Source organism: Hoplias malabaricus, chromosome 2 (genome assembly GCF_029633855.1).
Source record: "Hoplias malabaricus isolate fHopMal1 chromosome 2, fHopMal1.hap1, whole genome shotgun sequence".
Lineage (NCBI taxonomy): Eukaryota > Metazoa > Chordata > Actinopteri > Characiformes > Erythrinidae > Hoplias > Hoplias malabaricus.
The window spans coordinates 80290036-80350983 of record NC_089801.1 but is presented as its reverse complement, the minus strand read 5'-3'; the positions used below and the strand labels follow the sequence as shown (position 1 = coordinate 80350983).

At 40.3% G+C, this 60948-nt stretch overlaps 1 protein-coding gene and 1 long non-coding RNA gene across 2 annotated transcripts; both read left to right on the top strand.

The window, feature by feature from the left end:
- The first annotated feature begins 3694 nt into the window (after positions 1-3694).
- On the top strand, positions 3695-20110 carry LOC136678411 (uncharacterized). The gene is made up of 9 exons (XM_066656469.1): positions 3695-3769; positions 10502-10583; positions 10665-10700; positions 10787-11089; positions 11180-11723; positions 12646-12892; positions 14648-14843; positions 15732-15854; positions 20037-20110. The coding sequence occupies exons 1-9, from the start codon at positions 3695-3697 to the stop codon at positions 20108-20110; spliced, it is 1680 nt and encodes a 559-aa protein (XP_066512566.1).
- Positions 20111-42778: 22668 nt separating this feature from the next.
- Positions 42779-43924, top strand: LOC136687527 (uncharacterized). Its single transcript, XR_010800490.1, has 3 exons — positions 42779-42892; positions 43121-43154; positions 43759-43924. It is a non-coding gene; the product is annotated as an uncharacterized lncRNA (long non-coding RNA).
- The last annotated feature ends 17024 nt before the right edge of the window (positions 43925-60948 follow it).

The following is a 60948-nucleotide window of genomic DNA, read 5'->3' as shown; positions in this document are numbered from 1 at the left end:
TATAATTATATTTAGAGAAAAAGCAGTGGCCATCAGTACAACGTTTATGATTCCCACGCAGCTGACGTAGATCCAAGCAAAACATACACAAAACACGGAGTGGGGTACAGAATTGGTTTTGCTCCTTCATCCTGGCACCATTCTGTAGTCCACTCCAACAGCATCAAGTCTGCGCTTAATACCGGTGATGGTTCTGACATCAACTTCCGTGGCCTTAAAGATATTCAGCTTTTTGTAAGATTTTAATGTGGAAGAGTCTAAAACGCTTAATGTGGTTTAATGTACTAAAACAATGATCTAATGACAGCAAACTTCTATTACTTCTGGTTTGAGTCACGGGTTCATTGTTTCAGCAGTACAGAGTTCCTCTTTTGTTTTTCCAGTACATTATGTTGACTGAGCCACTGATCAAGTATAAAATATAAACCCAATTCACTTTTACTTTTCCAGTGTTCTTTAGGTTTTCCTGCCTGATAGAGGGATTTAGCCTTTCAAAATGTCTGACGGATTATTTTTTAATGCTGGGAGCATTTTCGGACACGGATTTAAAGTGTCGTATTTGGCTGTCTGTAGTTTAAATACTGGGAACATTTTCTGACAGTGGTGTGTGATACGGCAGATCGTCTCCGTCACTGCGAGAGAGGAGCTAAGCACTGAATACGACTATTTTAACACTGATAACACGCACAGGTTTGAGGCGGTTTGAGTTTCAGCTTTTAATAAATGACATTAAATGTGTACACAGTTAATAAAGACAGTTTATCTTACCGCGTTAAACAGCTTCTCTCTCTCCTTCCGTAAATGCTCCTGCGGTCAAAGATATTTTTACTTTCTGTTCTTACCCGCTGCCCCTCACTCCCTCTTCCTGTATCCGTTATGTTCCCTACATTAATGTAACTCAAGCCCAGACAATAAGTGGGAGTGATGAGGAGGTGGAGACACTGACAATCACTTCTAGCGTCAGCCAATGGTTTATCAGACACCAACTTTCAATCAGAAATGTTATGTTAAGTGTCTAGAGTTGTTAACAGCCCCACTCTGTTTTGCATTGTTTTCCTCAGTGCTGCTGGCACCGTGACAAAGAAAGCTCTTCTCTACAGAGTCTAAGGCTGAGTCTGAAACATCCTAAAGTTGATGACTATGTTTAATACATTTGTCTAATATTTTAAGGCAAAATAAAGTAACCTTCACTACTTGGAAATTCCCATAATTCAGATCCACTGCTGCACACTCCAGTGCAACGAGCCTTTGTACTCCACTTGCTGATGCTTTGCTTTAAGTGTGGTGCGCACAGGCTCATGTGCAGCTGCTCCAGAACATCCCTTTTCATTTCCTGCTTTTCTGTGGAGGTTTGGCCTATACAGAGTGAATGGGAACAACTGAACTGTGCAGCAATAATGCAGCTAAACCCAGTCATTGAAAGGGGTGTCTGCAAAACTTTGGACATAGTATAAGTTGTAAGTGATATAGTTAGTGGTCATAAAAGAGTAGAAAATAAAAGAAGTTAATTTGAAAATAAGGTGCATTATATTATCTAAGTTACACACAAACTGTGTCTTAATATTTAAAGACGTCTCTTTTGATGAGTGAAGTTAGGAACGTGGTTTTGCCCACATTTCATTTTTACATTCTGCTTAAATATGTCATAGAAACGTTTAAAAGAAAGCGTTATGCTCTTGAGCAGCTGCACATGAGCCTGAGTTCACCTCGCTCAACGCCAGGTGTCACCAAAATAAATTAACTTTACTTAATAGCTGTTTGACCAGAAAAAAAATGTGGTTCACAGACACACACAGAGCGTAACAATAGAGGAACCCTTTTCATTGCCGTATAGAACCCTTTTCTAAAAGGTGCCATATAGAATCATCTATAGCACATTCTTCATCAGTCTGAAGAACCCATTCACAATTCACACCTTATAATCAAGCAGAAGGTCCTTCAAGTGTTCAGGGCTCTATACAGAAATGTTTTCATTACAAAAAAACCTTTGAAAAACATTATTTTTAAGTGTGTAGTTTTGTGTAGAACCCGTTATATTCCTCTTCACTCTGGAGTCTGATCACCGTGACTCGAGGTCTGCTAAAGCACCTGAAGAAGACAGGAACACGAGGTACAGAATATGACCTCCACATGGGCTGACAGTTTGAGAACCACTGGTTTAAAGTAAATATGATATTTTAATTGCTACAGTGTCTCTGGATTAAGAATGGGACTTTGATTTGGCCTAATTCCCACAGTTGGTTTGGTTTGAGGTTATACTCAGGCTCTTCTCTGAATCAAAGCTTGCAATAGGTAACAGCAACAGAACAAGTAAATACTGCTGCTGAAGACCAACACACTCTCCTCCTCCAAAGAATGGGGGGATTGTGTGGGTGACTTTAGGAGGCAGTAAGGAGTCTCTGATGTTGCTGTATTTGTGCATGAGAGGAGGAAGTGACCCTCAGTTTCTATCTCTCCAGATCGGCAGTGGAAGCAGGTTTTTCTGATTGCGCAATAAGCCACATGAGATTTCTCTGTCAGGGATATGATTGCTGATTTGACATTTCCCGTTGAGGTTAACAGCTCACCCAATACGTGTAGTTGCTGATGTGAGAAATTTAAATATCACCAAGAAAGAACAGGTGTTTATTCCCCTATAATCTAGGTTTATTCTGTGAAGTAATAACATTTGTTTTATCCATATTCACTTTAAGGGCCTAATCTTTACAGTAACTCTCTAGGATGGACAGATTCTATTGGAGTGCATCTGCTGTTGGTGCTAAGATCATGAAATCATCTGCGTAAAGTAAGCATTTGATTTCTTGGTCGTCTAGAGCAGGTCCAGGAGCAGCTGAATCCTGTAGTTGGTCAATTCATTTATTAAATAAGGTTGGAGCCTTGCTTTACCTTTTACTTTCTTTAAAACATTCTGTTCTTTTTGTGTCAACTTTTACACAGCATTGTGTGTTACTGTGCACTGATTTTATGATGCTGTACTCGACTCTCGACACCACTCTGGATTAATTTAAAACATTTTTGTGTCAAAAGCCTTTTTAAAATCCCACAAAATCTGTCATGGACTTGATTTTTTATCAGGGTTTGGAGGGTGTGTAGATGATCTGATCTGATGTTCTATGTTTTGATAAGACTCTAATTTGTGATTTATTGATTATCTGGAACTTATATAAAATTTAGAATCCTGTGATTGATTTTGTTACAGAAGACCTTTAGTTTGCTGGATCAATATTTATCTTCATTTTTGAAGATGGCAGTGATTATGCCTTAATTCCAGATTTCAGGGAATTCACCAGTATTTAAAATTCATCTGAAGCTTCGCATTGCTGTATTTAAGCATCTCTGGCCGGATCAGGTCAGGTCCAGACCCTTTGTTTAATTTTGTCTGAGCTAATAGTCAATTAAGTCATGGTCAAATTTGATACAGTCATTAATTTATTTTAAATTAAATGTTTAAAACCATTTCAGATTAGTCGTGTGTTTACACTGACACCACTAATGCTTTCTCTCTCTTGCTCTTGTGGGAGGCGGCCGCATTTTCTCCCTCTCCGCTCCTTATCTCTCCTGCTCGCTTCTCTGGTCTTGTCCTGTCTACCCCCGGTCTCTCTAACGCCGCTCTTCGAATTACAAATCAGAAATGGAATTGATCAGCTGGTCTCTCAACGCTATTGACACCGTATTCTCAAGTAGACGTTTGGGCATGGGGGAGCCCTCCTGTCCTGATGGAATGACGCTGGCTGGATATGCCATGGATGGATGGGAGAGGTGGCGCATGGTATGTCTGGCGCCTCTCTCCATTGAGGACATCGAAGATGTATACCTATTTGGATTTATGATCGTGGGCTTTCTGCTGATTGGATTAGGTGGTGCCCTGGTTTATCAGAATCAGAGGGACTATTAGCTCAAAATTCAGCTCACATCTCTGATTCTAACAAGCTGAACTTTATCTGTTTTGGCTGCCCCAGCTATCAGTGGCCTTGGCTGCTGATAGTTTCAACTCCTCCAGAAGGAATGGTCGTCATGGAGACCTGTTGCACCTCCCCTGTCTGAGCTGGGGCTCAAGGACACGTGACCACCACTACATCTGGACATTTTCACGAACTGAACCTGCCCCCCCTTCCCCCTTGAACACGCCTCCTACTGCTTTTTGTCTACGTCACTGAAACTATTTGTGTGTATTGCTTTGTGTGCTAAAGGTGTTGTTTTTTTTTTCAAGATCACACACTGTGCTTCTTAGGCACAGTCTGGGACCTTCATTTTTTTTACCACCACTTCCCCGATGTTAATATAGCTTATTCTTTTAACTGTACAATGGCGCGGGTAACCTGCTGCGGTCGCCCCTGTTTATGTGAGTGTACAGACGGAAGCTAATTTCGCTGCAATGTTGTACTTGTATAACTTTGTATGTGACAATAAAGATCTATCTATCTATATTGTTGTTATTGAAACATTTAATATTGCGATATATATTGACATAAAATGATTGTCCAGCCCTAGGACAGTTTAATAAACCAGAGAGAGAGAGAGAGAGAGAGAGAGAGAGACAGAAAAACCCATATAAATAATAAACAATAATTAGGGGGGCTACAATGGTGAGAACACCAAGGGTTTAATAAGGACACAGTTTCACTGATGTAAAGCAATGAATAGCGTCCCCTGTAGATCAGTTTGTGAGCAGTAAAGTGACTGAATAATTCTAAACTCAGCACAAATGTTTATAGTAAGAGCTCTGAGAACCTTAAACATTATAAATCAATTGTGTAAATCACAAGAACACTATACAGCACATCCTATGTGCTCATGTTAGAAGTACGAGCTCAGCAGCTAATGCACAAAATACTGAAATATTACAGTTTCTTATTAACAGGGAGTGACAAACTGTTGCTTTAACAACGCACATCATACCAAGCTGCTGTTGCATCACAGTCTGACATTTTTTCATAAGCAGAATCACAACTCCCTGTAAACTCTGTAGTGCACAACACACGTCATAAAATAATATTTTCTGCACTAAAATAGTGCACTGTATGTATATTAACATTAGGTTCACATCTCTCTGTCTAACATTTTGTACGCTGTCTATGTGCACTATGTGAAAAGTAGCGTGCTGTTTAGGACAGAGATAATTACACATTATAGATACTTAGTAAACTCAGCTTTGACACGTAAAACGATACTTCATACTATGCATTCAAAAACTAGCTTTATTACAATGAAGTGTGCAATTTTGACGCACCCAAAGTGTTTATTCAATGAGGCCGCTACATATAATTTTAGCAGGGCTGTGAAATCCACTGTCTGCTCTGTTACACTGGTTGTACGCTGCTGATGGAGGTGTGCTGTGGATTGTTTGAATGCACTGAAAATAGTGCAGTGTGTGTTCAGACTAATGCAGAAATGTCAGAACCACAAAACAACAAATTACTTAATGACTAGGGCACTGACACAGCCTGTGACATTAACACATACACAGTGAGTTTGTGACACACAGACAGAGCTCCTGTTTCATCTACTATCTCATACATCGCTCATATGAAGTAATTACTGTAATGTAATGTTTAAACTGTGTTTTAAAATGTGTTTTAAAGTTCATGTTTTGTAAACCTTGTGTACATTTGATTAGTAAGGTGTGGTGTCGTATCACAATTTATCGAGCTCATTAAAGACCTTTGTTTTTAAAACTGTTTATTTACCTGCATTTTATTTGTATTTTTGGTTCCATCTTTAAAGGCTCTACTCACTGGTGCGTCTGATTAATGCTGTGTCCCAAACCACAACTGACTGAACTTGACCTTCTACAGAGTGCCCTTCTGACAATGTAGCGTTACCATTTTTATACCCTTTGTAGTACGCTAGTGTGCACTTTGGAATAATGCAGACGTAATGCTGTGGGAATCACAGTTGTTTAAATGTTAAAATATATTTATGTTTACTACAGTATCACACAACACAACAAGACAGTTACTGTGTGAGAGACTAAAGAGAACTGATATGCTATTTTTCCCCTCATCTAAGTTAAAACTTACAGAACCACATAAACCTCATGTGTACCTTAATCTGACAGCTACAATAGTAGGTTTCTACTTAATTACAGGTACATTGCACTGAATTGCCTTGCCTTGCACTATTTTATTTAATATATTTATTTCTAATTCTGAAACTGCACTGATATTGCACTGTACTTATATTGCACATTCCATACGCTTTGCACTATCCACACTTTTTCAACTTTTAAACCATATGCTGCACTCAAGAGATCATCCTCAGCTGCTCACAGTATCACAGATTCTTGCCAGGCTATGTTTGATTATTCTGATGATTGATTGATTATTCTTAAGCACACTATGTCAACTTCTTGGATATTTGATTCTGATATTTTGATATTTGTTTTAGGTTTTTTTTGTTTTGTTTTTTTAACTTTATTAGTCCATTGCTGTTTAGTGATTGTTGTATGTGATGTCTGTAAGCTACTGAGACCTTGAATTTCCCCTGGGGATCAATAAAGTATCTATCTATTTATCTATCTATCTAAATTGAATGTAACTGATGACACACTTTGTACTTGGCTTCGTATGGTTATGGAAATGAATTTCAAATAAAAAAATAAACAGATCTAAACTGTTTTATCTGTTCTATGTGTGTTTTTATTTTTTAAATCTAAAATATGCAACACAGTATATAAGTTAAAGGAAAAGAGAAATGAAATACCCAAGCTCCCAGAGAAATCTTTAAAAATGTTAAAGTCTACATTTAGAACAATAAACTCTATCTAGAGAAGGTTCACAGACTAAACCCCTGTAAGAGTCTGAAGATATTTACGGTGATTTCCCCCCTTTTTGGATTCATGTACAGTTTTGGAACAATAACATTAAGCTCAAATTGTACCCGAGGAAAACATAGTTTTAACGCAGTATTTTAGCCGTTTTTCCCCTTTGTCTTTTGACAGAAAGCGCCCCGATTCTGTTTCGTTGCTGTTCACTTCTGGGTTTTCAGTTGATCTGCTTTAAACCAATAGCAGCGAAAAACACGCCTTCTTCTAGAGAAACTAAGCAGATGATTGGTTGACGTGACAGCTCCTGTTGGCGATTGACTTAAAAAAAATGATAAATCGAGCATCTGATTGGCTGCAGCAGTAGAAAGAAGAAGGGTGTAGTTTTGAAACCGAAAGCAGTTCAATAGAACCGTAAACGGTGTTAAAAATGACTCTAAAGTAAATAACTCTCCTGTAGAGTTAATACACACTCAGATGTGGTCTATATTTGACTTCAGCAACACAATAAACACAGAACCAAACTTCACACAAACAGCTGTAGTTCACTGAACGCCATCGTGTCTGGATCAAAAACACGACTAAAGCTGAGAGTAAACCACCGAGAGCAGCTACAAACACAGGGTTCTCTCTTTAACCCGCGGGATAGTGTTCACATTAATGTTGGGTGGTGGGGGTGGGGGCTAGTATGTGCACAACAGATAACATGATTTCTGTCATTTCTCTGTAGTTTTCAGGAAGTGTGAGTTGCTCCGGCACCTGACCTCCCTTCGTCACGCGGCAGTATGTAAACAATGCGCTATTTGTTATTTCTTTGTATAAAGTGTTAAACTTCATTGCTGCATTAAAAACTCTTGACATAATTAAATCTGTATCATTAGAGCGTTTTAAAAACAAGACACACAACTCACCCTTGATTCTGGAACAGTCACTAACAGCATCTCATTATTGTTGGGCATTTGGTGACTTTCACCTCTTTAAAATGAACTGTGTTATAAACAGATGAAGTGTGTTCACAGAGCTGGGTTATTGTAACTGAGCAGAACAAATCACTGCCACAGAAAGAGGTTGGATAAGGGAAGTATAATTGTTAGGGGCAATGATTTAACTGCTCAAATATCTTAGTCTTTGCATTAAACCATCAATACACTTGTTTAATAAGAAAATAATCAAACAATTTAGAACTCCATAGCTGCAGCGTGAACTCCATAGCTGCAGTAATGTTTCATGGTTTTGCTGAGGTTTATTGTGTATTCCAAGCCTTTTCATTTGTGCTCTTCTTCACTTTGGATGGTGGAAAACACTAGATTCAAGTATCATCTTTTTTCTTTTTCTTTTTTTTTAATTTTTTTTAACTTTTTTTAATTAATGCTTCTATTTAATCGTTGCTATGATTTCATGTCTATTTGTTTTATCCATATTCAGTGCAACCAACAGCAGAACAGGGCATGATGGTCCACACATATACATTTAGAAGTGATAAGAAATGATAAATAATTGTATGATTAACTGGTGCCTGACAGCTCCATTACAGCTACGCCACTCCTGAACAGAAGAGGAAGCAGTGCTGGTCTTTCAAGGAGGGGAAGCTCAATTTCAGTCTACATCATAAAATGTGTAGGTTTATTTATACGTAAATTCTACCCTCCGTTCCTTTTCAAGAAAATGATCTGTGACCCTGTCGTACCAACAAGGCGTCTTTTCCAGGGACTTGACTAATGTCCTCTCAATGGCCAGCAGAGCTAGGCTGCTTAAACGGCCTTGGCCCATGTGAAGTGTGTCCGCCTGTGCTCCCACGGATCTTTACACCAAAGGATCGCTGATTCGCTCATTTCGCTGTCAATCAAAAAGGGATTCAGCCTCAGACAGATCATCCAATCATCATGCAGAAGCTGAGCGTCCGGGCCAGCCGAGGCCAGCCCACTTCCCCATAGACCCCCAGAGACGCTGAGCGTCCGATGGGCGGGACAAAGCCCAGCATTTATCCAATGACTCGTCTCATTTCGCTGCACTTCGCTGCTTCGCTATTGAACTCCACACTGTTTAAAGCACTGTGAAACTGCGGGAAAGCCGCGTCTTTACCAGTGATAAGAAGCTGATTCTGAACAAAAGTTGAGTGCGTTGTAGTGCATATTTATTCACTGACATGTACACACAACAGTATATATTTGATCACTTATTTTTTTACATTTTAGGGGAAGCTGAGCTTCACACCACATGTTCAAAACAAACTGAAACAAACACATATATTGTCCTTCAGATTCAGAACATTCCAGTCTCTCATCCAGCTCAAAGAGCCTGAATACCCACTCAGTTTTACCAACAAATGCGAGTCTAGTGGAGATTCCTCAGACGAGTCTGTCATAGTCTGTGTTAAAAATCCAAAGGGGACAGTCAAATGTGAGCCGCGAGCAGTTAATAAGGAGGCTGAGAACAACAGCGCCGGCCTGTCTCCACTTCCCGGACAGTACTCACCCTGGCAGCTGTAGCCCATCAGCACCTACCTCCCGAGTCCAGCAGTGCTCCAAACACACAAACAGTCTGTACAATCCGTGCTACGTGCACTGTACACACTCTCCATAGCCATTAATCCAGTCGTCTTCAAAATTCTCCTCAGTGTTCACAAGGAAAAGCTCCTCACTTAAAGCAGTAGGCATCAGAGACACAGATGTGCCATAGAGACCTACTCACCAGGAATAGTCAGACTTAGTCAGACAATAGTCTGAACCGCCTCTTAGGGGACAGTGACATATAGTTCTCATGTTTAGAGGCGTACTGCACAGATCTTATAAACTGTAATATAAACAGATCTTATAAACTGTGTCTGAGAAGTAGTTTTTTAAGCTCACATTCCTTTTACCTTTTGTGACTGTTAAAAACCAGTTAATCTTTGTGAGAGAATAAACATCCACTGGGGGGTCAGTTATTCCAGACGAGGCCTCAGACGGACCGGCCTGGGTTGAAGAGCCCGGCCTACAGGACATGCTGACAGGTAGTTCAGACAGCCCTGAACAGTCTGATACCACGCTGTCCTCCTCGGAGTCCAGCACAGCGTCCCCCGAGAGTAGTATATATCCTACACCTTCTGTCAAACACCTCTGTGAATGATTTATGACCCCTTGATTTATGACCCCTGATTTATGACCCAGGTGACAGGTCAGTACAGGATGCCCTTATATGGGCTTCCCCTCACACCTACACCCCACCCCTGACACCCTCACCCCCCAACATATTGGGGGTGTGTTGTGCTTGCATGTGTTATTTAAAATGACCCTGGTGGATTTCTATGGCTAAACGCTTTTTAAAATGTCTACAGTGTGTGTAAATCAGTCTCTTTTAAGAGAATCTACTGTTACACCAACTATTAGTTCTGAAACCAACGTTGCTTTTGCGCCAAGGAAGAAACGGCGTGGTAAAGCATTTGGTAGCAGCCCTCGCGAATGTTTTAGGGGTGTTAAAATTAACCAGTTTGATTCTCGGGCTTATGACTGACAGGTCAGTACAGGATGCCCTTATATGGGTTTCCCCTCACACCCACACCACACCCCTGACACACCCACAGCCCCCCATGTATATATATAGTTAACTTGAATCCTGTGTTTGTGACAAAGCCTATACCGACACTATTTGGAAGTCGCAATGGAGTCCTACATTTTCGGTAAGTGTTTAAACTACAGATTTCTACCTAATTTTTTGTCAGAATTTCGGTGATATAATATTTTCTCACCCACTTAACAGGGTTTATCTTGTCTAGGTACATCTGAGTTAGAAACCATCCGTGCCATTAGGAGCATTGAAGGTTTATCACAACTTTGTGAAGGTATGACTCTGCTCTTTATTATTTTATGTGTCTTTTTTGATTTTAGTTGTTATTCATGAGATTATTTTTTCATTTCTTCAGAAACTGTGGATGCTACGGGGTATTTAAATCCTCTTGGTAGGTTGTCTGATACATCTTATAACTCATGGTGTTATATTTTGATTGTGTGTCGCAATAGTGTGTAATTTATATGTTCTCTGTAGTAGGGTTGACACGTTTGGTTGAAGAAACAAATCTCTTAACACCGCCAGGGTTTGAAGTTGTTCCCGGCACCTCTGCCGTTGTTGAACCATTGGATGCTACGTACGCCAACAACGACCAAGCGCCGCAAACATTTACGCCGTGTTTAACAAGCAGTCCTACCCGATCCAATCAAAGCGTCCCAAGGGACATCAGGGTGCCTGTTCCACAAGGAAAACGTGGTAGTTTTGGATCTGGTGGTGCTCAAACATCGCGCTCAAGTAGTGGTAAACGTCTTAGATTGGACGATATCCACAAAACAAACGGTAATAAAAACACAATTAAATATTATTTGTATTATTTATAACATGAGGTTTGTGTGTTAACGAGTGTTTCATTATTTGATCTGTTCATAGATTTGGACATTTTCGATCTGTCGGTGTATGAGGACTGTGTTGATCCTGGTCTGTGCGCCGCTGGATGGTCTGATGAGTTATTTAAAACATGGAATGATAACAGCTTTACAGTAAAGGAGGACAACGGTGCTGCTGTTGTGCCGAATGATGTGTTAAATGATGCTCTGATCGAACCTGGGGACTCTGTTACGGATGAAATAAAATCCAGTCAAGATCACGAACAACAACAACAACAACAACAACAACAACAACAAAACCAGGTGGGGGGTTGTAATTGTGCTAACAACCCTGTTGAGCTAATAACGTTGATGAGACAGATGTCACAGGAGATCGCTAAAATCTCTATTGAACAGCGTAGGCAGGCTGCTTTAAACCGCAGGCGTGACAATATTATTCAGAAACAGGTTGAACGTATTGAAGCCTTGTGTAAAGAACAAACAGCTAATGCCAATTTAGTTAAGGATATTCATGGTTTGTGTAAGAAACAGGTTGCGCACAGTGAAACAGCGTTAGAATTGTTGTATAAATTAAACAGACTTTTGCAGTTAAAAAAATCAACACGGATCCCTGTTGCAGGGCCGTCTTGTAGATAATAATAGTTAATATTATAATTGTTATTATTATTATTATTGTGTTAATAATATACTGTGTTTTTTTTTTTCAAGTATGTGTTAAATAAATCAAATCATTAACGTACATTCAAAAGTAATAGCATTATTTTAAACCATTGACATTTAAAAACCAACAATTTGTGTATCGAAAACCAAATAGGTCTAAACAGTCATGGCATCTACAGATTTTGCGCGTGATGACCCAGTATATGAAGCGTGGAAACAGTTGTCTCCGAGTGAAAAAATGCTTTGTCTTATGGACGAATATGATATGGGTATTGAATCGCTTAGCAACCAACAAGACGTAGACATACAAGACAGCGATAACAGTAACGCACATGGCTTATCACAAATTACACTGGACGAATGGTTGACAAACACTAGTCAAACATCACATACACAACCGGTTAAGCGTTGTAGATATGATAGTAGTGGCGAACAATCAACAGATTTTGCATGTGATGACGCAACATATGATGCTTGGGGGCGGTTGTCTCCATGTGAAAAACTACACTGTCTTATCGAAGAATGCGACATGGCTATAGCAGACCTAGAAAATGATATTCAAAATAATACACAACACATAAACAATGAACAAACAGGTAGCGCTGTGACAACACCTAGACATTCAGCATTTGACCCAACAGCTCCTAACTTTGGTTTATCTGACGGTAATATAGCAGAATTGGTGAGAAATGGTGGTGTTGTAGACGATTATACCATAGTGTCTAGGAATCGGTTTAACAGCGTTGTGCTTCACCGGATGCTGAATTTACATGACGCGCCATCCACAGACATAGCTTCATACACGTCCTATATACACGATGTGTTGTCAGAAATTGTGTCATTCTCCAGGGTCTTGGCTGGTGATGGCGGTGTTGTCGACATCACCCTAAGAGGTAGTAGTTTAACATCTGATGTAAACACGGTGTTGTCTTCAAGGGATGGTTACAGTGTAGACAGATTTTCAGACGCTATTGAAAGGGTTATGCAGAGCAACAACAGTATTAAAACGGATGAGAGTTTGGCGCTGACTGTCTCGATAGTCGTGGGTAAAAATGGTGGTGTTCGTCGTAAGGTGCGTGACCTAGCACACGATCAGGTGATCAAAAGGAACAGACTGAATCTTTTCTGCCCAACAAACATCTCAAACAATCTGTGTTTTGCAATCTGCATTGCTCTTTTTCTGAATCCGCATGTACCACATAACACGTTAGAACCTATAGCCGAACAGATACAGATAAACATTGGCTACACATGTGACCATAGAGTAGGTTTTAATGATATTGGTCGTTTTGAATATAAGTATGGTATTAAAATAGTTGTGTTCCACAAGAGTCGTTCGGGTAAATTAGAAAAGTACCAAACCAAAGACAAACCACATACCAAGACTGCGTTTCTGTACCTCCATGACGGTCATTATTATTTGGTAAAAAATTTGAAAGCGTTCATGGGGGTGCCGCATGTTTGCACGTTTTGTTATACGGGCTACACTAACGCCAGAGATCATAGCTGTAAATATAGTTGCGATGTGTGTCAAGATGCGATGTGTCACAAACACCCCAGGCGTGTGAAATATTGTGATGACTGTTCGCGTTACTGCAAGTCTGTCTATTGCTATGAGCAGCATAAGAAACAAAAACAACAGTCTATTACAGGGGTGATAGCATCCTCATGCAATCTAACTAAGTATTGCAAAAAATGTGGCCATCGTTATCACGTAAGTTTAATAAAACCAAAACCCCACAAGTGTATGTCGGGTCGTTGTGTTCATTGTGGTGAAGATTTAATATCGGACACCACACATGAATGTTACATACAGCCGATCAAAATAAAAGAACCCAGTAATTCCTACATCTTTTTCGACTTTGAGACACGCTTTGAAAATGGAAAGCATGAAGCTAATTTTGTCTGCGCTATTACATATGATGGTACAGAATTCACTGCAGAAGGGTCTGACTGCATAGAAAGGCTTATGAGAAAGTTTAGACAGCTCAAATATCAAGGGTACACATGGTTAGCACACAATGCGGCCGGTTTTGACAATTTTCTATTATTGGAATATTTTTCTAGTGTGGGTGTCGCTGTCAAAATCATCATGATGGGGTGTAGACTGATCTCCATGTATGATGAAACATACAAACAACGTTACATAGACTCATATTCATTCATTCCAATGCGTTTGGCTAAAACAACATCAGCCTTAAATCTAACATGCTCCGAGAAAGGACATTTCCCACACAAATTCAATTTAAAACAAAATGAGAACTATGTGGGGCCATACCCTGAAAAGGGTTTTTATGGTTATGACACTATGAACGACAAAGACAAAAAAGAGTTTGACGAATGGTACAGCACAGTCTCAAACGGTGTTTTTGACTTCCAAAAGGAGTTGTATGTTTACGGCAGGAACGACGTTGTTTTACTGCGCGAAGCATGTATCAAGTATCGCGAAGAATTCATTCAGTGCACAAAGCTAGACCCGTTTAATTATACGACATTAGCATCATGTTGTATGGCAGTATACAAAACACATTTTCTACCAAAAGACACGCTGGCGCTGACACACAACAACGCATACATTAACCAGCACAAGACATTCTCTAACGTCTCTATTGAATGGCTTGAGTATGTTAAGCATGTAAGAGATGTTGATGTGCACCACGCTTTAACTCACGGGGAAATGAAGTTTGGCGCATATTATGTGGATGGTTATTATGAAAAAAATGGTGTGCGAAAAGCTTTAGAATTTAATGGTTGCATGCATCATGGTCATGAATGTCGTTACAACCCGAACCAGTGCCATCCTATGTCAAAGGTCTTGTATGGAGATTTGCGAATGCGGTTTGATACCAAGGTGGAGACGCTTGTTCGTGCATATGGTCTAGAAGTTGAAGTGATGTGGGAATGTCAGTGGGCATCTGCTAAGAGGGATGATTTGGATGTTGCCACGTTCATTTCTAATTACACAGCTCCTGAAAGGCTCAAACCAAGAGACGCACTTTTTGGTGGTCGAACAAATGCGTATAATTTGTATTACAAAGCAAAGGAGGGTGAGAAGATTAGATATTTGGACTTCACTAGCTTGTACCCATTCTGCCAGGCCCGGAAGAAATACCCGGTAGGGCACCCCCAAATATTTTTCAAAGACTTTCAACCTCTTGAGGATTACTATGGTCTAGTCAAGGCAACAGTATATCCGCCAAGAAAACTCCTCCACCCTGTTTTACCATATCGTTGTAATGGAAAGTTAATGTTCCCGCTGTGCCGCACATGTGCCGGGCACGAAAACCAGTTGCGTTCGTGTATGCATAGTGATGAAGAGAGATCTATAACGGGGTCATGGGTCAGTATTGAACTAGTGAAGGCTGTTGAGAAAGGGTATGTAGTTGCAAAAATCCACGAAGTTTGGCATTTCCCAGACAGTTCAGAGACGTTGTTCTGCGAGTATGTAAAGACGTTTTTACAGTACAAGCAGGAGGCCAGTGGTTATCCAGCACATGCTGTCACAGAGGAAGAGAGGGCCGAATACATCAGGGATTATTTTGAAAAGGAAAATATCCAACTGAATCCTGACAAGATATGCCTTAACCAGGCGCGTCGTTCTATTAACAAATTGTTGTTAAACAGCTTGTGGGGGCGTTTTTCAATGAGGGAAAACCTGCCCGTGTCTGAAGTGTTAACGGACCCTGAACAGTTTTCACAACACATCTTTGGTGACGGCTATGAGGTTAAACACTTTTCATTTGTGTCCGACACCGCAGCATTGATTCAGTGGTGCTATTCGGCTGGAGACAGCTGTCCAACACGCGATATTAATGTATTCCTCGGCGCATTTACAACAGCTCACGCTCGTTTAGAATTGTATAATCTAATGGATAAATTGGGAGACAGGTTGTTGTATAGCGACACTGACAGTGTTATTTTTGTTTCTCGTGAAGGTGATTGGGAACCCCCTCTGGGACCTTATTTAGGCGATTTGACAGACGAGATTGGTGGTGGTGATTACATTACAGAGTTCTGCTCGGGAGGTCCTAAGACGTACGGTTATCTTACAGCTGGCGGTAAAACATGCATGAAAGCAAAGGGCATTACGCTAAATTCTGAAAACTCAAAAGTTATTAGACTCGACACACTTATTGACCTTGTTGATAATTATGTGACGAATCGCGATACTAGCCGACACATACTTGCTCGCGCTGACGGCATTGTGAGAAATAAAAAGAACCTCACGCTGAAAAACAAATCAGTAGTGAAGCGGTTTAAAGTTGTGTACAACAAACGTGTCCTGTTGCCTGATTTTTCAACACTTCCTTATGGGTACTAAAGACGGTCGAGGTGTGATAGATGTTGACGGGTTTGATTTTAGATTACAACACCCATTTTCGTGTGTAATAAGCGGACCATCAAATTCCGGAAAAACTTTTTTTGTAAAACAGTTGATTGAGCGTTCTGATGAGTTGATTTCAAATAAAATAGAAAATATAGTATACATTTATGACTGCTGGCAACCCCTTTATGATGAAATGTTAAAGATAAGAAATATTATTTTTGTTCAAGGGATACCAACGTCGCTATGTGACGACACACTTTTACCGCTTAACAGAAATAATTTGTTAATAATTGATGATGTTATGAAAGATGCCAGCAATAATGCCGAAGTGGAAAAGGTGTTTACACAGTATGTACATCACAGAAATTTAAGTGCCATTTACTTAATGCAAAATTTGTTTTTTCAAGGAAAGTCTAGTAGGACAATTAGTTTGAACACAAACTATCTCATATTATTTAAAAATCCTAGAGACAACAATCAGGTTTGTGTATTAGGTAGACAGATGTACCCCGGCAACACCAAATTTTTCATGGAATGTTTTCAAAACGCTGTTAGCAAGCCCTTCGGTCACCTTTTAATTGATTATAAAGCTAAGACTCCTGAAAATTTTCGTCTCAGAACAGATCTGCTTTCAAACACGCCTGTTGTTTACATTCCGAAAATACGCAGATAGATCAGTATGTCGGACAGACTATATAGAAACCTGCCGCTTCTTAAACTTTTATTTAAAGCCACACCAGCACAGAGACGTGTTATTTTACAAACGGCGTCTAATGAACTTATCTTAACTCTGTGCCAGGTTGCCCTTAATGTTCTTAATGGCACCGTGCCTCTCACATCAACACAATATCGTGAGTTAAAGAAGAAGAAGTCTGAAATTAAATTTATCGCAAATAAAAAGGTTGGTGTTTCACGGAAAAAGAAAATAATTAATCAGAAAGGCGGCTTTCTTTTACCATTGTTAAGCGTTGCTTTACCATTTATAGCAAGCTTGATAGCAGGGAGATAAACTGAAGACATGGAGTACGCTGAAAAATTATTTTTGGTACCTCAGCACCAGTTGGATAAGTTAAAGAGTGATAACAGTCGGGGCGCTGTCAGACAAATTGTAGAAAATGATTTGGACGTGTCGATCAGAGATATTTTGGCCAGGAGGGATCTCGACCCCCACGAGAAGGCCAAACTTTATACATCCGTGTTACAGAGATATTTAACCATCGCTAAACATGGTGATATGGAGACCAATACTTTAACATTGTCATTGCCGCCTGCGGATACTGTTAATAAGGAAATAAATGTTGTCGATCAGACTGGTAACAAACATTCCATAACCGATGATGTTCTTAGAAATGTATCTTCGCGAAGCAGACAGAATGTTCAGTATGTTTTAGATACAATGTCTAAATCAAAAGATGTGTCTTCCTGGAATGAATTAGGAGAATTTGTCTTAAATGGACGTACGATCCCAGGGTCACATATTCTGGACTTGGTGAAAAGCATCACCACCGCACACCGTGTTAGCGATGATCGTAGACCTCGGGGGTGGAGCGAGTTTCTAGAGGCTTTTGCTGTTTTAAACATACCTCTTTCTACCATACCAAATAAGTTTGTCAGACAAAAAATTAATTTGTTAAAAAATAAAAAGTCTGCTGATTATGCTACACCAGTGAAAGACACTTTGCAATCGTCTGTTAAGAGTGTTGAACACCCCAGATTTCTCTCCCCCGTTTTAGACAGAAGTGTTTGGTTAAACTTCTAACTGTTATATATTTTATTTTTATTTTATCTGATGTGTGATTGTTTTGTTTACTTGATTGTTTTGAATATTTTTCACAATGTTTGAAAAACTGTCATTTGTTGTTTTATTATTGTTACATGTATATTTGTAAATAAACGAACCAGAGTTGAAAATCTTTTTGAAAATCAGTGTTTTTATTCGTCAGCTTTACACTACACAGGGTTATACAATAAACATCTCTCCTTTTTGAACATGTTGTATACAAATAAACGACCTGTTCTTACAAACACACGGATACAAATGTTTCACAAAGGTTGAAACCATATTGTCATTTTTAGTTAAATTAAAACCATATTTTGACATCACTTCTTCATAATTACACAGTCTAACCATGTGGTATAGAAAAAACACACAATGTTGACCGCATGTGGTTGATGTAAAATCTTGAACTTGTCTGGTAGAATACCTCAAAGTCGTGCATGTTGTTTTAAGGAAATCACTAATAATTTTAGGGAACTTGTCAAAGGTAGGTGCATTTCCAAAACTGTCAAAAAAACACCCGACACGGTCTTCACTTATGTAGATAGCAAGCCAGTGTTCGCCAGGAAGATCAGATGAGTGTGTATTGACAATAGCCGTCACAGGTAATTTCCATATACCATTTGTTGGTAATTGGTCACATGCTAACACACCGAGAAAATGTGTGTTAACAGCCACTTTGTCCATTACAGCAGACAGCTCCAACGTATTCATTAGTAATAATCCACTAAAACTTGTCTTCGGTTAGAGATTTCAATGATGCTGTCAAAAACAGCATACACAACCAAATTTACAGTATGCGGGAGCGGCTGTCTGAAACGGACCTCCAGTCTAATATTGCCTGATTTGACCAAAGACACGTGTTGACCGCATTCTTCATCAGGTGTGAGGTTAAACGCATACAGAGTGTAACCCTGTAGGAAATCCTGCCTATCAATTGGCAATGCCTGGTTTTTCAGATGTCTTCCAGATGCAAGCGCTAACTGGAAGAATTCGCGCACGGCGGAACCAGTGTGGAAATCGGGTTGGTGTGGTTTGGCTGGAAATTGTTGGCCGTCTAAATAGACCGCAAGAAACTCCAAGTTGTAATGTTTAAACGCGAAGGGGTTTTTATAATAGGCGCCTGTGAATGCATCATTATCAACCATGGCTATTATCATAGACTTAGGTAGAGTCCCCAAGAACAAATTTTCTTGGTTAGAAACACGTGTTCCAGCAGGTATGGAAAAATTTTTTAGACACACTCTGTCAATGGGGTATTTAGCCGTTGTTGACAACAATGTCTGGGCATGACCCAACCTTACAGCTGGTGACACAGATACTTTTTTGACAAATAACGATGCAGAGAGAATATTCACTTTGTATGCTAACGCGTCATGCCGCATTAGACAGAAATCATCCTTATTACGTGTCATGCGAATTTTTATATCAACACCGTTAAGCATCAATTTCTCCTGAAAAAATATGTCGCTATGAATCGGGGTCAGCAGTTCTACCACATTACTAGCGTTTGTAAATGCGGCCCTCTTTGCCAAACCGCGATTGTTCCTTGCGGGGTTTGTTTCATCCATATGCCCTGCAGTGTCCAGATAAAAGAGGCCTGCAGAGAAGACAGTTTCCAGGGTGTCCCAACCATAGTTGGCGAGACATTCTATCATGCTATGGTATGGGTAGGTACTTGAACTCTGTGATACCAGCCTGTCTCCTAGGGACACGTCGACCTGTGAAAATATTGTAGCTCCAGGATAGTTTATCAACCCCACAGCGGCTCCGTCATCAATGTCGCTTCCGTCAGGTTTTGTGATTTTAAGACGAAGGTATAATAGTGTGTTATTTAGATCCATATAATCTTCACCATGGCCGGCTATGAAAAACTCCAGTGGGGCAGTGTCGGATATTGCTGACAGCGGCGGAATTTCGACATAAGTGTTTTTCTCAATAGCGGTTTGTGTTAAAGGTACTGTAAACAAGTCCAGTTCTGATTTAATACACTCCTCAGACATGCGATGAAGTAGAGCCATGATCAGAAAATGGTTTTAACAGGTTTCCTACAGGTCGAGGTTGTTGTCTGCTTCCCCTTACGCTTTCTTTTTGACACTATGTGTTTTTTCATCTCAAGCTTGGTTTTCTTAGCAGGACGGCCACGCCTCTTACCAGGGGGTCGTTTCACAGATTTTCGAGCCATCACCAACATACCTGACCCATCTTGATTGTGTGCCATCATACGCGTCAGACCGTTACTGACAACATCGCTTACAATGTTTTTAGCAGCTGTTTTTAGATGTGGTTTGGCTATATTAAAACCCTTCTTGAACAACGGTATAGCCATTCTGAATAAATTTCTAAAAATCCCACCAAATCCCGCACCATACATTGTTGGGCTACCTGTATAGCCGGGCATGTGGCCTCCGGCCTGACTTTGATAGTAAGAAACGTAACGTTCAGGATCCATGGCCAGTCTGTTGAAAGATTCCATTTTCAAAACCTAATTCCTTGTTTTACAGGTCTAAAGTGTAGCTTTACAACCACTTTCCCATAAGAAAAATTTACGTGCTGGTTCTGATCGGTTTTCACTTCTATAGCGATATCGTTTATCTGTGATTTTGTTGTCGACACTTAGTGTGGCTTACTGTATCTAACTGTGACAATATCATGGTTGTTCCCTGATATATGTACACATCTTAACAGAGGTACAAAACTGTCACCAATTAATTGGTAATCAACAATGTCTGTGTAAACAAACATTGAGTAGAAACCACCATAGATGTCGACAGGGTGTGGTGCGTACTCTTTCTGTACGACATCCGGGTCATTTGTTTTAACTACACACTCTAGTATCACACCCGGTTTAAAACCCAAGATGATGGCTAGTTTACCATTAAATATCAAACCGATATCAGATAACGTCTTAATAAATAACCTGTGACTTATTTAGTCATAAACAAGACCTATTGAATGGTCTGCTAGATGGATATTAATCTCAGCAACTAATGCCGGTATATGGTTATAATACCCTGTAGGTAGTGTTATTTGTGTTGTTTTGCCCGATTTTTTATCAATTACGCTAAATGTGGCATCTAGCTCACAAAAGGTTGTCCACGTTCGTGGGTATTGAAACTCTATCACCCCTACTTCCCAGTCACCTTTTAGATCGATTGGTTTCGCTAGTTTTGTTCTATAATTAGAAATTTGATTATCGGGGTATACCGACATAGACGAATTGCTTGGCAGTGTGACGCAAAAACCATTGTCCCCCATATTTGTCCTTTGATGTAAATGAACTAGTACACAAAGTACAACACCTTTTAAGGCCTTTGTATGTCCACAACATCATTTTCAGGAACCCAGCTGTTAAATTTTGACGGCCAACCTAACCATTTCACTAAAACCATTGTTTTTTTACCCTGTTTTTTTTTATCCAAAATTTTTTCAACTTTGAATGCTTTTTCTGTAGACATGCGTATTTTTTGCAACTCTTCTTCATAGAAACGGCCGTGTATAATGTCACCGTCATAATCTTTCAATTTATAAACAGGTGGTTGTCGTCGGATACATTCTGATATAGTGAAAAACTCCTGTGTATAGTTCTCCTCATACCCCTTTGTAAACGGACCCCTGACTTTAGAAATACGCACAACGTCACCAGTCTTGTACTTAAATATGGTTTTCTTGTCTAATTTGTTTCTCACACCATACAGCGTTTTAAACACGCTAGATTCGTTTTCTTTCGTCACATCAGCTGGCTTGGTTTTGATACTACGGTGGTAACTATTATTGTAACCGCTCATAATATCTTGTAAAACATCAATGTAGCTTTTGGAGTTTACAGCTGTTAGATAACGCCACATACGACTTTTTAGCGTTCTATTAAACCGCTCTATGACACTGGCTTTTAGCTCACTACCTGTAGCAAAATGTGTGATTTTGTTTTTTGATACTAAATTTTGAAAATATTTGTTGAAAAACTCTTTACCCCTGTCAGTCTGTAACTTTTGAGGAACTCTGCCTTCTTCTAATATGTTCGCAAATGCCTTTGAGACTTCTATACCAGACTTATTTTTTAACAGTCGAGCCCACGCATATTTGCTGAACACGTCAATACATGTCAACATATATTTATATCCGTCATTTTCCCTAGAATACGCACTCATATCAACAAGATCAGCTTGGAATTGAGCGTCAATGCCATATACTATAACCCGGTTTCTTTTGTAATTATGTCGTATGGGTTTGTGGAGTGTGTATGCATCCTCTCAAGATAACCAGTCTGAAACCTGTTGATCAGACAGACACAATCCTGTATTCTCTAAAACACCCCGTTTCAAACGATTTTTACCGCCTAATGAACCAGAATTAGACGGCGTGTAATATACCATTCTCATAAGATTTGATGTGTCGATAGATGACATTGTTGAAAATAATGACCCCAGATTTGTTTGTTTGACTGTTTTATTCACAATGCATCGATGAAATCTAAAAAGTTTGCACACACATCTACATTTTTCTCAACTAGATATTCAACAAATGTTTCAATCACTTTACGAACATCAATTGGTTTCTTTGTTGAAAGTTTTATCACACAAATGTCTATTATATATGTACATAGACAAAGCACATAACCAATTTTTACCACATTTTCACTCTTAGGCATGAGAGACAGTAATTTACTAATAGTCACAAGGGTTGTTTCGTCAGAATCTATACATAACTGTGTCAAATGACACCAATCATGCGATGTTGATTTAACAATATTCATTTGGTTCTTGAAATTTTGTAAACGTTTAACATTGACATCATACACACTATTAATGAGTGTAAAATCATCCACACTATCGTCAATACATTTATACAACAAACGTGTCAATTCGCAGTTCACACGGTGTTTCAGCACACGCTTTGACAGACTTTGGTGTCCGCAAACTATCCCCATTTTCACTTAAACAGCTCTGCAAGTCTTTGAATCACCTTCCCAACAGTCAACGGCATCGCTGACAAACTGTTCAGAGGTTTGATCAATCAGGCTTTCTCTTAGTTCCTGCAGCTTTTCCACAATGTACGGCTCGCATTGTAATTCACAGACGACTGTTTCAACACATCCTTGAATTTTTAGAAGGGGTAGTTCTATTCCAAAACACTTTAGAAGCCCAGCTATGGCATGTTTTAAGGCGGGCGTGAACAATGTCCTTGTTATATCTTTATAGTATTTTTCAAAAAAGAAGATATCAGGTTCAAACAGACACGAATGTCGAAGTTGACTAGGGTGATCCACTTCACAACCAAGACATGTTTCCTTCAGCTTGTTGTTTATGATGTGTTGTAGGATTACAACGACAGTGGACTTTATCAGTTTTAGCACCGTAGAGCTTACTTGCCCGTCCACCACATCAATCGGAGCAGATATAGCGTTGTCTTCAGGAGCTTCAGCGATTGTCAGTTGTCTAGCCATCAACGTTGCCAAATCATCCACCGGGTCTTGTCGAAAAACATGCGGGTTCGCAATGTCCACACAACTGAGATCATCACCATATTGACCCAACAAACTGTTGTCTGATACCGCTTTGGCAACCGCCGTCGATTCACCATAGCTGTAGTTTACAAGCCCATGACCCGTGTCAATCGGCGTATATTCAATGTCCGACAGTCGATAATTTTCACACCACATAGGTCCACGGGTGTCGGGATGGTCTGCTGGAAGAATGTCCTCAAACATGATGGCTTGCGTGTTGTTCGTGTCTTGACTTCGTGTGGTTTCAGTGTCGGTTTATGTTTCTTTTAACAGACATCACTGGAAGGCGTTGATCCACTTTTGACCATCCCACAAACGTCATAAGCCCGAGAATCAAACAGGTTAATTTTAACATCCCTAAAATATTCGCGAGGGCTGCTACCAAATGCTTTACCACGCCGTTTCTTCCTTGGCGCAAAAGCAACGTTGGTTTCAGAACTAATAGTTGGTGTAACTGCAGATTCTCTTAAAAGAGACTGATTTACACACACTGTAGACATTTTAAAAAGCGTTTAGCCATAGAAATCCACCAGGGTCATTTTAAATACATATGCAAGCACAACCACCCCAACATGTTGGGGGCTGTGGGTGTGTCAGGGGTGTGGTGTGGGTGTGAGGGGAAACCCATATAAGGGCATCCTGTACTGACCTGTCACCTGGGTCATAAATCAGGGGTCATAAATCAAGGGGTCATAAATCATTCACAGAGGTGTTTGACAGAAGGTGTAGGATATATACTACTCCCGAGTCTCCGAGACACTCATCACGCACACGGCCCACAATAATGTCATCCTGCTTCAAAACTGACTGTCCATCTTCCTCCACGGGTTTATCAGTTTTACACCGGGCCTTTCTGTGGGTGCTGACACTAGGCCCGACCGAGTCAGTGGGGTCATTGGGTGTGTTCACAGATGCAGTGCTAACATTGACATTATCCTCACTACTGTTAAGAGGTACATTCATGGAGGCCTCAGTCCCATCCCCATCTACCCCCTCCCCACCTGCAGAGCTGACGGGTTCAGGCCTGCTCTCAGGCCCCGAGACCTCAGCTACCTCCTCAACTACCACCTCAGCTACCTCCTCAACCACCTCCCCACCTCTGTCCCCTACCTGCTGCCCTTCCATTAAACCACTCTGTTTATTATCACCCCCCTGCTGCTCTTTTCTATGCGGGCAGCCGAACTGTTTATGGCCGATGTCTCCACACTCAAAACAGTGGAGTTTTTCCGTACTCGCGAACACTATGTACGATCCTTCCTCGTGTCTAACTCTAAAACTTAAGTTCAAAGTCTGATCGCGGTTGTTTAAAACAATGAAAACCTGCCTCCTAAAAGACATTACATGTTTAAACTGTGGATTTTTAAAGCCGAGCGGAATCTTTCTCATGGCACCGGCGAATTTGCCGAACTGAGACAGTTCTCTCAATATCTCCTCGTCTTTAATAAACGGCGGGACATTCGAAACAACAACGCGGGTTGCGGGTGCACGCAGAGGGCTGACCTGCACCAGCTCTCCCCTCACCCGGATCCCCGACTCAATCAGGCTACCTACACAGTTCTCATTCAACAAAAACACTACCACCGCTTTGTTCATTCGAGAAGCCGATTCAATGTTCTCATATCCAACCTGCTCCCCAACCGCTAACACAAACTCCGCCATCGTCGCCTCGCTCTCCGGGACACACCTGACGCCATGGCCTCAGAGGCCATGACGCCAGCCACAAACTCCTCACCACCGGCCAAAAACAGTTCGGTACCAAATACCTCACTAAACTCTCATAAAGAAAGAAGAAGTAAAAGAATAGAAAGTAGAAAAATCAAGAAAATCAGAAAAGTTGGCAAAAACGGCAGAAACCTCCACGCGCCACCGCAGTCAAACCGCAGAGAGAGAGAGAGAGAGAGAGAGAGAGAGAGAGAGAGAGAGAGAGAGAGAGAGAGAGAGAGAGAGAGAGAGAGATTCTTCTATATCTAATCTGTGGGTCAGTGTCCAAACACACAGTGTAATGTAGTGTAACAGAGTGTTCTGCTTTTCTCAGTTTAAAACCTCTTGTATCCTTCATGAAGCTGAAACCCAGGTGTCCACACATCAGCACAAGACTTAAACTCTCACTCAGTTACACACACAGCCTGTCCTTTCTGACACAAACTCACTGCGGAGCGTAAATTAAACTCCACACCTAGCACAGACCCAGACAGCAGACACATTTGGGCCGAATCTGTGTCAGTTTTGGGATTCATTTACGGTTCAGTAACGGCACTGGCACAAGTGTGGTGTGAGCTGGACCTGGGCCAAACGTCACGACCCAGGCCTGGCCACAATTAAATATTCAGCGTGTAACAGCTTCTAGATCAAATACATTTCAGAGCAATGTTCATTTAATGCTGCATTGTGTTTAAATAATTACTCGTGTCCTGCTCGTGTTAAACACTCGCCCCGTGATAAAAACCTTGACCATGTGCTAAAATTAGCATTTGTTTATTATTTTAGGAAGAATGATTGTGTCCACACACTTTTGCCCAGGGTCTGTTTCTGGCTCCAACACTGATTTAAACTAAACGTTACTTTAATGACCTCAAGAATTTAGGGATTCTACGTCATCAGAACGACAAGGAACTTTACTCAGTGGAAATTGTTGGGTTTTTTAAATAAGACTTTGTTCTTCAAGGTGAACCAGGCACAGAGCTTTTTACTCGACAGCCTCTTCCTCCTCACCCTCTACTTCTGGAGTCATAGCCACTACAGCTGTAGAAACACCCCCTGTGTCACGTTTAGCTTCAGGCTCATGGTTTTAATCCCAACAATAAAAAAATTAATAAAAGTTTGTAATTACAGCAAGAATTAAACTGAAGAATTATTAAACACTGCTGCTGTTAACAGTGAGACACTGATTTCTTTTCTGAGTTTGTGTTAAAACGATTAATATTTATTTACACTGTGGTTTATCAAGTGACTAATTTCATAGATTAAAACAGCATTAAAATCACATGAAGACACACAATAGAAAAGAATATTCTTCTCTTAAAACACTGTTGGTACATGATTATATAAACTGATTATATAAATAAAGCTCTTAATAGCTGTGGAGTTAGTCATGGGAACATTGGGTCTTTTTCTTTCTTTTTTACCAGAGAAATCACTGAGGATCTTTTGTGTTTACATTCTCTTATAGTCTTTACTCTCATACATTCAGCTTGTTGTTGCAGTGAAACACAGCAGAATATTCTTCTTCAGTAACAGGGTGTGACCTCCACATCTGTGGATTAACATTTACGCATTTGTAAAGTATTTTGAGACTAATCTCTCTCCATAAAACTACCAGTAAAATCATTAAAGGAGGGAGAGGAGGTAAAGCGCTGCCGGCTCACACTGCCCCCCTGTGGCCCTCGTTGGAAATACCGCTCTTATTTTAAAACACTCATTCTTACACAGATGCAGTTTTCGGTATTTTCTGAAAATACACAGCATGTCTCTAAAAGTGACCAAACGTTTAAAATAGTCTGTCACCAAACATAAAGGTTTTATTTAGTTGTTCTGCGATAAAACAAGTAAATTTAAGTTTATTCTAAAATATGTTCCCAGGCGCTCCCTCTCTCTCCCAGACCCATAGAGAGTGAGTGATCTCGGCACATCGACTCTCTTTGTCTTCATCTGAGTCCCTGCTATTGGTTTACAGAGGTGTCAATCACTTCTGACCCGCCCCCTCAGAGCTGTGAGCGAATCCCTGTGGAGAGCGGCGTCCAGCAGCGCACCCCTCCCCCGGGGAATAGGACCCCGCTCACAGCCGGCAGCCGCTCATTGGTCCACAGCTGCACTGAATCTAAGAAGGAACGCCCTCAACTTTGAATTCACGAAGACTTTACGTCAAAACTTACCATTGCCTGGGCGCTAGGAGCTCCAGAACAGTGCGTTACCGTTACTCAGGAAATAAAGGCACGTTTACTGTGGCGTGGTGAGTAAGAGATTTTCTTTTAGAGCATAAAATTGTGCACAAATGTGACAAATGTCTTCGAAAAAAACCTAAATAAAATAAAGGATATATTTTTAAAGATTCCTAATGAAAACAAGTGTAGTACAATAGGACACAAACACGTCAGATTAAGTTTATTCTAAAATCTGTTCCCAGTCGCTCCCGAAAGTCTTATGGTGGAAAAATATCGTTTCGAGACTTAATCCGTTCCCTCAGTTTAACAATCATTTTCAGACAGACATGACTCAGGCTGTGCATTAGGACACTAGTCTGATCTCTCCATTCCTTATTTACACACTACACCCACTGTTTACCACTGAAACATTAACAGTTGGTGTCGAGGAGGGAGTGAATCTGGTGGGACTCCATTTCGTTGTGAACTGAGCGAGTTTGTCGCGGCACATTCAGCTGGAGGTGGGACAGTGGGCTCCTGTTGTGCGGCACAGAGCCGCGGCCAAAATCACACCTCATTCTCAAAGTGTTCAGTAAAATCCAACTGACCCGCTGTTGTCTTTATTTATCAATTACCACATTAAACAATAAATAAAACCTAACGGGGCTTTTGTGGACAGAATGAAGCCTGAACCGATGAAAATGAGATCAGACAATACCTCATATCGTCCACAAGAGGGCGCCCTAAGATTTAATTTGACTCCTCATTCAATGTAATGGGGCATTTTGAAAATAATGTTTTATAAAATTTATTAAATTATTATTTAAAAACATTAACATTATTAAATAATTTTAAATAGACTATATTCTCATAATATAACTTTATTATAATTATATTTTATTTTTGAGATATGAAAACTTTATTTTGTAAATAATTAAAAGTTTATTATTGAGTATTTATTGTTTTCTAGAAATAATAAAAATGAACTCACAAAAAGTTAATTTAATTTTGAAAAATCATAACTTTATTATAATTCTATCCTCAAAATATTTTAAATTAATTACGGAAATGTTGATATTATTCTCAAAAAATGGCAGATTCATGTTCAAAATATTGACTTGAGATCTTGAAACTTTATTAAAATATTACTTTATTCTCAAACTCTTGGACCGTTTTCTCTCATAATTGTAGACATTTACGCCGCGGTGACGCCGTCTACACTAGGATTTCCTGTGCGCGTCTACATCGCGGTTTACGGTAGAACGTGTGAGCGCGAGAGGGGGGACTCGCAGAAAAGAGCAGATACTGAAAATTCATAAGAAATGGAATTTAAAACATAATTCCACATAATTCACTACAGTTAATATTAAAAACAGACCTGAGTAGCTAAAAGAACGGTTTAAAACCCTTAAAAAGTCCAGAAAGGTCCATAAAATGGAGGGAATTCAGTTTACTCTGAGATTAAAATAAAAAATCAAACTGTTACCAGAAAATCCCACTGTTGTATTGAAAACATGTCCTCAGGTTCACAGGGTATAATATTTATGTGTATTTACTGTAGGAATTATGAGTAATAGGCTTGAAAAAACTCAGATATTAAATTCCATCAAAGGGTTAAATCAAACTGTTACAGACCACTCCACTGCAGTCTTGAAGAACATGTTCTAGAGCACCCAGATTATAATGTTCATACACTTTTACTGTAGGAATGTGGAGTAATCGCATTACAAACATAAGAATAACAACACAATTCCATAAATTGAAGAATGCTGAAGGCCATGAAATGGTTAAATCAAACTGAATAGTAATATTTCAAATTTCCCAAAACATTATGGTTAAAGACAACTGTAGTGTTACCAGGGAGACAAGTGCAGTCTTGTACCTTTTTTCTCAGGTACAATGTTCATAAGGTTTCATTATGGTGTAGTTGTGGTGTTTGTGGGTAACAGCAGTTAATAATTAACTCCTGTTAGTGATTCACATTTCCTGAAAATGACAGTTATATTAGAACGTTAAACACTGTAAAAAACGTTCAATTCAAAAGACACTAGAGATCATGACTGTAGTCTGGAGAACAGTGTTTAAAGTTTGAAAATGATTGTCTTTGGTTTTCACGCTATGATATTTGAGTCATAGAGCGGCACATTTATGAATAATTCTTTTTGAAAAATAATCAATTTAAAGATATAAAAAAGAACAAATAAACATTAATCAGTTTTGTATTTTTATGTTTTAAATTCAGTAAAATGGTTAAATCAGTTTATTACCAGAAAAAATACTGTAGTTTTTAGACCATATCCTGAGATACAGGGGGTAATTTTGGCTGGTGTCTTTACCACAGCAGTTTTGAACTCTTGTATTCAGAATTCTTTTAAAAATCCATGTTTTGTGTGTCATTACAGGGTTAAATCAAACTGTGATTTGAAAACCCCACTGAAGTATTCTGGGATGTATCCTTATGTACCCAGGGTATAATTGTCATGTCAATTCTGTAGGAGTTTGTAGCAGTAGGATGTGAAACTGTCGTTTCTGATCAGTAAATAATCACATTTATTAACTCCATAAAACACTAATATCTAAGTTTACCAAATAAAATCAGCCCTATTCTTAACAAACACACACCAGGTAACTGTGGCAGTGACGCTTAGTTATTACACTGTTTAAATGTGGAAACTGGTACTGATTAGTTCCTTAAACATGGACCTTAAATGAAGACGTTAAATCAGATGTTCAAGAGAAACGTTTTAATTGAAAGTACTCATTAAATCCAAGCCAAGCGTTTCAAGTTAAACACCACCCCCACCACCCACCACCAACACCACACTCTGAAATGTAAAGAAGACTCTGAAATGTAGAAGAACAAACTAAATGAAGGACAGTGTGTTTTGTCTTTTATCTTTCAAACACTAACCTATGCAGGTTTGTCAGTGCCACTCCTCTGCTGTGGGGTCCAGTGCACACTTAGGGACACTCACACAAGTGGGGGATGATACTAGGAACTGCATTTGCTGCACTCCACCATCACTTCATTATTATGAGAAGTCCTGCAGACACAGTGAACATATACTTTTACTGCATCCCTCTCTGGCTGTCTTTGTGTTTTTTTGTAAGCACAGTCTGGGACCCTTTTCTCCAATATCCCTCTGTAGAGTCTTTGCCTTAGTGTTTGTTTTTCCTCAATAAGGCACTCCTCTGGTCTAACTCTGTCACACAACACCTTTACAAAGGCCAGGGCAAAAAGTCCACAACTGCTCCCTGACTGCTGAATCTGCACAGTAGTCTTTCTGATAATGAAACAAGGTGCTGACGCTCGAATCATCCGTGACAGCATTTGTTTAGTGTTGTTGTTTACTCCTGAATTTAAGCTGTCATATATGCACACCTCATTTGGCTGACAGAGAATGTTGCTTGTGTAGAGGGTTAGAAAATTGCCTCCATCTACAGTTAATTTAACACAGACCACCCCCTCCTCACACTCATTTTATTATTTTAATCATCAGAACCATTCTAAAAGCTTTTGAGGCCATTCTTGTTTGTTTGATATGGTATAACACCACTCAACCCCTAGATGGCGCTTCAGCCCATTGAGTTGCATGGAGAACACACTAAAATTTAGACTCTGAGCATGCGCAGTTCAGAAAGCTTTTCACTGCTGTCGTGTTTCTTCACTGATTCACAGATTCACAGATCCATAGACTCTAAGGATACACAGTGCCGCTCGGTCTGTGTGTCCCTTGCTGCTGGCCCAGCCACCCCTAGACCTGGGGCCGGCAACACTTGCAGTAATCCAGTGGTTGTCATTAATATTCAGTACTTGCACAAATGGCTTCACTGGGGTCCCAACAATACTGCCACGATGAAGGGCTGAGAACAACAGGCATGACTGAAAGCCATCAATATCATTATACTTCTGTGCCATGTAAAAGCAAGCTAACTCTATCTCATCACTGCTTAGCCATGTCTGCGGGTCCAGATGCTAATCCACTGATCACGGTGAATAATTACTGGTCTCGACAATCTGGCTGCTGCTGGAATGACTTCTTGCGGTGAATGATTTCCCCAAACTGGCCCAAGGTTTTCTCTCCGTGCTCTTGTTTTCATTCCTTTACCTCTCTGTTACAAATAATATAAAACATATAAATGTTAACGCTGAGAACTGAAAGCTAAGTGCAGTATCAGTAATTTAAATGAAGCTGAATTAAGTCTGAAGTTGCAGTTTTATTTAAATATAGAGCACTACATAAATACGCTTTGGGTATCACTTTAAAATAAGACCACAGTTATAAAGGTTTACAAATGTTTTAAAAACCTGTGTAAAACACCTTATAATAATATATAATAATTATATCATTCATAATCATTTGTGACCCACAGATAGAAAAAGCAGCAGTGACCTGTGTTTATTGCCTAATGCTGAAAATGTCTGAGCACTTATTGAAAATGTCGACATAAAGAATAAGCTAAGACCTGATGATGTGAATTTGGCTGATTGTGTTGTTATGTCAGGGTACACACCGCATTATAGTTAATGTATAAAAAGCGAGTTTGTTGGTGGTTTATTCATTAAACGTTTGCCATTTTTAAGAAATCTGTGCTGACGCTGATAGGTTTAATGTCGATTGATGGAGAAGACAAAGTAAGGTCAGTATCCAGCAAGATCTGAGGTCTAACAGTGCAGATGGATGTGGGTTCACTATTTGGCAAAGAGGCCATTTCTATTTATGTTTTATAACATCATTAATTATTTTTAATATATTAACAACATAATAAATATCATAAATAAACAGATGGTTAAACGTTAATAAAAGTGTATAAGTGTAGTCCTATTCTAAAGTGGTACAGTGTTGTAATGTTTCGTGGCTAAGCCTTTATTACTCTTCTAGAATCACTGGAAGGTACTGAGCTACAGACTGAATAAAATAAACACCTTTAAAGGAACAGTTTCTTTTGTTTCATGAACTTGTTTCTGTCTCGGCTCACGCTCTGAAGTTAGAGGCTCATAAGATGTGGATGACGTAGATGTAATTAATGTCATGGGATGACTCTGTGGATATTAATCATATAGAAATATGCATTAGTTCACATTCAGATATTTCCTTTGTGAAAACTTATTATAATTCTGAAGACAGACACTGTTTAAAAACCTAAAGAAGTGTCAGTTGTAGAATAATATATTATTAATGTGGTGATATGTGGTTATCTCACTGTCACTGATGCTGTTTCCTGAATGTCAGCTGTAGGCGAGGCACAAGTCAATGGGGATTTAGTGTTCTGTTTTAAACTGGAAAAGTCATGTCAGTAAATAAATAACTACACGTCAGTGCACAAGTCAATAGAGTTTTAACACAAATAGTAGAGTATTTATTACATTTTGTCCAAATAATATGACCATGAAACTATGAGCTATAAAAAGGCTCCTGTGCTGTACTCGGCCGCTTATAAATGAGGTCCTCATCCCTTTCATCGTCCACTGGTTCTTCTGCTTTCAAATGTGTGCTGTTTGTTCTTGAAGACTTCTTTAAAACATTCAAAACAACTGTTTTTTTTGGTTCTCACTACATTTTTAACAATTACCTAATAATTTTTAATCATTATCTTGTATCATTTTTATCTAAAACATTGTACATTTAAAAAAAAACAAATAAACAAAACACTATCAGGTGTTAATTCATGAACTCACTGTTGGTTCTTATATTTTTCACTTTGTACAAAAATGTCTACTTCATCGGCGTGACACAGACTCCCCTCTGATTCCCTTCTCTTTGTTTCCACACCTCTTTCTGTATTTTCTGCTCCTAGATAATGACATTAATAGTAATTAAAACACAGATGTTTGGTTTCTCTGTGCTGCACGTGTTTATCTTTTTGCACTAAGTGTGGTGTTAATAATTAATACTTATACAATCATTCATAACGGTTTAAAGATAAAAATATAACATCACTGTTACATATGAATATTGTCTTATTGTAGACAACCGGAAAGATGAACAACAGATCTTTAAATAACTCTTAAATGACTGTCTGAGCAGAGTCTGATAAATCCTATTTAATAATTTAATATATACATTCAATTAATATATATTTATCTTTTATATTATATCATGTGTTTGTGTTTTTTTATTTTTTTTCAAACCTTTTCTCTTTTTTCCTCGTGGTTCGTTCTGCATCACCACATTCCCTTAAAAGGGCAACATGGGCGTCCTGATCACTTCTCACAGAGTCATCACGTCTTGTTATTCGTTGTCTATTGAATGGTGTTTTTTTGAGCTCCCACTGGCTCTTCTCCATGATTCCCTTGGGTTCTGTCGTCTTTGGTGAAGTTCTGAAGATCAATGGCGTGTTTCACTGTAATATATCAGATTATTTCCAGCAGCACGACTAGTAAAATACAGACCATACTTTTAAACTGAGAAACACTTGAAGAATATTTCACCTGGAGGGTCTTCATTGAAATTCTGGAACATTTCTTTGAGAACTGCTGATAAACAGCCCCTCACCACGCCTCCCCAGGTCACCGAAAATAACACCATGTTCCTGAAATGTTCCTTGTTGCGAGATATACTTTTTCACAGATGTACATTCTGTGCATGAACTAAGACTGGAATCACCTGAATGAATCACCCACCCAGCGTCAAACCTGTCCACAGAGCTGCCTGGGGCGAGACGTAAGGGACTAAGGAAGAGGTGAATGTCCTAGAGCAGTAAACATTAGGGTCTCCTTCTTGGTCCAGAGGTGCGCTGCTGATGAGATTCTTGAAATGTGTTTGAAATGGTGTTTGACTTACGGTGACCTATAAAATAAATCACATATTTACGGATTGAGGAAAAGGGTAAAGAGAGAAGTTTAATGAAAATCATAATGAGGTTTTTACCTCAAGGTCCTCGGCAACAATGCTGCTGTCATTGACAGGAGATTCTCCAAAGGCCATAAGCAGTGCCTGGAGGTCAGTGAAGTGCTTCTGTACATTTTCAGAACTGCATGGACTTGAAAAAAGTACAGTGCAGCTGAGAAGCACCTCGTCTAATTCTGCCATTGTGCTGATGTCAGGAGGTCAAATATATGCACACACAACTTGTGCTATTGCCTGCATGAGGACAATAGAGCCATCACCTACAATCATTATTGGGTTTATATTCCTGTGTCCATGAAGTCTGGCACGATCAGTTTGAAACACACTGAGAAAATAAAGAACAGAAGCAGTGGTGTGATCACGTGTCACATCAGTTGCGACAGGGAAAGGAGGACAACCTTTGTTTTGGTTTCTCTCCACGATCTCATACATAAAATGGACCTGGATTGTTTTATTGTTTTTTTAGAATACTCCCTGTAGCATCTAGATACACTGTGTCCTCTTTTGATCGTCTGTGAAAACTGTCAGTGCTCCTTTTTGACCACAGCATTGCTCCTTTAGGAAGGAGGAGTAGTGTTTGAAGCACATTTTGAGGCGAGTCAGTTTCTGGAGACTCAGAGTTTCATTTTTATGAGGTCTTTTCTTGCCTCTTTGTCTCCAGGAGATGGATTTCAGAACCCCAGGAGTTGGGGATTCATCTCTGCAACCAGACTCAAATACAGGTTTCTGAAGTTCCTGCAGATTTAGAAGATAAAGGGCCCTTGGAAGCGTTCCTACAAGTTGTTGATCTGTACGAAGTTGTTCTTCTGCTCTCACAGGACGCCTGTTCAGTTCAGTTTCACTGTGTACCGCAGTTTCACCTCTGAAGGACACAAGTGCTTTCAGAGTAGCCTCACTGTGCACTACATCATCTACTTCAACTGGACAGTCACTAAATGTACAGCACCCTGAGCATTTAAAAAGTGGTGCATTTCTCTTTGATCCAAGAGCTTTAACCCTGTGACCAAGAAATGCAGAACTGCAGCATGGGTGCACAGATCGAATGACTTTTGCTGTAACATTTGTCCATTGTAGTCCCTTAAAGTGGTTTCTTTTCTGCCTTTTACGTAGATTTCTCCGAGCTGAATGTGGAATGAAGAAGAATAATGGTGGTGCAGGAAGACACTGGAACACACACACACACACACGCACACACACACACACACACACACACACACACACTTTCAATGTGTTCACTACAGATCTCAATCAGCTGCTGCTGAGTAGCACAGTGTTCATATTAATATTCATTCATTCATTCACTGTCTGTAACCCTTATCCAGGTCAGGGTCGCGGTGGGTCCGGAGTCTACCTGGAATCACTGGGCCCAAGGCGGGAACACACCCTGGAGGAGGCGCCAGTCCTTCACAGGGCGACACACACTCACACACATTCATTCACAATATAAACTGGGCTCAATGCTGACAGGGGATTCACTCAGTGGGAAACTGTTGGACGGTGCTGGACCCTGGTGTAACTGTGGGGGACCAAACCAGTCACATCATTTCCCTTGAGGAAGGGTCCTGTGTTTTTGAAAACTGTTTAAAACCGGGCACTCTTCAGATTTAAGAGGCTGGAGGTGTTTGAGGGGTTAAGCCACAGACCGTCTTCAAGCGCAGCCTGAAGTGCTCTCAGTCCATGTTTCTGTAAGATATCGGTGTTGACTGGAATCAGAGGGGTTTCTTTTGAGTGGATCACATTACAGCTGCAGTATGAAGAGGAGCACTGACTCTTGCTTGTGACACTTGGAGTGTGCTTCATTGTTGAGGTGATAATGTGAGCAGTGTTACTTTCTGCATTGCTCCAAGTCGAAGTCTCAGATTTAAAATGTATTTGTAAATTACTGAATGTTCAGATTCAACACTTTACAAATACATTTTAAATTCGAGACAGTGATTTTACAAATATATTCAATGTAAATTTAAACAAATGTATTTATTTTCACAAAAAAATGATGATATATCTATGAAAACCACACACGTGTTTATGAATGTAACTGTATTTGTACAAACTGCAGACCGTGAGACACAGAGTGTGATGTGTTCATTTGTGAACAGTGAAACATATCTGTGACTTGTGTTTAATTTGTGGATTAACATTTACGCATTTGTAAAGTATTTTGAGACTAATCTCTCTCCATAAAACTACCAGCAAAATCATTAAAGGAGGGAGAGGAGGTAAAGCGCTGCGGGCTCACACTGCCCCCCTGTGGCCCTCGTTGGAAATACCGCTCTTATGTGGCTCCCGCTCTCTCGCAGAGCCAGAGAGAGTGAGTGATCTCTGCACATCGACTCTCTTTGTCTTCATCTGACTCCCTCTCTATTGGTTTACAGAGGTGTCAATCACTTCTGACCCGCCCCCTCAGAGCTGTGAGCGAATCCCTGTGAAGAGCGGCGTCCAGCAGCGCACCCCTCCCCCGGGGAATAGGACCCCGCTCACAGCCGGCAGCCGCTCATTGGTCCACAGCTGCACTGAATCTAAGAAGGAACGCCCTCAACTTTGAATTCACGAAGACTTTACGTCCAAACTTACCATTGCCTGGGCGCTAGGAGCTCCAGAACAGTGCGTTACCGTTACTCAGGAAATAAAGGCACGTTTACTGTGGCGTGGTGAGTAAGGGATTGTCTTTTGGAGTTTTTCACCGGTGCGGCGCCTCTCTCCTGAGACTGTGTTTTTTTAAAGACAGAATCTGAAGAGATTTTACAGTCTGTTATGGTTTAAATGTCCGAGTTTAAATGTCGTCCTGCTCCAGGTGTAAACAGTCAGTACCGAGCAGGGGGCTGAAAGTCAGTGTGTGTGTAGTGGTGTTACTACTGAGACATATGAGGTGGTGTTGAGGGCTTTTTGATCAAATAATTTGACGCTATCAACTAATTAATGTTGATTAACAATAGAGGGCATTTCTGTACAAAGGGTTTAATGGAAACTTTTACATCTGAACATAAAATTGTGCACTAATGTGACAAATGTTGTCTTCTAAAAAAACCCTAAATAAAATAAAGAGCAATTATTAACGATTCCTAATGAAAACAAGTGCACAAGTGTAGTACAATAGGAAACAGTGCTTAAACAGTGAGTGTGTGGCTGTGTTTGCGCTGCTGCTGCTGCCCTCGTGTGGTGCACATGTGTAAATGCGACCGGCACAAATCTGTGTGGAGACACTGACCGGTCGATCACGATAAAAACCACTAACCCTCCCAGCACTGTTCATCCTCCATTTAGTGACACAACCCCTCCCCTCCCCCAACACACACACACACACTCCTTAAATGACCGTGGTCTGGAAGAAGAGCCAGAATTAAAGGATGACGTCACAGATTCAGTTCAGTGGAAAAGTCCTGCTCAGTTTACGGCTGTGGAACATCACCAGTACCAGACCTTACTAATGTTTATGTGGCTAAATACAGTCAAATCCTCACTGCAGTGTTCCAACAGGCAGTGCACAGTCTTCTTAGACCGCAACGAGCAACAAACTCCCTGTTGTTCCCCACGATTTCAGAATAAACATTTGTCGTGTAGTGTCTCCAATGGCCTTGAAATTCACTAAGAGACAATTAATAAAAACAAATTATCTAAAAGATACAGGTAAAAACAAGCCAGAACATAAAGAACATGCTCTGTCTTGATTTACAGGTAGATCCCTGGCTCAGTGAATGTGTTTATATTCATAAAAATAATAATTATTAATGGATTTTACAGCAGTGATCAAATCATTCTCCAGTTTAAATAAAAAAGACTTCTTTGATTGGATCAGTGCTGTTATAAGACTCCAAGAAATCAGAGAAAGAGCAGGACTTCAGCTCAGTAATCTGTTGTTTTTCAGCACGTCTCCCCTTACTCTGATTTGTTTTGTTTGTCAATATCTGCACAGAGAACTGGATAAAGAAGACTTCTCAGGAAAACTGGAAAAAATAAACACTAATTTCAGCGCTGAAACTATGACATGGGTCAGAAAGAGCCAGTGAACTCTTAATTAAATATTTACAGTAAAGAAGCTCTGAATGAACGTGTGAGTTTTCTCTTTATCAGATCACCACAGTGCTCCCAAACAGATTTAAAGGATCACGGTCAAAATCGTTTTTCTGAAGTTGACAGATTATTGGGAACATGTAAACACACTCCATGTGTCACTGGGGTATACCACACCTGGAACTCTAGGCAGAACGTCCTCCACGTAGTCGTTGGCAAAGTTGAGAATATCCCTCAAAGCCGTGAGGATCAGGACATCAACGTTGGGATCCTGGGTGATCTCTGCATGGTAGTTCTTCACAGGGTAGATACTGATCCCCAGTTTATTACTGCACTCGTCGACCTGAAGAAACAACACAAATCCCAGTCTAAAGAAGGTCCCACATGCTTTTGATTTGGCCCTCAATTGGTTTTCTCCAATCAAGATTTCTACAGGACCCATCTATAGAGCAGTAATAGAGCAGTAACAGAGCTGGAATAGAGCAGGGATAGAGCACTGTACTAATCTCGGTTTATGCTTTTCAACGTTTCAATGTCTATTTGTTGTTTAAAAATATGTCCATTTCTCTGCTGTGAGCCAATGTACAGACTCAGGGGCGTCACAAACACAGACCAGTCCCCAGCACCAACAGACTTCAGAGCAGCAAATGGTGAAGAAACATTCTCAGAATTTTATAAAGTGTTTTTTTTTTTTTATTAAAGTTGAGAAGAAATAAAATTAAAGTAAAGAAATGTTACAGAATCACTGGCGTCAGGCTGAAAAAAAGGATCATCTCTATAATATTTAATATTTAATATTCTCATCTCTATAATATTAAAATGGACAGGTCTGTGGTGGTCTTTATTGATTATCGTTATTGATCGTAGTAAAAGCCTATGCCATAAAGGCTGGAACAGGAAGTGAAAACAGAAAGCTGTGCTGTGTAAACCCCGTTTGACCTGGACATTGAAACACAATCAGTTCAACACATTTTTACAGTTGCCTCTTATTCACTTCATACTCTGTGTAAAAATACACTCATTCTGAAGCTGATATCTTCTACACATTTAAAACTATTTGAGACTGTGGCACTAGAAACACTGTGAAATTTTCCTAAAAACACAGTGTGATCATATTGTGAAGGCCTTGTCCATTCTGATAATACTTTATTCTCATAGAGAGCTTTTATGAGGGAGGGTGGGGCGTGGTGCTCCACTGCGTCAGTTCATAGACAAACAGTTTAAATGCAATGAAAGGTGGCAGGGGTCTGAGGTATTTCAGCGTCTACACATAACATCATTAAAATATTTAGGGAATCTGGCCTAAAGAATGTAAACCAAGGCCAAGTCGTGCTGCTAAAATCTTGTAAAATGGAAGAAATATGTTTTAAAAATAAAAATGTCAAAATGAGGCATTATTCTCTGAGCCTCTATTCGTTGCTGATTAAAGGAGGGTTCTGTAACATATTCGTAAACAGGCTCCTGTCCCAACATTTTTAGAACATGTTACAGGCATCACATTTGGAGTGAGAGTGTATTTACAGAGTTTACAGTGTGTATTGTCAAATGTGTTTCTGTAATTAAACAACATTCACTAGCATTTTCTTTACCATTTTATTCAGAATGATCTTCACCTGTAAAGACCCTGTTCTGTTGTTCCGCCATTTTGACCAGTGGAAGTAACAAGCAAAGTGGGGGGGCTTTCTGTGATAGGTGCAGAAAGGCAGATGCTTAGTTCTCTGGAGCTTGTCACTTCAAACTCACAGTTATTTCTTATTATTTCTACGTATTCTTATGACTAATTATATGAGGGTGAGTCAGAAATGATCCGCAGTCCAGTCGCCCGAGTCTCAGCCGTAATGAAGCCAGACGTGAACTGATGGATAGACGAGTGACAGTGGATTTGGGTTTTAAAAATCATTACTGGTGACTAGTGCCCACAATGTCAACGTTCTCCAAAAACCTCTTTTTAAAGCATCCTCCCTACAGCTCTGATCTTACTACATCTGTTCATCACTTGAAAAGACTAATAATGAGCTGTGAATAATTATAAAGCACCTATATTACATTTTAAGGATTTTAAACACATTATAAATGTTTCAAATCCCATCATTTTGTGTTTGAAGTAAAAGATTCCTCATTTATATTTATAATAATTAATAATGTAAACTGTCAGTCACTTTACTCAAAGCATTTAGTGATAGCACTTTAAACATTTATAATGTATTTATAATTGTTAATATATATATTATAGACAGTGTATAATTATGTACAGGTCATTATCCATTTAAAAGACTTTATAATGAATACTTGATATTTAATTTAATTCAATATAATACATACTTTACTCTTTAAATTAAATATAACAAATATACTGACCCTGATGGGTGTAATAGTATGTACTATTGGTATTATTCATATAAAATGCGCTTTCCCTAAAAGTGGTAATTATCAGAAATGTGTAAAAAAAGACCATGAAAGCCTTTTTAAAGATGTTTTAGAAAAAACAATAGAAGGTAAATAAACAGAAGAACAGAACAACACTGATTCAGTACGTGGCAAAATTAACACGTAACACTTGAAAAACAAGCGTGGAATGATCCATTCACAGACGTGTTTACATCACTGTAGAATCACCTCAGTGCAGGTCAAGGTCAGTTTCACTGAAACAGCAGCAGGGCGTGGCACTTTCCTTCTGCAGGAGACTCTCATACATCTCGGGTTTAATTTCACTGTCAAGTGTATTACCTCCTCACCGTTTCGTGACACACACAAAGAGTTATAACATATTCATCTGATACCCATCATATACTTTAATGACTGTTAACTGACTAACCCTTCTGTTACATGTAAGCAGTCACTGCTGTAAAGACACAGAGATAAGAGTTTATTACGGATGCTGGAAAAGGCAGTGAGAAAGCAGCTGCACAAAATTACCAATTCGTTCACTCGAATGAACTAAAACGTGCGCGCAAACTGTAAATCGTTCCCTCAAATTAATATTGTTTTTTACCCACGGCCCCTCCAGGGCTCCATATGTAACCACCTACAAGCATTCATACAGAGTCAGGTCAGGTGTAAGCTGCTTTATCCTCTTTATCCCAGTAAAGCCCTTTATGTTTTTCCTCATTGGGAACTACAAGCTTCTCTTTACACTGTGTTACAGCTTCAGCAGGAATCCACCAACAGAAAAGCTCCAAAATGACCGTTTAAAATGTCTTCACAGTAACTAATAAATATTCACATTTAGGACCATTTCTACTGTGTTTAGATCTGAAGTCTTACCTTCGTCACAGAAATCTCTGATGAGGAGCTGAAGCTCTGCTGCTGTGAGTGAGTCAGGGTGTGTGTGGTGGGGGCTTTATATAATTTCCTGCAAAGTGAAAGTAAAAGTGCAGCAGGTCTCTGACAAATATAAACCTGAATGTTAGCTACATTTGTATTTATTTCCTCCTTAATTTTCTTTCCTACATATTTTATTGTATTAAAAATCATATACTACTGAACGTTCAAGCTGGACACTGCCCTTAAACCCTTGCCAAATTGTGTTGTTACATGGCCTCAGCTTAAAAACTGTTAAATGGGACATATTATGAAAAAATAATAAGTGCATTAGTCTGTTTATCTGTGGATCTGGACCTCTGCAGCAGAGCATCAACTCCACACCCTTGTTACTGAAGTAAGACTTTATACCTTGATACAAAAGGAATATCGCATAATATACTGAACACTACTTAACGTTCAAAACGACTGAGTTGATCAAATTGTTCTTAATTCTTCACTTTCAGTGGATCCTGTATTCATGATCTTCTATTAAAAATCTACTAATCTAATATTTAATATTAATTTTAAAAATGTAATATAAAATCTCTAGTGTATGTTCCCTCTCAATATCTTTATAACATTGATTAAAATGGATGCAGTAAAAAAAAGTTCAGTGCAAGTTAATGTAATGACATGTGAATGCAGGTCATTTTGGAGCTTCTCTGTTGGTGGATGCAATGCTGAAATTATAACACGCTTTGGAGAAAAATGTCAGGCTTGATCCTGTATGAATGCTTTTGGGTGAGTAGTTAATATCTAACTGTATTGAACACGCTAACACAGCAAGGACGATATGCATCTGAAACTGGTGAAAAGGAAAATCAGCACCCATGGTTTAGCAATCCATGCTCTTAGTGTAGCAAAACCATGCCCTCAGAATTGTGAACTGTACTCTCAGTTTAGCTAAATCCTATTCTCAGGTTTTTAAACTGTGCTCTAATTGCTCAATTATGTTTATATGAATCCCTCATGCTGTCTTGTAAACAGTACTAAATGACTGCTGGTTGTTTGTTGAGGTATAAATTAAGTGTTTCCACTTTGACTTAGTGCGTGTGTTAGTGTGTGTTGTGCTGGTACGAGTGGATCAGACACAGCAGTGGCTGCTGGAGTTTAAACCCCTCTGTGTCACTGCTGGACTGAGAACAGTCCACCAGCCAAAAACATCCAGCCGTCAGCATCCTGTGTCACTGATGAAGGACTAGAGGACGAACGACACACACTGTACAGCGACAGATGAGATACTGTATCTTGTACCAGCGCAACACATGTGTCCCCCCACACTGGATAAGGGTTACAGACAATGAATGAATGAATGTGGAATCTGTTTTAAACTATGGATTTTTTTTTGAAGAGTCCTCGAGGACATTGCATTAGCATTTGTTCCTAGTTTTCCTTCACCTCCTCGTCATCATTATTCTCCTCCTCATCATCATCATTCTCCCTCTCCTCCTCCTCCATCACAGGGTAAGTCCAAATATTTAGAAAAAAAAAAACGAAATATCCATTCATAAAATATCTTTTCTGCCATGCAAACATTGCTGTGTATTAACAGATAATGCCAGATGCTGCTACTACCTATAACTCCAAACAGTTTTCTTTTTTAAAAGATGTTCATTGACACTCTCTATATAGTTTAGATGCTCTGTAAACGTATTACTCACTAATGTTTATGATTTTTATGTTATTACTTAGAATTCGATACAGCATGGAGGCCGGTGAATTGGAGGTAAGCACTTATATGCTTATATCATAGTAAAAACAAGAACACTTAACTGGACTGAACAAGTTCTAGACTTTAAATAAACCCTAGTACAGGTCAGTGAAGCATCACAATGATTTTGAAGCTGTAATGTTAAAGTAAGAATATTAAGTAGTGTTCCTTAAACTTCAAATATATGTTCCTTGTTTTATTTACTTCTTTTGTTAACAAGAACTTGTTCTTAATGTCTAGCCTTTTTAAATAAAAAAGTGTGTTCTTATCACTTTGTTAACTCCACATTCATATGTGGAGATGTTTCAGCAGATGTTTCAGCTTTATGTTTTATACTTAACAATACCCTGATATGCTTTAAACATTTTTCAAAAGTTTTACTATTTCATTTCTTAATATATTTAAATAATACTTTATTTAAAAAAATAAATGTATACATTTACCTGGCACACGGAGTCATCATGGATTACACACAGTTCATACTCACAGTGTTAGCAGCTTGTTTTGACCTGCAAAAATCTGTCACAGAGTCATAAATAGTTGGTCAAAATGTGTAGCAGTGTTTAGATATTCTGGGTGAATTCTACAGTGAGAAAAAAATAATAATTTTCTGTTTTAGTTAAATCCTCTGGGACCTATTACTGAGGACCACCCAAAGAACAAACAAAACCCAAGGCTGTGTGACAAAATTCACTGTCTGGTGAGCATTGTTCCTGCTGATGCCATCTCATTAATGGATACAGATGGAATTGAAAAAATGAGGAGAATTCGACAGCAAGCTTCTTGACTGAGTAAGTCTGGTCATTTTGATTATTCCATGTTGATATATGAAATTATATATGTGAAACTGAGAAGTTAACATTGTATTTCTAAATAACTGTTCATGCTGCATCATTTTTGATGCTCAATATAACTGAAGAATTTAATAGAATTGAAAATTCTATTGCATGCAAAAATTCCCATACTTTCTCAAAAATGAGTAAAACACCAGTTTATGAACACACATTGTTTATTATTTATGGTTTTAACTTCTAACGTTATGAAAAAAAATAAATAATATAAAATATGTAAAATGGCATCCCCCAAAGGCTCAGTCTATGCAAACAATGATGGGTCATGTCTCACCACTTTGCCAGACTTGGTGAGATATTAGTATTCAGTGAATCCATAGAAATCTCAGACCCCATACATGGATCTAGAATTATTTAGAATCATTTAGAATTAATTGTTTTGTCCTCCCATCCACACAAAAAAGTGTTTTAATTCACTGAAAATGTAGCTTTTCCGAAACACTGACATCACACAGCATGCCTGTCTCAGGCTGAAATTCAAATAGTTCTTCACTGCCTATAGAGTGAATTACATCAGTCATAAACTACAGTGTGTACATGAATATAGCATTAGACTTCAGATTCCCACATATGAATAAATCGTCACTGTCCAGTTCAAACATGTAGCACCCCCCAAAGTAGTAACTTTACAGGAGAAGGACAGCAACAAAGTATAAAGGTTGCATTTGTTAATTGATTTTAAGAACTAGGTGCAGTGATTTCACTTGTGTAGTATACTACATAGGGAGTATGGAGTGATTTAGGATTAAACCTCTGTGTTTCTCTCATGCTTTGTGGTGTTTTGATTTCCCTCCTAAAGAGGTACTATAGCCCCCTACTGGACTGGCATGGTAATGCAACCATTTTCATATTCATCTGGATGGGGATATTTTCAGAAACGGAAAATATCTGTTTTTTAAAAATATATGAATCCTTGTGGATGGGGCCTCAGTCAGCATAACCCTCAGATGACACTGCATGAGATACATTCTTATTAATGTGATAAATGTAACCAAATCAGCTTCGGAGTACTTCAAAACAGTGTTGTAACTTAACACTGTGAATAATTGTTCTGATGATAAATAAATGTAGTATGTTTAGAGCAATTTAGCTACGCCCTCAATTAATGTGGCAGGGGACATTTTTGGCAGGGGGGAGTTTTTGGGATGCGACATGAAGAACACTGCAGAAATACATGCTGTGCATGTGAAAAAAACTCATCAATCTATGAAACAAAAGAAAAGCAGCCACTCTACATCATCTAATCCATGGCCCAAAACAGGCTGGTACAGCAGAATTGTCCTAGATGTGGGAAAACGCCTGCTCACTGAAAGTGGCAGTGCCCAGCTAAAGAGGTGACATGCCATAGCTGTGGTAAAAAGGGGCATTATAGCAAAGTATGTAGCGCTGCTAAGGTTGTTCATGCAGTAGAAGCAGACAGTAGTAATGACAGAGCAGAGAGCTGGTTCCTAGGAGGAGTGGACTCAGGAGACGAGCCCTGGACAGTCGAGCTTGTGGTTAGGAAGCAAAAAGTTAAGTTTAAAATTGACACTGGTGCAGACGTTACGTCATTCCAGAGGAGATATCCAATAGCATAACAAATGGAACATGCATGCTGAAGGCTTCTTGGAGGTGATATTTACCTTACAGATTTCAATAGGCAGCTGAAGGAGGATAGTACATGCGCTGAAGTCATGAGGCTTTGTCAGCAAGTCTGGCCTGACCGCAACAGTCTGACAGGAGTGGTGAGAACTTACTGGCCGGAAAGAGCCACTCTCACAGTCCATGATGGTCTTCTGTTAAAAGGATCCAGACTTGTAATTCCTTCAGTTATGCGCAACACTGTGTTGGAGAAATTGCACGAGGGGCATCAGGCAGTTAATAGATGCAGGCAGCGAGCTTGGGAGGCAGTGTGGTGGCCAGGCCTAAGTGGACAACTGCAAGAACTTGTTCAAAACTGCAAAGCTTGCATCTGTAATAGAGAAAACCCTGCAGAGCCTCTGATACCCACACCGTTTCCGGCAAGACCATGGCAAATACTTGGAGCAGACATATTCACACTAAAAGGGAGTAACTATCTATTAGTAGTAGACTATTTTTCAAGATTTGTGGAAATAGCTCAGCTTACTCCTACCAGATCAGAAGAGGTAATTGTGCATCTTAAGTCCACATTTGCAAGGCGTGGTATCCCAGAAATTCTAATGTCGGATAACGGACCTCAATTTGCAAGCCAGCAGTTTCAAAACTTTGCAAAGGTTTATGCAGTACAGTACACAGTACCAGCAGTCCACATTTTGCTCAGAGCAATGGGGAAGTGGAGCGCCACGTCCAGACTGTGCAAAACTGCAGATCCCTATTTAGCGCTTTTGGCTTATAGGTCCACACCTCTGGTCAATGGATATAGCCCAACTCAACTCTTGATGGGAAGGAGAGTGCATACCACTGTGCTTCAGCATCCTTCACACATACAACCAGATCTTCCCGACTATGCTGTGGTGTGAGAGAGAGAAAGAGTAATGAGACAAAAGCAGGGCATGATGTACAACGCATGGCATCAAGCGAGAAACTTACATCAGCTAGCACCAGGTGAAAGAGTATGGATTACAGACACCAAGAAAGAAGGGACAGTGGTGGCGTACCATTCTGCACCACCAACTTACCTTGTGGAAAGCCCACATGGAGTTCTTAGAAGGAACAGACGTCATCTGGTCCCTATAGCTGCCTTTAAGATGAATGACAATCGGGGGGGGGATCGGGGCTTGACTTGTGCTGTAGGCTTGTATGTACTGCTGTGAAGAAGTTCGAGTAAACAGTAGATAATTCATCTGACTTGCTGCAGTGAATCCTTAGCGGCCAACACAACAACACAGTACACCACTGCATCAAGAAATGCAACCTGAACCTGTTATGTAAGAAAAAGACTCAAAGTGTCATGGTGAGATGATTCCATGTTTCAACTGTTCTTCTCAAAAAATGGTTACAAGCAATAATGTATTTATACAGCTTTCATTTATATAGAACTCCCTCATATATAGACTTAGACTTGACTTTATTGATTCACTTGTTACAGCAGCACACAAATCTTAGGCATTTGACAAGAAGTAGGAAAAAACAGCAACGCAATAAAAACAATGGAGAAAAAGACTTAAAAACTTTACATACTCACAAACATATAACCCATACAACCATCCAGAGATGGTTGCACATGAGAAGTTATTGCACATGATTATTCACATTATTGGGAACAGAGGTAGTAATACTGGTAGTGCAAAAACATATATGCTGATAATAGTATATATTACCTATTGTGAGTGTCGTATAATCTAACAGCAGTAGGTATGAATGACCTTCACAATCTCTCCTTCCTACACTGTGGGCGTAACAGTCATCTGCTAAAGGAGCTGCTCAAGGCCCCACTGTCGCATATAGGGGGTGAGAGGGGTCACCCACAATTGATTGCTAGCATTCTCCTCTCCCCCACCTCCTCTATGGAGTCCAGAGGACAGTCTAAGGCTGAGCCAGCCCTTCTGACCAGTTTTTTTTAGCCTCTTCCTGTCCCTATCAGAGCTTCCACAGCCCCAAAAGACCACAGTGTAGAAAATCACTGAAGCCACCGCAGTGTCGTAAACACCCCAAAGGACCTCAGCCTCCTCAGCAAGTGGAGATGACTTTGGCCCTTCTTGTACAAGGCAGCTGTGTTTATTGACCAGTCCAGTTTATTGCTAAGGTGAATGCCCAGGAATTTATACTCCTTCACAATCTCAATGTTCACACCCTGGATGTTCACTGGTGCAAATTGGATAGCCTTCTTTCTGAAATCGATCACCACCTCCTTTGTCTTGCTGGCATTAATACACAGATTGTTCAAGTCACACCAGTCCACAAAGTTGGTGATGACCTCTCTATACTCCAGATCGTTCCACTCTGACACAAGTCCAACAATGGCCGTATCATCAGAGAACTTCTGGAGGTGGCAGCTGTCCGAGTTATAACTGAAGTCTGATGTGTAGAGTGTAAATAGGAAAGGAGAGAGAACTGTACCCTGGGGGGCTCCCGTGCTGCAGACCACCACATCAGACACGCAGTCACGTAGCCTCACGTACTGCGGTCTTTTGGTGAGGTAATCAGTGATCCATGAAGGCAGATGACAGTCGACGGCAGCTCCATCCAACTCCCCCGTCATGGCTAGATTGTATTGAAAGCACTGGAAAAGTCAAAGAACAAAACTTTTACAGCACTCCCTGTGCCCTCTAAGTGCGGAAGTGATCGGTGTAGCAGGTAGATGACAGCGTCCTCCACACCAATGCCCGGTCGATACGCGAACTGCAGGGGGTCCATCCCACTGTTTACCAGGTGTCGAAGGTTAATGAGGACAATTCTCTCCATGGTCTTCATTAGGTGAGAGGTTAGAGCTACTGGCCTAAAGTGGTTAGGCTCCCTAGGGTGCGCAGTCTTTGGAACTGGAACCATACATGAAGTTTTCCACAGAAGTGGAACTCTTTGATTGATGGTTGATGCCATCAGGCCCAGCCGCCTTCCTCATCTTTATTCTCCTAAGTTCCCTCCTTACCTGATCAGCTGTAATGGAGAAACGGGGAGTGGAGCTGTAGTCTGTCTCCTGTTGAGTAAGGTCAGGGCTAGGATGTGTGGATCGGTTCCACCAGGAACACAGTGGGGTGGTGTACTGTGAGAGGGGAGCCATTGGTGACAGGGGCATTTGGGTGGAGGGGAGATTTAGGTGTGATGATACTACAGTGGAATCCGGGCTTTGATGAATTGGGGAGGGTGGGATGACACAGTTGAATCTGTTGAAAAAAACATTCAACTCATTTGCCCAGTCCTGTCCTCCCGATTCAGGACTCCTCCCACCCTTTTTTTGCTTGGCCAGCCATGGTTTTCAGGCCTCTCCAGACCTCTCTGGTGTTGCCACCCTTGAGGCTGTCATCCAGCTTCCCTCTGTATTTGTCCTTCCCCTTCCTTATCCCCCTCTTCCTTCTGCACTCTTCTAAGCTCCTCCTTGTCACCGGACTTAAAAACCCTCTTCTTCTCATTCAACGGGGCGTTTAATTCAAGGGTCACCCATGGTTTATTGTTGGAAAAACACCATACCTTCCTGGTAGGCACAGGATTTTCCACACAGAAGTTAATGTAGTCTGTGATGCATCCAGTCAAGCTGTCAATATCTTCCCCATGAGGTTCACATAACACCTCCCAGTCCGTGGTGTCAAAACAGTCCCTCAGTATGCTACTGGTTTCCTCGCACCAGATCCTTACATACCTCTTGGTGGGTGGTTGTCTATTCACCACCAGTATATATACAGGGGACAGAAGAACCAGGTTGTGATCAGAAAAACCCAACGGTGGAAGAGGTGATGAACAATAAGTATCCTCAGTATTCACATACATTAGATCCAGGGTTTTATTGTTTCTGGTGTGACACTTAACATACTGAGTGAATGTTGGGAGAGTGGAGGACAGTGAAACATGATTAAAGTCACCACAAATTAAGAGCAGGCACTGAGGATGTGACGTCTGAGGTTTTGACACTACAGGGTGTAAGCACTCGCAGGCTGTCACAGCATCGGCCGACGGGGGGGGTGTATACAATTATCGTGATAACATGCGAGAATTCCCTCGGGAGATAATATGGCTGAATGCTAACCGCTAGCAGTTCAATGTCCTTACTGCTGTATTGCTCTTTCACCCAAACGTGCCCCGAATTACACCATTTATGGTTCACAAACATTGCTAAACCCCCTCCTTTCCTCTTACCACTTTCCTTTACATTCCTGTCCACTCTCACAAGTTCAAAAACCTTCCAAAGTGACGTGTGAGTCCGGTGTGAATTCATTCAGCCATGTCTCTGTGAAGCACATAATGCTACACTCCCAGTATTTCCTCTGCAGCCTGGTTAGTGCCGTTAGCTCATCCATCTTATTAGGGAGAGATCTCACGTTCCCCCTGATGACAGATGGTATACATGATTTATACCATCTTTTGTTCTCCTGGCACTTTGTTCCAGCTCTGCACCCCCGTCTCCTTCTCCTTAGTTCCTCCGGGATCACCGGTCTCATCTCAGAGAGTACCTTGGTGCTACACAGTGCTAACAGCTGTTCTCAAGTGTAAACAATTGAGCCATAGCTGAAAGTGTCTGCTAATGCTGATTTAAGTATTCCCAACAAGAGAAAAATACAAATCCAGGAGTTGTCCGTCCTTAAGTACACACTTCTGACTAAGACTTGTGCCGGAAAAAAACAAGAAAAAGGTGCAACAACATATAAGAACACATAAACATGCACGGAGCTATTGTAAATAGCTGCCACCCAAGCGGCGCCATATTGACTAAAAGTATAAATAAATAAAAATTATATATAAATATATATATATATATATATGTGTGTATTTATTGCTAAGCTTTCTTATATATGTGTATCTCCTGCTTCATTTTGTAGACATACCTCAGGTCATTGTGCTGACAAAGGTGGATGAGGCCTGTGAACTGGTCAGAAATTACTTTACTGCAGCAGAAAGTTCAAAGAGAAGGTAAGCTCTATTTTTTTTCATTTTTAAAATAAAATGTATTACATTCCTGGTTCATATGTTACTTAACTGTTTAAGCTTTACTTTGGAAAGTAAAAAGAAAGCTATTAAGTACATTACATAATATCAATATACAATTCAATACTTAGCGAGTAACATCTAGATTAAATACTTGTCAGAGACCAGTAATTTATTGCAAAGCGTTTACAACCTGCATTGTGTTTAAATAATTACTCATGTTAAATATTCTCCCCATGCTAAAAACCTTATGTCTGGTGATTATCAATAAAGAACACTACACTGAAAAATGTTCACAAATATGTATATTCATGAAGATTTTATTTGGATGTAGCTTTTTTGGACTGTTTATACTATCTAGCTTGTAGATTTTCATATAGCATTAGATATTTTTTACATTTTTAAACTGAATCTGTAAACAATAGCAGTGTCTCTTTTGGGTATTTCACCTAAAGTAATTGTTGGCTATGGTGCTTCACCATCTCTGGCCACTAGAGTGGGGTGCCGTGTAATCCCTAGCACTAATCAGGCTCCACGAAGCAGAGGGCTTGATAATCACAAAGAAGAAGCTGCTCTGTTGGGACTCTGTCCTGGTAGGGTAGGTTAGAGTAGGTTAGGGTAAGGTAAGAATGTGAGGGAGTGACAATGGAGAGACTCCAAAAAAAGCATGAGCTTTGAAAATCATGAACCGAGATGAGGATATTTCTGATCCATACGTGGGTAATATTGACTTATGTGCTGTAGATGAAACTGACTCTAACTGACTCAGGAGAGTGCTAACTGCATGAAATTAATCACAGACCGAAAGTGCTAAAAAACTGAACAACTTGAGTTACAAATTAGTTTCAGTGTATAAATACCTACAGAGAAAAACGTCAGACACGTGTTTACCATCAAACATACCATTCCACCTTTAAACATGCAGAGCTTCTGAATGTAAACAGATGAGAAAACAGGGTTTTCCCATCATAGATGTTACCTTTTAAAGTGAGCAGTAAGAAACATGATAAACGATGGAGGCCTTTCTTTATCTCTGTTCAAACACTTTAGCACTTCCCTGTCTGAAAACACACACAAAAGCTTAACATCTCTCTATAATATAAGGGGACATTCTTCCTCAGTTTTCCAGTTAGTTTTCCTTTTACCTCAGTACTTACAGTAAGGAAATCCTTTTTTCCCTTTACCCCTTTTCCCCTCTCATTTTCAGGTGGCCAGTTTTATTCTGGCAGCCATTTTGTGGCAGCCCTCCCTTTCTCCAAGTGGTAGCATTTTAGGGCAGTGGGTACATGCTTTTTCTCTATCCTCTGATGTTTTTGCCTGTCAGCATGGTGGCCCAGGTTTGGCCAGAGTTTTTTGGTTATTTTTATTTATACTGAGTTTTAACTGTTCTGAGATCTAGCTGTTCTGCCCTTGCCTAGCCTGTGGTAGCTCACCCACTAAGCACATACACCCCCAAACCAGCTGGCCTGGGTCCAGTCCCCTGCTGGGTGAACTCATTCATTTTGCAGGAGTGATGTACTTTGCACATTCACGTGAGTACAGCTTTGCTCTGAATGTAACTTGTAGTGAGTCTACTTGTTCATGGAGAAATAATCTGAGAGACATCTGAAGCCAGATGTCCAAGATAGCACAGCTGGCATCACTTTCTGTTTGGGAAGTATGGCCCTCCATCTTCACTCATCCCAAGCACAGTGCCATCCAACATGGTCATTGTTTAGCTGGCAGAGAAGGTCTGGACTTTGGCATTAGTTCACCTGTCTCAGAGGAAGCATGAGCTTGCCCTCACACTCCAGCATTGGCAGCACTGTCTGTGTTTGGGTGAGTCTTGACAAATAGATTGACACGATGATGACTAAATATTGATGAAATGGAATTTAAACAATTCTAGGTATTCCTACCATGTAATGTCTAGCCAATTTTACATAAACCAGTGTATCTCAATCCTAGCAAAAGACAGCAGTCATTGACTGAAAATAGAGCTCCCCTTCATTTGGTGGATCAATGTGTTAGGTAGAGATTAGCTCAACTGTGCAGTGCTGTGGTTTGCCAACAGCAGGATTCATGTAGTCTAATCAAGAGCCTTCAATTAACAGATGCTTATTTTTGTTTGCGCAGGTAGAGAAGTTCTGAGTTGGGAATTTCCTTGAACTCTATCTACCCTGTGAAGAACTACCATGCAGAGATCACCCAGAACAACAATATCAATGTTCTCATCCTCATGGCCCTGAGAGACATTGCTAACTTTGCCAATGACTACGTAGAAGAGGAGCAAGAATCGGGTACCGCTCATCATTGAACACCAAACCCCAGCAGATGAAAGAGGGTGTTCAGAACCAAAAGGGGCACATCATTAAAGCTACTGTGTAACCTACAAAACTATTCATCTTCCCAATCACATTATCTTTCTCTTGTGTCAGTCATGTTAATGAATTACGCTTGTGCTGCGTCTCCATCCATGAGAAAAAAAATGAAATTTCAGTTCTTTAAAACATAAATATGCTACTAATATATTTCAAAATTCAGTCCCCAGTGTTCCCTTCCACATCTAATACCAGGAGTTTGTAGGTGTCATGTCCTGTGTTTTTCTCACCATGTGCTCATTTAGCACATGGCTCTGTTTATTCTTCCTGTCTCCGCCCAGCTCTGCCCTCTCATCAGTGTCTCCTTTGTAGTCCTGCCCTCTCGTTATCAGTCCCAGGTGTTCCTTGTCAATGCTCTGTGTGTGTATATATATATATATATATATATATATATATATATATATATATATATATATATATATATATATATAGTGCTCCCTTGTCAGTTCTTGTGTGTGTAGATGTGTTTCTCTGTGTCTCCCATGTCTACCCCTGTTCACAGTTGTTTGTCAAAGTCTTTCTGTCTGTTCCTGTTTCATTCATGTGGTTAGTGTGTGGACCTCCTTGCTTGTGTTTGTTTTGTCTTTTGGTCCCGTTTAAATAAAGAATTCCCTGCGTTTACGTCCGCCTCCCTTGTCTGTCCTCCCTAACCGTGACAGTAGGAAGGACCTTCCTCTCTTACATAGAGGTAAATCTCATTTTGCCCCTTAGCCCCACTCCTCAGTTTTGCTTAGGGTAGGAGTGTCTAAATATTTGTTGGGAAAGAAGGGTAGGCCAGAGAGGTAGGGCTTTATACCCTTTAAGCTTTTTCAGGGGCACATTTCAAACAAAGAGTTACGGATGCCTTGTAAATCACCAGCAAGATGGTGGGGAAGTGACCAAACAAACCCACACATCAGTATTTTCATTTTTAAAAACTGATAACAATTGTATTACCTTAGTTTAATGTAGTTTGTGTATCATTTCCCTTTACAGCACATAACATACGTTTTACAAGCATAAAACCGACTTTTTCTGATATCTCTTTTGACTGCCAGCAGAGCACCACTGAAGTGCTGCTCTTTTTTGTGTCCTGATGACATATCAGGCTCTTGCAGGATTGTTTAGTTTCGTAGGGGAATATTTTAACCTTTACACCATGTAATTCAGTTCCAATGGGCAAGATAACAGTCAAAAACAAGTGGTAGGGGTTAAATAAAAAATGTGATTCACCCTTATGACTCATACATGGACTCCGTAGAATATCCAGAGAAACTCAAGAAATGGAGTTCAATCCATTATTGTTGTCAATAGTGTGACTATGTAATATTGTCCAAACATAGTATTAAATCAGTTATCGCCATAAATATCTATTAAAAATAATGATAAAAGTTTTGCTTGGATTCTTTTTCTTCTCTGTTCACGTTTTGTTAGTTTTGTAATAATATATAATGGAGTTGGTTACAAGTTATTTGGTTATGTAACCCCCTCGTCTCGTCAGGTCTGTTTTCTCTGCACATGGCTTTGTTTTGTTTACTTTCATGCCCCGCCTTTGTTCCGCCTCCTCATCTTTTCCCTTGTTATCCGTTTTAGGTGTTTCTTGTTTGTTGTGTTATTTAAGTCCCCTTCCCTCACTTCCTGTGGTCGTTCATAGTACCTTGTTCCGCGTTCATTATTCTTCGTATGGTTTGTACCTTGTTACGTGTTTCGTTCGAGTTGTTCCTTGTTCCTTAAGCTGTGTTCTTCGTAGTGTTCTTTGTAGTCGCCTTCGTCTCTCTTGTTCGTTTCTCTCGCTCGTTTCATGCCCCAGTCCTGTTGTGTTTGTTTCATTGAGTTTTGTTAAATAAAGTCTGTGTTCTAAGCGTTTGCGTCCGCCCTCCGTCAGTCCGCACCCCTCATCCCTTATCGACCCTAACAGAATGAACGACCTACACAAGGACGCAGCTGACACAGACTTTCCTTTTGCGAGGTGTGCGATTCGCCGGACTCCATTCCGCACAGGCCCCAAAGATCCTGTGGAGGAGGTTTTAAGAGCGGCCTCGGCATGGAGTCGCCGGCTCCAGCTTATGCCCGGCGCGGTTCCTTATCCTCTACCAGAGGAGTCGACTCGTGAATCGAGTAACTGCGCCAGTGCGAGTCACAGCCAGCCGCTCCTCTGCTCGGGAAAGCGGCGCAGCCCCAGAGAAGGCGGCTTCTACGGCCGTTTCTGCCCCCGAGACTGTGGCTACGGCCGTTTCTGCCCCCGATACTGTGGGTAGGGCCGCTCCCGGTCATACCCGTAGGACGGCCCCAAGGACTTCGGGGCCGATCCCCAGAACTGTGCCCAGGCTGGTCTCTCGGACGTCCCCTCAGACATTTGCCAGTCCTGGGCACCCCCATGTTGTTTTAGTTCCGCTGTCTGTGCCTGTCCTGATTCCTGTCTCTGTGCTTGTCCCTGTACCCGTGTCTGCTTTCATTTTGATTCCTGTCCCTGTACCCGTGTCTGCTTTCATTTTGATTCCTGTCCCTGTTACCGTGTTCGTGTCTGTTCCTGTGAGTGTCTTGGTCCCTGTTCCCCTGCTTAGTCCGTTCCAGTCCCCTGTTAGTCCTGTCCAGGCCCCTTTTCAAGCCCATGTCCATTCCCAGTTCCCCATTCCGTTACCTGTCCCGTCTCCTGTTTAGTCCCCTTTGCAACACTCTGTCCTGTCTCACGTCCAGTCCTTGTTCCTCTCCAATGCTAAGCACCCCGTCCAGTCTCAGGTTTCTGCTCCTGTTCTATCTTAGTCCCCGTGTCCGTCCAGTGTTCACCTGTCTTGCCCCCAGTCCAGTCCCTGTTTCAACCCCCTGTTCTATCTCAGTCCCCGTTCAGTCTAAGGTCCAGCACCCTGTCTTGTCACAAGTCCCGTCTCCTGTTTCTAGTTCTGTCCAGTGTCCATTACTCTCTAGTCCCTGGTCCCCAGCTTCATTTCCAGTGTCTGTTCCCGTCCTGTCCTGAGTCCTGTCTCCCACGGTTCTTTGTCTTAGTCTGTTTTGTTTTCCATGCTCCCTCCTGCGCCAGCTTCTGGGGGGTCTAGGTTACGTGCCCCGGGAGTTGCGCGTTCAGGAGGGGACATCTGTAACGCCCTCGTCTCGTCAGGTTTGTTTTCTCTGCACATGGCTTTGTTTTGTTTACTTTCATGCCCCGCCTTTGTTCCGCCTCCTCATCTTCCATCCATCCATCCATTATCTGTAAACGCTTATCCAATTTAGGGTCGCGGGGGGTCCAGAGCCCACCTGGAATCATCGGGCGCAAGGCGGGAATACACCCTGGAGGGGACGCCAGTCCCTCACAGGGCAACACAGACACTCACACTCACACCTACGGACACTTTCGAGTCGCCAATCCACCTGCAACGTGTGTTTTTGGACTGTGGGAGGAAACCAGAGCACCCGGAGGAAACCCACGCGGACACGGGGAGAACACACCAACTCCTCAAAGTCAGTCACCCGGAGCGGGAATCGAACCCACAATCTCCAGGTTCCTGGAGCTGTGTGACTGCGACACTACCTGCTGCGCCACCGTGCCGCCCCCCTCCTCATCTTTTCCCTTGTTATCCGTTTCAGGTGTTTCTTGTTTGTTGTGTTATTTAAGTCCCCTTCCCTCACTTCCTGTGGTCGTTCATTGTACCTTGTTCCTTGTTTCGCGTTCATTATTCTTCGTATGGTTTGTACCTTGTTACGTGTTTCGTTCGAGTTGTTCCTTGTTCCTTAAGCCGTGTTCTTCGTAGTGTTCTTTGTAGTCGCCTTCGTCTCTCTTGTTCGTTTCTCTCGCACGTTTCACGCTCGTTTCATGCCCCAGTCCTGTTTGTTTCATTGAGTTTTGTTAAATAAAGTCTGTGTTCTAAGCGTTTGCGTCTGCCCTCCGTCAGTCCGCACCCCTCATCCCTTATCGACCCTAACAGGTTAAAGGGAACGTCTACGATTCTGAGGAAATGCAGTTCTAACTCAGTGTTTTTTTTAGGATGGAAAGGTGTGTTTGAGGGGAAAAAAACAACTGGTGTTTGTACGTGGCTGAAGTTTAACTTGTCTGCAAGGTTTTATTCAATGTTTTAATTACCACAGAAACTAAACACTCGAGGTGTTTAGTTTTGTAGCACAGTCTGTAGTGCAGTTAACTAAATGTCTCCTAAATTTGAAGAGATTTTCACCTTAAGTGATCCGAAGCAAAAATAAGTCCATATTACCCACCTATGGAGCAGTCACAAGCAATATCCTCATGACGGTTCATGCTTTTTAACGTTTGGACTTCTCTCCGTTGTCTAAAAACCTCCAGATGCCTTTTCTGTGTCATGAGCAGGGAGAGAAAGCCTAGAATAGGAGACGGAGCTAGTTTGTCTTTCACACATTTACAGACACTGGGGCTTCGTAAACACATCAGACTGATTTCCAGAATGCAAGCAGACTGAGGAGCTAGCAGATGGTGAAGAAACTTTTTTCTGAATTTTATAAAGAGTGTTTTTGATTACAATCGTAATCGTTTAAAGTGTATTTGAATTTAAAGAGTCTGATTTGAAGCAAATGCACAACTTAATGCCTGTTTAATGTACAGGTCAGGTTTTATTGGAGTCTGGTAGATCAAAGCTTCATTGAAACTTAATACTTGCCCCATACTTAACTGGTAGAACTGAAAAGATATACATCAGACCTGGAACACATATTGGACACATATAGTAAGAGCAGTGTGAAGGTTCAATTAGCAGAGGGTAAGAGCACAGTTTTGCTCAAAATATTTCAATGTACACAACATTATGGGTGACATACCAGAGTCCAAAAGAGGACAAATTGTTGGTGCACGTCTTGCTGCACAAGTCTTTGTGATGTATCAAGAGCCACGGTATCCAGGGTAATGTCAGCATACCACCAAGAAGGATGAAACACATCCAACAGGATTAACTGTGGACGCAAGAGGAAGCCGTCTGAAAGGGATGTTCGGGTGCTGACCCGGATTGTATCCAAAAAACATAAAACCACGGCTGCCCAAATCACGGCAGAATTAAATGTGCACCTCAACTCTCTTGTTTCCACCAGAACTGTCCGGCAGGAACTCTACAGGGTCAATATACACGGCTGGGCTGATATAGCCAAACCTTTGGTCACTCATGCCAATGACAAACGTCAGTTTCAATGTTGCAAGGAGCACAAATCTTGGGCTGTGGACAATGTGAAACATGTGTTGTTCTCTGATGAGTCCACCTTTACTGTTTTCCCCACATCTGGGAAAGTTACGGTGTGGAGAAGCCCCAAAGAAGCATACCACCCAGACTGGGTGGATCAGTGAAGGTTTGGCCAACCATAGCATGGCATTCCCTTGGCCCAATACTTGTGCTAGATGGGCGAGTCACTGCCAAGGACTACCAAACCATTCTGGAGGACCATGTGCATCCAATGTTTCAAACATTGTATCCTGAAGGCAGTGCCTCTCCTCCACCAGCATCACGCGGTGACCTGGCCACTATCCTGCAAGAAGAATGGCTTAAAATCCCTCTGACCACTGTGCAGGACTTGTATATGTCATTTCCAAGATGAATTGACGCTGTATTGGCCGCAAATGGAGGCCCTACACTATACAAATTATTGTGGTCTAAAACCAGGTGTTTCACTTTCATTGTCCAACCCCTGTATTTTATGCCTGTTTTAACCATAAGATATTTTGTTGCTCCATGTGGGAGTGTGATTTAAGTGATTGGCCTATAAATGGTATGTCTAATATATGAATATCTTTGCATGATGTTTCTTCTTTGTCAAAGGATAACCTGCCAAGCTAGGTTTTGTTCATTTCAAGATGTACTGGGGAGTCTGGGTAAAATTTCTAGGTAATATTTCCAGTAAAATATAGCTAGTTGTACCAGGTAAGAGAATCATGACCACTAACTTTAAAGAGGCGAACTTGTATGTGATATTGTGATGTTACCAGAGATGGGTATTGGGACTGGCAGAGCCCTTATCCACCATCACACAAGTCACCCTGATAGTGGATACTACTCTGCCAATTGCCATACACCAATCACACACACACACAAACACAACAACAATGAAAACAACAACAACAAATAACCACCAAATATCTCCAGAACAGTCCCCAAATATGAAGTGTTCCTTGTTTCAATAGCACTCCCCTAACCCATAGTCTCCTTGTTAATCCTTGTTTTTCCTTTGTCTGTGTCCTTTATTTATATTTCTAGTTATGATTTCCAGCCTATATTTTATGTTTAATTGCCTGTTTTGTTTCTGATTCTATTTATTTAACATTAAATGGATTTCATAATAAATTATTATATGAACAATGAAATAACTGGGAATTAAAGTGTGCAGAGATGTGTTCTCAGTAAAGGATACATTACTTTTTTCTTAGGTAAACAAAAGTGTAATTTCAATGAGTGCACCCAAATTTTTGCATGTGATTGCTTATTTTACTTTTGACAGAAAGGTTCCAGTGAATAAAGAAGAAGCTAAAATGGGGGCCAAACAATCATCACCAGATAAATTTTGAGTTATAAAATGTTAGTAACACACACACACACACACACTTACTAAAACAGGATGTAAATCTCTGACCCAACACTGCAATGTAAAACCCCAATTCCAAGACATTAGAACACTGTAAAATGTAAAAACAGGATGCAATGATTTTTAAATCTCGTAGGCCTATGGAACATAGAACACATATTAGATATTGACAATTTTAAAATTTCCTGAAAAATATTAACTCATTTAAAACTTGATGACAGCAACACATCTCACAAAATGCTGGAAATGAAATGTGCAGAACATAATATTATCAAAAGATTCAGAAAATCTAGAGAACACCCTGTGTAGAAGGGACAAGGTTGACATTTCCAGAGATCATTGTCTCTGAACACAGTTTACTGTGAAATTCACAAATGCAAGTTGAAACACCGCCATTTTCTCTGGGCCAAAGCTTATTTAAAATGGAGGCAAATAAAAAAACTGTTCTGTGGTCAGACGAATTATAATTTGAAATATTTTTTGTAAACCACAGACTCAAGCGGACATCAGCACACAGAAGCCGTCATCTCTAATGGTATGGGGCTGCATTAATGTCTATGGTGTGGGCAGCTTACAGATCTCAGTCAGGTTTTTTTAGCTGTAAAAAAATTAACTAAACAAACAGTTATAAAGGTATTTATTGTATTTTTTCTCTTTAATAGAATTTGAACAGCCATGGAGGTACCTAGACTGGAAGTAAGTAATAAGTAAAACTACTGTTTGACATACCAACCATGTTTTCTAGAAAAGTTGGACATTTTGTAAAATGCAATTAAATCAATAATGTGTGATGTATTCAATCTCTTTAACTTTATAATACTGACAAAATAACAAAGATTTACAATGTTCTCAGTGACAAATTTGACTGTATTTTTGGTTTAATAATAACAAATTTTTTTAAAAGTCAAAATGACTCATGCCCTTGCAACTGATGAACCCACAGAGCATGACAGTTGTTGACTTCTACTTTCACTGATAACAGTCTGAAGGGGGTTTTTAGTCTTTGGCACAGACAACCATTAGCCATTTTGTCCAGAAAACGAGCTGAAACATAGACACTTTGAATCAAGGCCCATGTTTCTTTCAGATCATCTGACATGATCTTGGAAGCAAAGAAGCAGGTTTTCTGCATACAAAGGTGTAACTTAAAAAAAAATCTGGAAAATGTCACTCAGATTTAGTCCCAATTTTTTTAGCGTGTTGCAGGCATCAAACTTTTGACATAATTGTTTAAATTAACAGAATACAGTTAAGCTGGTGAGTGAAAACATTGGTGATATTTTCCTTGTGTTTTCACTGTTAAAGGGTTGCAATTTTTTAACAAACCACAATTTTTTATTGCATTTTATAAAATGCTATCTATTTTTGCATCTAAATTATTTAACCCAAATATATTGTCAATAAGAAGGCATTTGCAAATCAGTCATAATCATGTTACAGATATATGTCTGTGCCTAGTTAAGCACCCTTAAAAGTGTAATGTGTTTTTGCGGCCCATGCTGAGAATTTAACAGTTTGCCACTTTACATTGCCAAACACTATGTTGTACTTTAATAT

Excerpts from the sequence above, each read along its gene's own strand:
- LOC136678411 (XM_066656469.1), top strand. The coding sequence starts at position 3,695 with ATGGGGGAGCCCTCCTGTCCTGATGGAATGACGCTGGCTGGATATGCC. Across the intron at positions 10,584-10,664 it reads TTTATCACAACTTTGTGAAG|AAACTGTGGATGCTACGGGG; the intron begins GTATGACTCTGC and ends TCATTTCTTCAG. Across the intron at positions 12,893-14,647 it reads GTGACCTAGCACACGATCAG|GTGGAGACGCTTGTTCGTGC; the intron begins GTGATCAAAAGG and ends TTTGATACCAAG.